The following is a 68311-nucleotide window of genomic DNA, read 5'->3' as shown; positions in this document are numbered from 1 at the left end:
CAAGCACCAGCCAGTGATGGGGAACCAGGATCCAGATCAGCTGCATGAGACAATCCTGACTCTCACACTGGAGATTATCTACCTGCTGACTGGAGAGGTGAGTGGGGCAGTGAGACAGCTGAGTGGAGAGGTGAGTGGGGCAGTGAGACAGCTGAGTGGAGAGGTGAGTGGGGCAGTGAGACAGCTGAGTGGAGAGGTGAGTGGGGCAGTCAGACAGCTGAGTGGAGAGGTGAGTGGGGCAGTGAGTCAGCTGAGTGGAGAGGTGAGTGGGGCAGTGAGACAGCTGAGTGGAGAGGTGAGTGGGGCAGTGAGTCAGCTGAGTGGAGAGGTGAGTGGGGCAGTGGAGACAGCTGAGTGAGAGTGGTGGGGCAGTGAGACAGCTGAGTGGAGAGGTGAGTGGGGCAGTGAGACAGCTGAGTGGAGAGGTGAGTGGGGCAGTGAGACAGCTGAGTGGAGAGGTGAGTGGGGGCAGTGAGACAGCTGAGTGGAGAGGTGAGTGGGGCAGTGAGACAGCTGAGTGGAGAGGTGAGTGGGGCAGTGAGACAGCTGAGTGGAGAGGTGAGTGGGGCAGTGAGACAGCTGAGTGGAGAGGTGAGTGGGGCAGTGAGACAGCTGAGTGGAGAGGTGAGTGGGGCAGTGAGACAGCTGAGTGGAGAGGTGAAGTGGGGCAGTGAGACAGCTGAGTGGAGAGGTGAGTGGGGCAGTGAGACAGCTGAGTGGAGAGGTGAGTGGGGCAGTGAGACAGCTGAGTGGAGAGGTGAGTGGGGCAGTGAGACAGCTGAGTGGAGAGGTGAGTGGGGCATTGAGACAGCTGAGTGGAGAGCTGAGTGGGACAGTTAGACAGCTGAGTGGAGAGGTGAGTGGGGCAGTGAGACAGCTGAGTGGAGAGGTGAGTGGGGCAGTGAGACAGCTGAGTGGAGAGGTGAGTGGGGCAGTGAGACAGCTGAGTGGAGAGGTGAGTGGGGCAGTGAGACAGCTGAGTGGAGAGGTGAGTGGGGCAGTGAGACAGCTGAGGTGAGTGGGGCAGTGAGACAGCTGAGTGGAGAGGTGAGTGGGGCAGTGAGACAGCTGAGTGGAGAGGTGAGTGGGGCAGTGAGACAGCTGAGTGGAGAGGTGAGTGGGGCATTGAGACAGCTGAGTGGAGAGCTGAGTGGGACAGTTAGACAGCTGAGTGGAGAGGTGAGTGGGGCAGTGAGACAGCTGAGTGGAGAGGTGAGTGTCAGTGTGAGTGGGGCAGTGAGACAGCTGAGTGGAGAGGTGAGTGGGACAGTCAGTGGAGAGGTGAGTGAGACAGCTGAGTGGGGAGGGTGAGCAGTAGAGGGGTCCCTAATCATCTCCCCAATATACAGGGCTACAGTGTTACAAAGAAGTCAGGTGATGACATGCCCCTCCCACAGAGCTGCACTGACTGTATGTTGGGAGGAGCCTGCAGGCACCATGTGACCAGCCCAACGGTGGCCCCTCCCCCTGGCTCCGTCATACAGAAGGAAAATGCCAAGAAGATCCTGGAACTGATGTCCAACATCATCCAGCTGCTGACTGGAGAGGTGGGTACAGCAGCCCCCCAATAATCCCTTGTTGCTTAGTAACAGTGTATGATAATGTAGGGTGACTAGTGTGTCTCTGCACTAGGGTGCCATAAAGTATGAGGATGTGTCGATCTATTTCTCCATGGAGCAGTGGGAGATACTAAAAGGCATGAAGACCGGGGGGGTGAGGAAGGAGAGTAAAGTGGGTGAGTACTGAGCAGAACTGTGGGTATAACTGTCAGTCAGTTGGGAGAGACTCCACTTTCTGTTCCAGTTCAGCTACACCTCAATAAATCCACTGGGTGGCAGATTAATATTTATAATATTCTAATAACTGACAGACAGGGACACTGGGGGGTAAACAATGGGAGTGCCGGGGCAGTTCTACTCAATCCAGGGGCTGAGTGGGGTCTGTGTGAGGGTCCAGAGGGGTCTCAGCTCTGTCACATGTCTGGTGTTGTGAGACTAATATAGAAGCGTCTCAGGCTGTAGATGGAGTGTGTTGCTGAGCCTTTCTGCATAATGGGTTTCCAGATAATCAATCCCATACCTGTATGTACTTATCTGGCCCACTACTCACTAACGGGTTTGTGTCGCATGTTATTGTATTTCTATCAGGTTGTGAATGGGATGTGGGGGCAGATGTGCGCAATGCAAATAAACCAGACAAGACTGAGGCAGAAGAAGCAGATTCCTGGGGAGAAGGAAACCCCCCAAACCCTGACATTTCCCCAACTGATCCCCAAACACTGACCAACTGTATCTCTCATGGGATTAAGGAGGAATCATGGGAAGAGGAAGAACATTGTGAGTGGAACACTGATCCCCCTACAGAACAGATCCAGGGCACAGACCCCCCTACTGACACTGTGGGCTCCCACCTGAATATCAGCCAATCAGATAATCCTAGTGATATTAAAGGAGCCCTTTATTCCTGGGGAGAAGGAAACCCCCCAAACCCTGACATTTCCCCAACTGATCCCCAAACACTGACCAACTGTATCTCTCATGGGATTAAGGAGGAATCATGGGAAGAGGAAGAACATTGTGAGTGGAACACTGATCCCCCTACAGAACAGATCCAGGGCACAGACCCCCCTACTGACACTGTGGGCTCCCACCTGAATATCAGCCAATCAGATAATCATAGTGATATTAAAGGAGCCCTTTATTCCTGGGGAGAAGGAAACCCCCCAAACCCTGACATTTCCCCAACTGATCCCCAAACCCCGACCAACTGTATCTCTCATGGGATTAAAGGGGAAGCAGCATCACTGGAAGTAGAATGGAAAGTTCAGCCCCTCACAGACCAGATACAGGCAGCCGAAAGCAAGGGACCCACGTGTGGGAAATGCCCCGATGCCAATGCGTCCGTACCACGTGATGTTACCCAGGTGATGTTCTACTGCAACGAGTGCCACGTGTGTTTCATATGTAACAAGGATCTGGAGATTCACCAGAGAAGCCACAAAGCAGAGAAGCCGTTCCGTTGCTCCGAATGCGGCAAGTGTTTTGCCAACCGCTCCACCCTCGGCGCCCACCACCGAATTCACACCGGAGAGAAACCCTACGTCTGCCCCGAATGCGGCAAATGCTTCCGCTCCCGCTCGCACCTCTTCTCCCATAAGAACAGCCACAAGAGCGAGAAGCCGTTTTCGTGCTCCGAGTGCGGGAAGCGTTTCAGCAGTCGCTCGCACCTCGTTTCGCACCAGATCAGTCACACGGAGGAGAAACCGTTCTCTTGTCCCGTCTGTGAGAAGTGCTTCAAGAGCAAGCCGCAGCTCACAGAACATTACCGCATCCACACCGGGGAGAAGCCCTTCTCTTGCTCCACCTGTGGCAAGTCTTTCACTCAGCGCTCCCATCTCATTGGCCACGTCCGGCTCCACACGGGGGACAAACCCTTCTCCTGCTCTGATTGCGGCAAATCTTTTGGGCTTCAGCGAGACCTGAACAAACACATGAAGTTTCACTCCGGGGAGAAACCATTTACCTGCAATGAATGCGGCAAGTCGTTTTTGCTGCAGGGGCATCTGAAAAGACATTTCCTCATCCACACGGGGGAGAAGCCCTTCTCTTGTTCTATATGCGACAAGCGATTCGGCCTTCAGAGCAACCTCAACAGACATTTCCGAATTCACTTACAGTAGATCTGTCCGGCTCTGATAGAGGAGACGACCCGCTGTCCTGACCGAACTTCTGGAGTCTGTTGTATTTCAAAGGCTTGGTGTTGGCAGTTTGTAGGGCTCCTTACAGGTACATCTGAACCTCACCCCCTTGTAAGTCAGGCCACGCTTCTTCCACCCACGGACACACCCCAGTCCTGTCCAGGTGAGGCCCCAATCCTACTCTCTGCTCTGCTTGTTTGGAAGATTTAGGGTGCCTTTCAGATCTTTTCAATGGAGGCAGGTAAGTAAAATTAGGGTGCATATTCTAAAAGAGGGTGAGAGGGGTGCAAATTGGGGTAACTTCCAAGGTTGAGTTGTTTCTGCATATATATAAGGTTAAAGGGATACTGTCATGGGAAAAAAAATGTTTTCAAAACACATCAGTTAATAGTGCTGCTCCAGCAGAATTCTGCACTGAAATCCATTTCTCAAAAGAGCAAACAGATTTTTTTTATATTCAATTTTGAAATCTGACATGGGGCTAGACATATTGTCAATTTCCCAGCTGCCCCCGGTCATGTGACTTGTGCTCTGATAAACTTCAGTCACTCTTTACTGCTGTACTGCACGTTAGAGTGATATCAACCCCCTCCCTTCCCCCCCAGCAGCCAAACAAAAGAACAATGGGAAGGTAACCAGATAACAGCTCCCTAACATGAGATAACAGCTGCCTGGTAGATCTAAGAACAACACTCAATAGTAAAATCCAGGTCCCACTGAGACACATTCAGTTACATTGAGAAGTAAAAATGGCAGACTGCCAGAAAGCATTTCTCTCCTAAAGTGCAGGCACAAGTCACATGACTGGGGGCAGCTGGGAAACTGACAATATGTCTAGCCCCATGTCAGATTTCAAAATTGAATGTTTGCTCTTTTGAGAAATGGATTTCAGTGCAGAATTCTGCTGGAGCAGCACTATTAACTGATTCATTTTGAAAAAAAAAATGTTTTTCCCATGACAGTATCCCTTTAAGTACAGACAAGACCCCCACAAAAAATTGGGGGGACTGGTGTACACCCAACAACCCCCCACGCTTACTTATTTGCTGGAGAGTTCAAGCTGCAGAAGTGACAGGGGGTCCTTCCCCTTGGGGTCTGCTGATAGTTACCCCACTAAGTGAGCGCATGCAGGATCAATGGATTGACAGACTCAACTCCCCAGTGCCCCCGGGGGCTTGTATAAATGATTGTGCCATATGGTTATCTCATAGAGGCATCACTAGTCCCGTTACTGCCCATCAGACACTCAACATCCCGGGATTGGATCATCGCTGGCAATTACAGTCATGTGACTTACTGTAGTGACTTGTAAATAAACATTTGTTATAAAGACTTTGTTTTGTCCTTTACTGGGGGTAAAGCAAGTAGCGTTAAGGCAGCCATACACAGGCCAAAGAGTTACTTTATCTACCTGTTGCACCCATGGGTGCTCACCCTGTATATAGGGTATATGTATATAACATGTATATGTGTCTTATTGCCACTTGCTGAGCTGAAAATCAGTGTAACAATGTTTGGCTCAGAGTTGAGGGTTTCAATTGGCTGAACATCCTTCCTGATCCTCCTCCTTATAACCAGCCTCACAAAGTAGAGACCCCAAAAAGGAATGTACCATGTTGGTGCTGGGGATGTCTGACATCATGAAAACAACACAACTAACAACAAACACACAAACTAAAGGTCTAACAGAAAAACCCATGGTCAACAAAGATGGCAAGTATCGCACTCAAATTTCCTGGAATCAAATGTAAATTGGTCTGTATAAATTTCTGGCAGCTCCTACTTATCACCGGGGGTGACATGGGCATTTAAAGAAGCAGTGATACCAATAGAAACTGGTCATTACTGGGCCACTGAATAACGACCAGGATTAGGGGACAGGGAAGAGATATGACCTAACTTAGCTCCCCCTCCTCTAATAAAGCACCCAAAGGCATACAATATATCAGAAGGGAGAGGCTGATGGGGAGTATCCAGATTGGGAGATGCCAGCAGGGAACGGCAGTGTCATGATGTTTCAGGATTCATTGAGGTCTGGCATGGTGCTGAGAGACTTCAGAATTGCTAATGTGGTGCCGCTATGCAAAAAGGGAAACCTTTGGGCCAGTTAGTCTGACGTCAGTGGTAGGAAAGCTTTTCAAATAACCGATCTTGCTATACTAATTTAATTGCCATCTGTGAGGAGTTGAGCAGGAACCTTGACTCTGGGATGGCAGTGGATGGGATCTACTAAAGCTGGCCATAGACGTGTAAATTTACCTTCATGTCGGACAAACGATAGTTTGGTGCAATCTCTCGACCTGCCACTAACCATTCGGATCAAATAAAGTAGTAAAAGAACAAATTAGACAATGTTCTGCCCCTGACATTAAGGGTAAGGACACACTGGACGATTTGTCGCCAACGTTTTAAAAAAGTAAATCACGGCGACAAGACGATCTTCTTTTTTGACCAGACGATTCACAGTGACTATTGGCACAGAGTGATTTGTATCCCATTACTCTGTGCGGTACGTGCTCCACCCAAACCGGAAACGGTTTGTGCTTCCCGCTGTAACCTGGCGTCTTTACGTTCTTGCGTCATTGCGTTCGCATTGTAATTTGAATACAATTGCTGCTACTTATCTGTATGTGTGTGCGTGTCTAGGAGATTTCAGTGCTTTTCTAAGTACATGCTATTTCTGATAAATCGCTCGGAAAAGGGTCTCAGTGCGTTTTGGAGCTACAGGCGATTCACAAACGCGCTGTGGGCACAGGAGCTGGCGTCTTTCATTTGGTTTTGTTCAGAGACAAAACGAGTGATATGTCGCCGCGATTTGCTTTTTAAAAACGTTGGCGACAAATCGTCCAGTGTGTCCTCACCCTAATCGTACGAAAGTTTATGTCCGACAAAAGCTGGTGACAGTCTCCCACTGATATCATCAGATCGGCAATACACACAGAGATATTAGCGGCAGCCAACAGAAATTTTCTATCCTGTCCAACCGTCTGACACTCCACACACAGCCCGAAAATGGTGCCAAGTCTTTGCCTCTTTGGGCAGCTTTAGACTTTGCATTTGATACAGTGCCACACACAAGGTTACTGGTTAAATGAAGGAATATTGGCCTGGAACATAGTATTTGTACCTGGATAGAGAACTGGCTGAACTAGTTATACACTAACATATATAAACTATATAGTCTTGCGGAGAAGCTTGTGAACCCTTTAATCTTTTCTTTATTTTATATGAATGTGACCTAAAACAAATGAAACAAAAATGAATATATTTGGTCATGTATTTATTGAAAAAAAAAGATCCACGTACATGTGTGCGTGTGGCAAAACGAAGTAAACCGTTCTGTGACCCCCATGTGCCGCAATTAGTGCAACTAAACGTTTGCGTCGGTAACTGTTGGAATTTTAGCCCATTCCTCACTACAGAAAAGCTTCAGCTCTTGGATGTTGGTGGGTTTCTTTCCACAACATTTCAATCGGATTAAGGTCAGAACTGGGCCATCCCAGAACATTCACTTTATTCTTCTGTAACAATTCTTTCGTAGAAGGACTTAAGCTGGCCATACATGCAAAGATCCGATCGTTCGAATCCTCGGACTTCCCCGTCTCCTGACCCGTCACTAACCATTCAGATGAAATAAAGTAGTAAAAGAACAGATGAGCCGATGTTCTGCCAATCGTACGATATCTATGTCCAACCAAAGTTGGTGACAGTCTCCCACTGAAAATCATATGATCAGCAATACACGCAGAGATATTATCAGCAGCCGACAGGAATCTTTTAACCTGTCCCATCCACCAAACGACCGATCTCCGCCGGACGAAAAATGTCGGGACTCTCCACACACGTTCCGAAAATCGTATGAATCCTCTTGTCGTACGATCGGATCTTTGTGTCTATGGTCAACTTTAGTGTTTAGGATGGTCGTCTTGCTGTATGACCCACTGTCTCTTGAGATTCAGTTCACAGACAGATGTCTTGGCATTTTCCTTTAGACTTCTCTGGTATAGATCAGAATTCATTGTTCCATCAATGATGACAAGCCCTCCAGGAAATAACCCAGCAGCCCACCCTGACCTCTTATTATAGGATGTTCTGGAGCACAGTATGAGGGAACGGCACCCTCCCAAGTGTAATGGAGACAATAAATCCCGGCACATGGAGATGTAAGTGGGGATAACTCCTGCCTGTTTGAGCTGTAAAGTTTTGGGGGCTCGTCCGGCCTCATTAAACATGAGGGGTTATCCCCGCTTGCATGGAATCTTGTGTGACCGTATTTTCTGTCTCCAGTAGAGAAGCCATCCCGGCCCACATGCAGCTAAACTGGGCCAGACCAGAACACTTCCATGTTTCACAGATTGGATGAGGTTTTAATATTGGAATGCAGTGTTTTTCTTTCTCCACATTTAAAGGGAACCTATCACAGCCAAAATCAAACACATATTAACAATCTGACCAGTACAAGCTAAACACAACAATCAAACTACGTATATAGTTTAAAACTGCAAGTTTTAAAAAATCCCTTACTTTGTCAAATGGGTTCTTTCACTGAGACTGTGACTATAACATGCACATTTCAGGAGCATGCTCAGATTGTAGCATTGCCTTGAGTATTCTACCCAGAATGCCTTGCTTCAGTAAACTCCTCCACTAGAAGTATCAGGAGATTTCCCTCTCTTGTCCCCTGCTGGTGATGTCATTATGCAAATGAAGGGCACACAGTCACTTCTAGAAGGTGGCAGCACTACTGAACACACAGGTTTGGCTGATTTAAAAATAGCTTAGAAGGGTTGATAAGTGTAGGGACCTATAGGATATCCTATCCCTATAGAGTTAATCCCCTACCTCTTGTATGTAGTTCTCTTTTCCCTTGTTATTGGACCAAGCCCTTGAAACTGGTAAAGTGTAACACCCACACCTATTGGACAAAGAGTGTAATGACTCTCCCCTGCCACACTGCTATATAGTGTTGTGTAGGGAGTGGCCTCTTCCTCTTTGGCTCCTGCTGGGTGAATCTCCATTGAGCCTGGGATCACCATAGGCCCCAGTAAGCATTTACCCCAGAGGGACACCTTTGCTGCTAAGTCTGGGACCAGGTAACCCCGTGAACGAGGATGAGCTAAGATAGTAAGATCTTGTTATAGACTCTCTAGGAGAGTAAGACAGAGAGGTGTAGCAGAAAGAGCAGTTGTCGCTCCAACGAGGATTGTAGTAGGGAGTAGCTTCCCACAAGGCCTGTTTGCCTTTAGAGCAGGGAACTCAGTTGATAGGCATCTGGGTGAGCAAAGGACTACCTGTACCCTACCTGATCGATCCCGATCCCCTCACTGTGCAACGTCGGTTAAACTGGGAATTGATGTACACCTATCTGCAATATCTTTTGGGAGTCGCACCTGTCTGACTGTGAACCTTGTAATGTCCAAAGTGATTCCATCTGCTGTGTCCTCAGTATATCTGTAAGTAAACCTGTGGTCATGTGCCTCTGGCATAATAAATCTGTGCTCCTGTTTTACCTTTTAAGAACCTCTTGGCGTCCATTATTCTATTTTTACACTTAAATGCCTGTGAGTTGTAGTTCAACTACAGTTTAAAGGGGAAGCTTCCATTTTGCGAAGGCTCTGCCCTGGGTGAGGATTCGCAATGTAACCCATGCTCACTACCTAGCTGGTCACCCTTAACTCCTAATTGGCAGAATAGGCCAAGAAAGCGTTACATAAGCAAGCAAGGAATTTCAACTGAGCATGTGCGAGATTTCAGAGCTACAGTTGGCTGGGAAGATATAGGTAGGAGGAGCCAGTGAAATCCAAGATGGCTGCCTCAGCTAGAACTGCAGGGGAGATAGGGGAGATCTTGCAGAAGGAATAGTGAGTTGATCATTTACATTATACAAACAATTCTGTTTTAAAAAACAGATTTCTTGAACTTTCACATAGTGAATTTACTTAGTAAATGATTTTAGTTATGATTGGTGCCCTTTAAGCTAAAAAGCTCTATTTTGGCTTCATCCATCCACAAAACATTCTTCCAGTATCTTTCTGGTCTGTCAGAATGATCTTTAGCAAAGTGTAGGTGCTTAACTTAATTTTGGGAGAGAGCAGTGGCTTCACTTGCTCCCCTGCCATACGCACCATTGCTGTTTAGTGTTCTCCTGATGATGGTCGACTCATGAACATTCACCAATATGATACAGGCCTTCAGTTGTTTAGAAGTTACCCTGGGTTCCCTTGTAACCTCTAGGACTATTAGACGCCTTACAGTTGGAGTGATCTTCTGATGGTCGACCACTTCTGAGTACGGTATCAACGGTCTTATATTTTCTCCATTTGAACAAAAACTGTCTGACTGTTGATTGTTGGAATCCGAACTCTTATAACATTGACCAGCTTTTTGGGCATCAACAACTCTTTTTCTGAGGTCCCATGAAGCACATCCACAAATGTGTTGTATGTGTGATCAGACTTTGCTAGATTTGCCCCATTCTTGAAATACAACAGGGTCTCACGCCTGATTGTCATCCCATTGACTAAAAACACCAGACTCAGATTTCGCCTTCAAATTAGGTGATAATCCTAAGGATTCACTTACTTTTGCCACACACATATGTTATTGGATCGTTTTTTTCAATAAATACATGACCAAATAATTGTTGTTTCATTTGTTTAACTAGGTTTTCTTCATCTGCTTTTAGGACATGTTTGAAAATCAGATGATGATTTAGGTCACATTCAATCTAGAAAACTTTAAAGGGTTCAGAAATGTTCAAGCACAACTGAAGTTATTCTTCAAACTTGTGCATCCATCGAAGAATAAAACACGGTCGTTTCAGCAATTTTGGAGTGCGGGTCCTTTTGAACTTTACATAAATGCTTTGACCCTGCACCCTCATTAGTAAAAGACTGGCTCAGAGTGCATATGTTTGATATATATATAATGAGTCTGAAGAGCAGAGAACTCACCCCTAGAAAAAGGAAAAAAAGCGCTTGTGCTGCCACAAGTAATATCAGCATAAAGAACACGGAGCACTGATGGGACTTAGTTTATGTGCAATGCTTTAATGGTTCAATCACATTTACCGCTGGGGAGTGCTGATCAAGCCATTAAGGAGTCTGGTGTGTTTAATATCAAATTTTCGGCTTTATTTTTGCGCTTTAAAAATTACAGAGGAGCGGATTTAATGGTGTAAGTCGACGTTTCAGTCCTGCGTAGAGGACCTTTATCAAAACATCATATACATATCTCCATGTGGGCAGCACTCTTTTGCTTTTGAAATTTGCCTTGGGTGCACGGTAAACGGTTTAGATATTGAAAAAAATTACCAGCAACAACTAGTTAACTTGTGCAATGCTCAAAAAGTGTATTAAAATGTTACATGAACAGCCGATGTGACAGTTGGGTCCACACAAGGACCTTTCTCAAGGCCATATATTTTTAGGGGCCCATTCACCAAAGCTCGAGTGAAGGATTCGAAGTAAAAAAACTTCGAATTTCGAAGTGTTTTTTGGGCTACTTCGACCTTTGAATCGAAGGATTCGAATTAAAAATCGTTCGACGGTCGAAGTAGCCAAAAAAACACTTCGAAATTCAAAGTTTTTTTTACTTTGAATCCTTCACTCGAGCTTTGGTGAATGGGCCACTAAAAATAAATGGCCTAGGTCAAGCTCCTATCCACTGCATATAAGCACTTAATTTCCAATAGATATGATCCCCGACCCAGGGTGAAGTATAAGTGGGAGAGTAGTGGGGTTTGTATCGACCCTGATGATTGGGAAGAAATTATAGACAACTTATATGTCCCATTGGTGAGTGTAAGAGACAGGCTCATACAGTTTAAGATCACGCATCAAACATACCTCACCCCTCAAACTATTTACGATGGGGAAGCTTCACCCAGCTGTCCAAGATGTGGTGCTTCTGTCGCTAATTTCATGCATTTAATGTGGGATTGCCCAGTGATACTTAGATATTGGAGGGCAATTGTGAACTTTATGGCTACCGAACTGGATCTTCCCCAGATACTTAACCCTGCTACTTATCTTCTGGGTCTCCTTGACTCCGTGATACCTAGAGTTAGTACTAGATGCCTGATGAGGTTGCTTTTCTTTTACGCAAAGAAAGTTGTTGCCCTGCACTGGATGGGCCCATCGCCACCGACTCTGACTAGATGAATTGGACTAATTAATTCGCAACTGGAACTGTACAAGCTCACGTACTTGGCACGCGGATGCCCGAAGAAATTTGAGAATATTTGGAACCCTTGTCTCGAGTCGCCAGCCACCTCAACCAACCTCACTTTTTTCAGCCGTACCTCTTTTCTCTACTTTCCCCCTCTCTCTTTCCTTCTAACTAGCTTTACTTCTTTCTAATTTTTTCTGTTGTTAAAATTCAATAAAAATTAACCTTTAAAAAAAAAAAAAAAAAAAATTGTTCGACTATTCGATAGTCGAAGTACTGTCTCTTTCAGAAAAAACTTCGACCCCCTAGTTCGCCACCTAAAAGCTACTGAACCCATTTGCCCCTTAGTATTATGGACATTTTTGGGGATACATCTTAAACATGAATAAAACTGAAATTCTAGATTGTTTTTGACTCTATCCCAAGAAATTTGCTTAAAATAAAACCTTCTCTAAATTGAAATATTTAGGTATCTTTTTCTCAGGTGACCTGTCTAAGTTATATTCCCTTGATTTCTCCCCTATTTTAAAAACCATCGAATCTATGTGTAATAAATGGGTGAATTGTCTCCTCAATTTGACTGAGAATCACCTTGCTGGTTTTCCTCTTACCCAATCCTTAATTTACTGCTCTATTATTTACCACATTATATTAAATATTCCCGACTTTAGAAGATTAACTTGGTGCCTATCACAGGATACTTCAGTCTAAGGGTTATCTGATGAGGAAAAGTTCACTAATTTAGATATTACGCTTAGATTTGATTCTCAAGAATATGTTGTTTCTTTTCTACATAAAAGTTGGTTGAATCAACCTATGGATATCAAAAAGAATCCTCTTTATAGACATACTGTTTTCACTTGGCAAATTTTATGTAAATTTAACATGAATTTTTCAAATTTCCCCATTTTCCCTTGCGTTCAATATGGACACACTGTATTCCCTAAGTAGTAAAGAAACAATGTTCTTCTCATTTGGAAAAATAAGGGTATTTCTCAAATAAAACAGATTGTGGATCTGACACTGGAGAACTGCTCCCCTGGAATCATATCAAAACATGTTATAATTTATCAGAAGTGGACAAATTGCATTTTGGCTAGGAATTTTCTAAGAGAAACATTCTGTAGGCCCCAATCAACATAAATCCATCTTACAATTGATGAACGATCCCTCTTTGATTAATATGAGATTTACCTCTCAAATCTTTAGTCGCAAAATGTTTTGTCATTTTAAAAAGCCATTGAAAGATGGTCCTCATTCCTATATGAGAATATCAAACCCAAAACTGTCATTTTCTGCCGTGATGCCATTTTCTTGGTTGTTTCCTGCAATCTCACAACCTCAGTTACAGCCGCGCTCTTGCTTGGTATGTCCCTCAGTGGTGCCTGTTCTACTTTTTCATAGACTTTTGAGCTAACTTTTATTCTCTCTTTTTTCTTCCTTGTACAGATATTTTTTATCTATTAGTGTAGTTTCTCCCTTTTCCCTCTCTCTCCTTTTCAGCTAGCTAGATACTTTGGTACTTCTTCTCAGATTTGTGCAGGCTGTTTTGATGCTCCTTTTCCCAGGGAAAAAGTTTTGCAAGTCTTGCTTTGGTCTATTGATGGAACATGGCTTCTGGTAGTGGACTGTGTCTGTTCCTGGGGCTTCAGTTTCCAGAGAAGATACTGTGTCCTCTAAGTCCTCAGAAGATGAAAATTCTCTGATGGACCCACTTCTGATGATGAAGAAGAGGATGCTGAACCTATGGTGTTTGACTTATCTTTGGTTCCTCCTTTGATTAAAGGGGTGGTTCGCCTTTAAGGTAACTCTTAGTATGTTATAAAATGGCCAATTCTAAGCAATTTTTCCAATTGGTTTTCATTGTTTATTTTTTGTTATTTGCCTTTTTCTTCTGACTATTTGCAGCTTTCAAATGGGTGTCGCTGACCCCTTCCAAAAAGCAAATGCTCTGCAAGGCTACAATTATATTGTTATTGCTAATTTTTATTACTCATCTTTCTATTCAGTCCCTCTCCTATTCATATTCCAGTCTCGTATTTAAATCATTGCATGGTTGCCAGTGTAATTTGGACCCTAGCATCCAGATTACTTAAAATGCAAATTGAAGAGCTGCTGAATAAAAAGCTAAATAACTCAAACTACAAATAATAAAACATGAAAACCAATTACAAATGGTCTCAGAATATCCCTCTCTACATCATACTAACAGTTATCTCAAAGGTAAACAAACCCTTTAAGGCAATGAAGTTAATCTTGGGTGTGGAAGAGACAAAATAATCTCAGAAGTCAAAGGTTCTTCCTTCCTCTTCAAATTCAAAGGAATTTTTCCCTCTTTTTCCAGTAGTTTTGGAGTTCATTTCTACAAAGTCACTAAGAAGATCTCTTTTGCTTTGTTAGCTATGAGATTTTTAAAATGATATCCATTTAAAGATCAGGATACTAAGAACTGGCATATGCCTCCTACAGTAGATTCTCCTTTTATCAATGTGTCTAAAAAGTCAACACACTCTACTGATGATTCATTCATGTTGAAAGATACCATGGCTGGAAGAGTAGTGACAGAACTATGTTGTAGGAGCCTTGTGTAAATTTGCAGTAGACCTGGTTCCAGTAGCGAAAGCAGTCTCCTTGTGGATTGACAGCTTAGCCAAGACCATTTCAGATGGAACAGATTTAGCCAACATTAGCTGAGGTCTGAGGCAGTGGCCTTTAGGTCTGAGGCAATGATTGACTTAACATGTTTGGCCTCTGGATCTATGGCGGTCTCAGTTTCTGCCAGAAGAGCCCTTTGACTTGGGGTGCCGTTACAGTCTTTGGCCTTAAATTGGATGAGGTTATAGCCAAAGCCACAAGTGGTAAGAGCAATTTTCTGCCACAGGAAAAGAAGAAGGCAAGAATCAAGCCCTTGAAAGGTTCTCTTTTTCTGGGTTTAGTTCGGCTAGAGGTCCCTCCAGAAGCTCAAGATATTTCGTTAGAGACAACCCAAATCTATTTGGAGAGGAGGTCAGTTCATGGTCATCAGGGGGAGTAAAATTAATACTTAATTTCAGATCATTGGGTGCTTGCAGAATTAAGAGGTTATGGCATAGAATTTTCTTCAATTCCAACTCAAGACTTCTTTTTTGTTTCTCCTATTCCTCACTGTCAAGAAAAAAGGGCGGCTCTCGAGGAATATGTTCAGATACTGGTAGACCAAGAAGTGGTAGTTCCAGTGCCATTTGGGGAGAGGGCAAAAGGGATTTATTCCCTACTCTCTCTCAAAAAGGCCTGGAGAACTTAGATACAAAAGTAAACTCCTTTGTGCGTCTTCAAAACTTCAAGACTGAGTCAATAAGCACCATTATTTCATCTGTCCATGAAGGAGACTGGCTCTTGACAATTGATTTGAAGGATGCATATCTCCACCTTCCAATTGCAAAACAGTATCAGTGTTTTCTACACTTTGCAGCTGGTCGCAGACATTTTCAGTTTCAAGCCCTCCCATATGATCTTTCTTTTCCTTCTCTGCAAACTTATACCAAGTCACTTTGATATCCAAGTTAAGAAAGCAAGGCTTAGCTATTTGGCATTACCTGGGTGACATTCTTCTCCAGAAGTTCTCTCTCGCTCTCAGAGTGATCGTCATTTATTCTCTTCAATCTCACGATTGGCTAGTCAACTGGGGAAAAAGCTAGTTGCAGCCATCTCTTTCTCTAGTCTACCTGGGAGCTCTGTTCAACACAGGTGGTGAAGTTGCCTCAACAGAAGGTGGATAAGCAATTCCTGTGTCAAAGTTCTGCGTCTCTCCTTGGCCTGATTGGGCAAATACCCGTAGTATTGACATGAAAATTGGCCAGGAAAAGAAATTGCATTAAGCATGATAGGAAATTTCCCTTTTTTCATCATTATAATGTTATGATGTTTTTCATTATTTGTGGTCATGTTCCAGGGTATGCTTAATGTGGTCCAATCCTGAATATTTCTCGTCCAAAACTAATATAATTCTTTCCACACAGTTTGCAATCTTAGATTTAAAAGTCTGTCTTTTTAAAAGAGAGTTCCTAAACGGACAGGAACAAAAAACAAGAGAATTATTCATTTATGCTTAAGACTTCGGCTTGTAAATCACTTTTTCAACGGTGGATTGAAGATTAATCTCCATTCTTATAAAATATTTTGTTTCATTTACATAACCTATGTATACAAGAGGCGCTTGATACAGGACTGGGACCCAAAAGATTAGGAATAATTTCATGAATAATCGGCCCAACACTTTGGACTTAAAGGGGCGTTGGTGGGGGGAAATTAAAAAAATACTGTTACCCCCAATCGGAGTGTGTGCTCTATTAGCCCACAGCTTTGGTTGGAGAAAATATTTTCGCTCAACAGATTTTGTTAGAATACTATACTCCATTCACATCTCTTTTCAAAGTGCTTTATTTGGAACATTGTTTATTAATAAACGGAGTGGAGAGAAATTGCTCATTTCTGTTTTTTATACGCTTTTGCTTACAATTTTAAACGCCATGATTTGTCATCCAAATATTTCTTCTTGAATTTTAAGATTTTATATCTGCTTAATATATGCTTTAGAAAGCTGTCTGTATAATAAATGTGTGCTTGAAACCAATAAAAATATTTGAAAAAGAAAGTTTTTTATTAAAAAGTACACTGTTTACATTGAAAATATTCCATTCTACCATTAAAGGGCTTAAACATTTTTGAACCAACACATTTTTTTTAAAGGTGTAATATTGGTGTGTGTACGAGCCTTCTCAGGTCATTGTGTCTGATCAGAAAGAGCCAGCACTACACAATGGAACTGCTTTCAGAAAATCTATTGTTTCTCCTGCTCAATGTAACTGGAGGCGTCATGGTGTATTACTATTGGGTGCTATTCTCATAAGTGTCAGCATCCTGCATGGGACTTTTAGTTCTGCACAATTTAGTATCATCAACAAAAATAGAAACAGTACTTTCAATGCCCACCTCCAGGTCATTAATTGTTCAGTATAAAAATAAAAACTGAGCAAATGGATAGCCCATGCAAAAAAAATAAACAATGTATCTAATATAGTTAGTTAGGCAAAAATGTAATGTATAAAGGCTGGAGTGAGTGGATGTGTAACATAATAGCCAGAACACTACTTCCTGCTTTTCAGCTCTCTTGCTTTCCACTGATTGGTTACCAGGCAGTAACCAATCAGAGACTTGAGGGGAGGGGCACATGGGACATAACTGTTGCTTTTGAATCTGAGCTGAATGCTGAGGATCAATTACAAACTCACTGAACAGTTATGTCCCATGTGGGTCCCCTTATAGTCACTGACTAACTCAGAGTTAGAGAGTGTGTGTGATAGAATATCACCGCCTCTACGATGTGCCTAATTATTACATTATCATTAGCTCCTTTCCCATGATCCCATATTGTTCCTGAGAAAAAAATATTTAAATTGATCCTTTGCAAGAAACATCACTACAATCTATTGCTTATAAAGAAATCTAAATATCGATTACTGTCCTTAACTGATGTTCCTAATACATTCCTACTGTGTCTGTCAGAATCCTCTGTAATAAGAGATACATATATATTCTGTGCAGATGTGTCGCCCATATTTCTACATATTTCAACAGTGAAATCTCCCAGGCAACACCCAAAAAATATATTCTTTGTACAGGTGTGGGATCTGTTATCCAGAAAAGCTCTGAATTACGGGAAGGCCATCTCCCATAGACTCCATTTTATTCAAATAATCCAAATTGTTAAAAATGATTTCCTTTTTCTGTGTAATAATAAAACAGTCGCTTGTACTTGATCCCAACTAAGATATAATTAATCCTTATTGGAGGCAAAACCAGCCTATTGGGTTTATTTCATGTTTATATGATTTTCTAGTAGACTTAAGGTATGAAGATCCAAATTATGGAAAGATCTGTTATCTGTAAAACCCCAGGTCCCGAGCATTCTGGATCCCATACCAGTACCTAGAGCCGTTCTGTTCTGCCAAAGAAAAACTTTCCCAAATACCAAAAACAGCTGCTTTGAATGTGTTAATAATTTGAGGTCTATTTATAAAGGCCTTAATAAAAGAGCCCCCCTTGCCTAAAATGTTGTTTTTTTTAAATAAATACCAACCCATTAGTACCGATCCCCCTTGAAATGCCACAAAATTCAAATTCATGATAAAATGTGCACTTTTTTACCCAACTAACCTAAGTTAAGGGAAAGCTGGTCCATCTGGTAACACAGGGCAGAACATGGAATCTATGTCCCTGGTCGATATCAGATTAGAATGAAGAGGACGTTACACAATGGAGCAGCACATGGACCCACGTACAAAAGAATTTTTCTGTAAAAAGTGAAGAAATCCAATAAGAGTAAAATATCGCAAGCAACTGGGCAGCTCAGCTAAGAGTCCCAGCAGCCGGGGGTAGTTGACATCAGCGCAGAGGAGGTTTATCCACGTGGACTTTAAAGTGTCGTTTAAGGCTGCTCTGTCGCCCAAAGCATTTGCCGCACTGGGAGCAGGAGAAGGGTTTCTCTCCGGTGTGAATGATCACGTGGGTTTTGAGGTGGCTCTGAAGGGAGAAGCATTTGCCGCATTCAGAACAGGAGAAGGGTTTTTCGCCGGTGTGGATGGTGAAATGGGTGATGAGGTGGCTCTGAAGAGCGAAACACTTGCCGCACTGTGAGCACGAGAACGGCTTCTCCCCCGTGTGGGTGATAAAGTGAGTTTTAAGGTTGTTCTGCCGAGAGAAGCTTTTCCCACACAGAGAGCAGGAAAACGGTTTCTCCCCCGTGTGCCGCTTGAAATGTCTGTTCAGCTGACTCAGAAAACCGAAGCACTTGCCGCATTCCGAACAGGAAAATGCTCTCCTTCCTGCGGGAAGGGTTAATTCTCCTCCCCATGAAGCAGCTTCCTCTTTAATTTCATTGGATATCAACCCTGTATTCAGGCTGCAGACCTGAGTCTGAGTGGCTGATCCCTGTGTCTCTTCTGTTTTGGGATCAAAACTGTCTCTCTTGTCCCCTGAAGCTGCTTCCTCGTTGCTACAATCCGATCCGTGATTGGCTGCCAGGCTCTTATGTAGTCTGGGTCCCTTGATATCAGTATAGGGATCGGATCCCTGCATGTGTTCTGTGAAGGAGTGAATGCTGCTGTCTGAGTCGTTGTCTTCTTCCCATGAAGCCGGTTCCCTGTATGTCCCATATGAGACAAATGTGGTCAGTGTTTGGGGATCATTTGGGGAAATGTCAGGGTTTGGGGGGTTTACTGCTCCCCATGAATCTGCTTCTTCTGCCTCAGTCTTGTCTGGTTTATTTTCAGCAAAAGAATCGGTTTCTGATTTAATAGAGAACTTCTCTTCTGGGTCTGATAAAGATACAAACAATATTTGCTATTACTGTACAGTATACAACTTTCTAAAAACAATCAATTAAAAATTCGGTATTGTTTCTTTTGCCTAGAAGATGTATTAGAGGTCACTCTATTAAACTCACCAGACATCATGTCTCTCTACATGCAGAATTTGTGCAAAAGGCAGTTATTTTGTTACATTTTGTTTGTGCGGGAATCAGTTATTTGAGTGAGTTCTAATACATCTGCTAGGAAAGGAGCCCCCCTATAAGATATATTGGATGTAACTGTCAGTGAATATCTGACACCCAACTGCTGCATGAAGAGAGAATGAAGAGAAACAGATGCTGAGAGAGGAATAGTGAAGATAAACTTGATTATTTCAGAAACAATGCAGAATATTTAATTGATTGTATTTAGAAAGTTTCTTATTTCAGTATGATGAAGCTTGTATTATATTTTTATTTTCGCCATAGTTTCCCTTTAATGGTTGAATTGTAAATTCAAATTTTTTTCTTGGTCAAAACTCAAATTGTAATTGGGAATAATCCAAACTCGATTCAAATTTTAATTTGAAAATCGAGATTTATCAAACCTTGACCCTTGGAACAATTTGAATTCGACTATTCAAGTTCATGTAGAAGTCAAAGGCAGAGGTCTAGCGACCCATTTGAAGATGTTAATAGCCTTCCTGATATTCGAGTTTTTTCAGGGGGAAAACTTGATTCGAGTTTAGTTGAATTCGGTTTGAATTCGAGTTTTCAGGTCGGTAAAATTCTTTCGAGTTTTAGATATTGTTTTTTTTTTTTATTAAATAACCTCCCAATCGAATTTCGAGTTTATTCGAATTTATTAGTGTTTATTAGAAAAACATGAATTCGAAATTTGACCTTTAATAAATGGGCGTCCCATTATTTTCAACCCCCCTTCCCTTTCTATGTGAGTAGGTGCAATCCTATTGGTCCCAACAGATACGTTACCTGTCCTATCTGTGTATAAGGGACTTGTTACATATGGGGCTGTATCCCTTATATCCCTTATATCAGACCCCCACCTGTCATATGGAACCTGCTGCCCGCACTCTACCTGCCCCCGTCTCATATGCTGTATTTACAGGGTAATTGGGTTTGTTACTGGGCCGTCCTGGTGCTGTTCCAGTTACACACAGTGCCAAAGTTTTGGGCGTACAAACATTACTTACCCAGTGGGCTGAGCTGCTCCCAATTCTCCTTTATCCCTTCCCTGTAAAGCTCCCCACTCTCCTTTAAAGAGAAAGCAAGAGAAAGAGTCACAATGAGTGAAATACAACGGACGGGAACCTTGGGCCCCTGGAGTGCAAGGCATGAAAAAAACCAACACAAAGTGTATGGAGGCAACGTGCTGCAATGTACTGTACTTTATTTAAAGGGGGGGATATACTGCTGATAAAAGGGCTGGTTATAGTGACACCTGGTGCCTTTGCAGCATTGTCATTTTCTGAGGATGTTTTTTTTTAATTGAATCCTTCGCCTAGTACAAGGATTTATATGTATGTAAGTTAGATGGTATTTGTATATATGGAATGGTTGGACTAAAATAATCAGTGACAACAAAGTGATAAGTGAAGGTTTTTTCAAGGCTACAGAGAGTTTTTGACCTGGGCGTCAGGACCTGGGCGACTGGAGCAAGCGTGAGGCTGAGAAATAGTCCAAAGGCGATTAGGGAGGTTCTATAATCGTGATTCAGTTATTGTATCATTATGAACCTGTCTAGGAGATAGTGTTTTTAGTCACAATCAGTAAGCCAATAAATAGCATCACATTAGTGATGAACAGGCAGCAAGTCAAAAACAGTCAATGAAAAAGGATCTGCCATTTTGGATTTGGTGACCCCGCTGGCTGGACACCATTGAGAGTGCCACCTTCTCTAGAGAATGGAGGAGCTCTAGGTTGTTGAGGAAATCTCTTGTGAAATTCTCATGTAAAACTAGGGAGATCCGAGAGTTTTACCCTTGGGTGCCTTTCAATAAATTAGATACTTCTGGGAAGTCTGAAATCAGTCATTATTTCCACCTCCTATTGTTACAAACCACACACAATGATACATAGAAAACATTAATGATGCTTTGGCAGAAAAGGGGCCAATAAATTTGACATACAATTTATGTGATGGAATCCTGAGGTGGATGCTCTTGAAAATCCACACGGTCACCAACAGAGTATTGGTGGCTGATGGTCCAGACAGACATGGATGATGGTGCCAAGGCTAGGCCAGACAGATGACGACGAAGGTACCAAGAATGGGCCAGACAGATGAGGACAATGGTACCAAGGATGGGCCAGACAGATGAGGACAATGGTACCAAGGATGGGCCAGACAGATGAGGGCGATGGTACCAAGGGTGATATAGTCAAGATGTTTGTTGACAGTGTCTTGAGATCTACTGATCACCAGCTAAAGGTCTACTGGTAGATCCCGATCTACGTTTTTGGGCACCACTGGTCCAGACAGATGAGGATGATGGTACCAAGGCTGGGCCAGAAAGATGTGGATGATTGTACCAAGGCTGGGCCAGACAGGTGAGGATGATGGTACCAAGGCTGGGCCAGAAAGATGTGGATGATTGTACCAAGGCTGGGCCAGACAGGTGAGGATGATGGTACCAGGGATAGGCCAGACAGATGTGGATGATGGTACCAAGTATGGGCCAGAAAGATGTGGATGATTGTACCAAGGCTGGGCCAGACAGATGAGGGTGATGGTACCAAGGCTGGGCCAGACAGATGAGGATGATGGTACCAAAGCTGGGCCAGAAAGTTGAGGACGATGGTACCAAGGATGGGCCAGACAGATGTGGACGGACGAGTCAAGTATCGGCCAGACAGACATGTGGGTAAGAATGGCGTTGGCAGCAAGGACATCAGAGAGGGGAAAACAAGCTGAAGAACACTGAATAGACACAGAGATTTTCCTGTGGAGGCATCAGCATTATTATGATTGTTATGTGCAAATTCTACCTGGGAGGGAAGATTGATAGGTTTTTCCCCCTCACTTGCAAAATGATGGCCAAATGTAGAGATTCGTATGTATTTAAGACCCTCAGTCAAATGTGATTTAAAAAAGTGTGCCTGAATGATAAGTCCCTGGTCCTCTTTTGCAGAGTCATCACCAGCAAAGCTTTGGGATTTTTTTATTTTTCAAGATGTTCTCCCCCCCCCCCCCCTTTAGTGGTCAAAGAGTTCTTCAAGAGAGAAGATGGTAACAATTTTTAAGTGTACTTTTATTTAGGCCTCTTTAGTCAATACTCAGATGAAGACTCCCATTGTTTTTTTTTTTAGCCCACCCTTGAAGTGGAGGAGAAAGGCCGGAAAAGCTCATACTAAAGATTACATTGAATGTAGTCCCAGGAAGGCGGTCAATGGGACAACCTGAGGGGAGCTAAGGAAGCAGAGTTTCAGGAGACTTTATGTTGAAAACATCTGAGGAGTCTTTGTAGGCAGCAGGTTTAGTTTGAAGATCAAAGATTGACAGTTCTGAAGACACTTCTAATGGGGTTATGAAAGCAAAGTCAAGAGATTGTAAATGATAAGAAATTACAGTTTCACTTTATGCAATGCCCCGAACACAAGAGGCAGTTGACCAGTGGTCTCACAAATCATTTTGGAGGATGGAGGTCTATCATCAATAACCATCACACTTAAAGGGATAAACATAGACTTAAGGAAAATGCAATGCTGTTTGGTAAATGAATATGCATAACATTGCCTGTGGGTGCAGAATCGAGAGGCTGCAATAATGCAAGATGTTAGAATTCAGTTGGAGCTCTTCAGGAATCAAGAATCCGTAATGGAGAGGATTCCGTTACACCAAGGTCTCCCCTGTCTCATCCAGGCGTCGGAGCTTCCCTGTATTTATGGGCAGTTCATAGCACAGTTGGCTTTTCCACCACAGTAGAGACACAAACCTGTAGGATGTTTTCCTGCTCTCTAAGGTGTGTCTGCTGACCTGCATTGTTTCCTCAGATGGAGTGAAGATGATGGTGTAGCAGGAGGCGGAATTAAAGGTCTTTGCACCACAGGTCTAATACAGGCTGCAACCGTATATTCCAGTTCTTGCTGGCTTCACGTGCACCAATGTGAATGTCAACCTTGATGAAATGAGCAGTCAAATCCTCCAGTTGATTGGTCGGGCAGATCTCAGAACAGTATCATTTTTAATGATCTCATGGACCTTTCCAGAATTCTACCATAGCGTGACTGTTTCAGCCAGTTTCAGGGGGTGGAGGAATGGAGAGTAGAAGACACATAATAGCACCTTACTCCCCTTTATTCACCCCTTGAATTCACTATCCATCTGCTGATCTTCCTTTATATCACTCTGCCCCAGTTTCCCACTCTCAAGTGTACCCTCTATAATCTCTAAATCCCTAAATGCCGGGGCCCCAGGACTATCACTGACCTTTAGGAACATCATGCCCTGAAGTGCCCACAACCAACAATGATGAACCCACCCCAGCTCTTTGCTGTTACAGGGGATAGAGCAGCACCCACCTCTCCAGTCAACACATCCTCATACTTCATGGCACCCTACTGCAGAGACACACTAGTCACCCTACATTATCATACACTGTTACTAAGCAACAAGGGATTATTGGGGGGCTGCTGTACCCACCTCTCCAGTCAGCAGCTGGATGATGTTGGAGATCAGTTCCAGGATCTTCTTGGCATTTTCCTTCTGTATGACGGAGCCAGGGGGAGGGGGCACCGTTGGGCTGGTCACATGGTGCCTGCAGGCTCCTCCCAACATACAGTCAGTGCAGCTCTGTGGGAGGGGCATGTCATCACCTGACTTCTTTGTAACACTGTAGCCCTGTATATTGGGGAGATGATTAGGGACCCCTCTACTGCTCACCCTCCCCACTCAGCTGTCTCACTGCCCCACTCACATCTCCACTCAGCTGTCTCACTGCCCCACTCACCTCTCCACTCAGCTGTCTCACTGCCCCACTCACCTCTCCACTCAGCTGTCTCACTGCCCCACTCACACTGCCACTCACCTCTCCAGTGAGTATGTAGATAATCTCCAGTGTGAGACTCAGGATTCTGTCACTCAGCTGAGGTTTATCCCTTTTCTCCATCACTGGGTCGGTCGGTTCCGCTGACATTAGGTCCTTTGCAGAAAGACCAGTGAAGCAGCATCTGGAATTCAGCAGAGAGAGCTTTATACATAATATTACATGTAGGAATGTGTAACAGAGAGGGGACACACTGGCTCATCCCTACAGGAGTTAATGTGTGGGGTTGTATTATGTTGTGTGATTAGATTTGCCCCCCAGCACCCCACGACTGCAGGGAAACCAATGACCTTGTAATGGAACCAGAGATAACTGCTAATCACTAGTTATTCCGACTCATGAATGTAATTTGTAATTCATATATATTTCCATGTGACAAAGCTTCTGCTGTGTATTTATTACTGTCAGTTCTCCCCAAATATTACCCCTGGTCTAAGGAAAGAAACCTCCTAATTCTCACTGACTTTATAGTTCTGTGTCACTGGTGATATCTCTGCACTGCTGCCTCTGACTCCTGATACAACTTCCCAATATCCATTCATTCCTCATTCTCACTGGGTTTATAGTTCTGTGTAACTGTCATTGTGTCTGTCCCTTTCTCTTCTCTGCACTGCTGCTTCTGACTCCTGATACAACTTCCCAATATCCATTCATTCCTCATTCTCACTGGGTTTATAGTTCTGTGTAACTGTCATTGTGTCTGTCCCTTTCTCTGCACTGCTGCCTCTGACTCCTGATACAACTTCCCAATATCCATTCATTCCTCATTCTCACTGGGTTTATAGTTCTGTGTAACTGTCATTGTGTCTGTCCCTTTCTCTGCACTGCTGCCTCTGACTCCTGATACAACTTCCCAATATCCATTCATTCCTCATTCTCTGCACTGCTGCTTCTGACTCCTGATACAACTTCCCAATATCCATTCATTCCTCATTCTCACTGGGTTTATAGTTCTGTGTAACTGTCATTGTGTCTGTCCCTTTCTCTGCACTGCTGCTTCTGACTCCTGATACAACTTCCCAATATCCATTCATTCCTCATTCTCACTGGGTTTATAGTTCTGTGTAACTGTCATTGTGTCTGTCCCTTTCTCTGCACTGCTGCTTCTGACTCCTGATACAACTTCCCAATATCCATTCATTCCTCATTCTCACTGGGTTTATAGTTCTGTGTAACTGTCATTGTGTCTGTCCCTTTCTCTTCTCTGCACTGCTGCTTCTGACTCCTGATACAACTTCCCAATATCCATTCATTCCTCATTCTCACTGGGTTTATAGTTCTGTGTAACTGTCATTGTGTCTGTCCCTTTCTCTGCACTGCTGCTTCTGACTCCTGATACAACTTCCCAATATCCATTCATTCCTCATTCTCACTGGGTTTATAGTTCTGTGTAACTGTCATTGTGTCTGTCCCTTTCTCTTCTCTGCACTGCTGCCTCTGACTCCTGATACAACTTCCCAATATCCATTCATTCCTCATTCTCACTGGGTTTATAGTTCTGTGTAACTGTCATTGTGTCTGTCCCTTTCTCTTCTCTGCACTGCTGCTTCTGACTCCTGATACAACTTCCCAATATCCATTCATTCCTCATTCTCACTGGGTTTATAGTTCTGTGTAACTGTCATTGTGTCTGTCCCTTTCTCTTCTCTGCACTGCTGCTTCTGACTCCTGATACAACTTCCCAATATCCATTCATTCCTCATTCTCACTGGGTTTATAGTTCTGTGTAACTGTCATTGTGTCTGTCCCTTTCTCTTCTCTGCACTGCTGCCTCTGACTCCTGATACAACTTCCCAATATCCATTCATTCCTCATTCTCACTGGGTTTATAGTTCTGTGTAACTGTCATTGTGTCTGTCCCTTTCTCTGCACTGCTGCCTCTGACTCCTGATACAACTTCCCAATATCCATTCATTCCTCATTCTCACTGGGTTTATAGTTCTGTGTAACTGTCATTGTGTCTGTCCCTTTCTCTTCTCTGCACTGCTGCCTCTGACTCCTGATACAACTTCCCAATATCCATTCATTCCTCATTCTCACTGGGTTTATAGTTCTGTGTAACTGTCATTGTGTCTGTCCCTTTCTCTGCACTGCTGCTTCTGACTCCTGATACAACTTCCCAATATCCATTCATTCCTCATTCTCACTGGGTTTATAGTTCTGTGTAACTGTCATTGTGTCTGTCCCTTTCTCTGCACTGCTGCTTCTGACTCCTGATACAACTTCCCAATATCCATTCATTCCTCATTCTCACTGGGTTTATAGTTCTGTGTAACTGTCATTGTGTCTGTCCTTTTCTCTTCTCTGCACTGCTGCTTCTGACTCCTGATACAACTTCCCAATATCCATTCATTCCTCATTCTCACTGGGTTTATAGTTCTGTGTAACTGGTGATATCTCTGCACTGCTGCTCCTGACTCCTGACACAATGTAGCAGAAGTGAGAGAGGGACAGACAGACAGTGTGAGTTGTACATGAGGACTGGACATTGGGAGCTGCTCAGAGATACATTTTGTCTCACAGAATGAGTTTTCATACAGTTCCCATGTAAAGACTTCCTACATTCTGAGGCCCCACAAGGTAAAGAGCTGCGGTTCTGTCGGACTCAGTCCGTCCCTAATTATTACAGTGTCTAGCGGTTACACAGCCCCTCCCGTGCCCTGAGATACCGACTGACCTGCAAGCGGAAACTCACTGCTGCGTTCCAAGCCTCTTTCTTGATCAACCAGTTTCTCTGAATGAACCGGAAGTCTCGAATGGGATGGAAAGTCTTTCCTAGAGAGAGGCCTGGAACGCACGTGTTTCCACTGAGCCGCTTGGGACGTTCCGTTAGTGCCGGTGCTGCGGTTGTTTCCCTGTTTTGTTTCAGACTGACGGTTCCTAACGGGACTATTTGTTTATATCAGTGGTGGGAGGGGCTTCCTCTTGTCCCACATGACTCACCTGTGTATCTTTGTACATTATATGGCACGTGACCTGGGTGTCCCTGTAATGAAACAACTGAGCCCTCAGAAGTGTGAGAGACTAATAACTGAGTCTGGGAGAGTCTGGGGCCAAAGCAGAGCTCGTCCAATTTATTGCTTTATTTACCTATACCTCCCAACTGTCCCTTTTTCGGAGGGACTGTCCCTCTTTTGACGGCTCAACCCACAGTCCCTCATTTGTACTGGAAAGTCCCTCTTTTCTCTGCACTGAACAGCCAGAAAAAGAAACAAAGTTTCTCACTTAATTGGCTTTTAGCAGAGAGCCCAGAACAGCTAACAGGTGCAAATAAGATACTTTGTAACAATTTTGAGACACAAAAACACAGTTTAGATAAGGAGAAATATTTTCAAACTTTCATAACCTGCCAAATTTTGTAAAACGAACATGGTAATTAGGGGGTGTGGCCACAGAAAGGGGTGTGGTCAAAAAAATTGCTGCGCTACGTGCGGAAAAAAATTTTTTGTCCCTCTTTTTACTTCCAAAATGTTGGGAGGTATGATTTACCTTTTAACTACAGACTGTAAGGAGAATATTGCTGATTTACTCGTTATATGACTTTCTCTCTGCTTCATTTTAGGGGCCACATCATGGGCCCTCACTTCCCCTTTAATCTAATGGGAATCTCCCAGGAACCCACTGAGCCAGTGATGGGGAACCAGGATCCAGATCAGCTGCATGAGACAATCCTGACTCTCACACTGGAGATTATCTACCTGCTGACTGGAGAGGTGAGTGGGGCAGTGAGACAGCTGAGTGGAGAGGTGAGTGGGGCAGTGAGACAGCTGAGTGGAGAGGTGAGTGGGGCAGTGAGACAGCTGACTGGAGAGGTGAGTGGGGCAGTGAGACAGCTGAGTGGGAGGTGAGTGGGGCAGTGAGACAGCTGAGTGGAGAGGTGAGTGGCACTGTGAGTGGGGCAGTGAGACAGCTGAGTGGAGAGGTGAGTGGGGCAGTGAGACAGCTGAGTGGAGAGGTGAGTGGGGCAGTGAGACAGCTGAGTGGAGAGGTGAGTGGGGCAGTGAGACAGCTGAGTGGGGAGGGTGAGCAGTAGAGGGGTCCCTAATCATCTCCCCAATATACAGGGCTACAGTGTTACAAAGAAGTCAGGTGCTGACATGCCCCTCCCACAGAGCTGCACTGACTGTATGTTGGGAGGAGCCTGCAGGCACCATGTGACCAGCCCAACGGTGGCCCCTCCCCCTGGCTCCGTCATACAGAAGGAAAATGCCAAGAAGATCCTGGAACTGATGTCCAACATCATCCAGCTGCTGACTGGAGAGGTGGGTACAGCAGCCCCCCAATAATCCCTTGTTGCTTAGTAACAGTGTATGATAATCCCTTTCTCTGGCTGGGGGTGACTGTGCCATTGTGTGTGCCAGGTTGCCATAAGGTGTGAGGACGTCTCCCTCTATTTCTCCTTGGAGGAGTGGCAGTATTTAAAGGGGAACAAGACCCGTTACAGGGAAGTGATAAAGGAGAACTGGGAGCAGCTCCGCCCACTGGGTGAGTAATGTTTGTAGGCCCAAAATATCAGCACCGTGTGTAACTGGACTTATTAACAGCACCAGGACTGACCAGTAATAAACCCAATTACCTGTAAATACAGAATATCAGCACCGTGTGTAACTGGACTATTTAAAGCACAAGGAAAACTAAATTGTTAATACCAATTAATTACACATTATGGGGTTTAGTAGTAGTACAGGGCTAATTGTATAGGATTTTGGAACTTTTCAGTGTAATTACTGTATAAAATAGATGAGAAGTAAAACTGGGAGATAAAAAGAATCTGGTGAAATGGTACAATCCAGTGAATAGACGTGTGTTTATTACTGATGCTGCAGGGATATAAATGAAGTGCTATTGTGCTAATGAAACTCTTTTGGAAGATGTCTCCATGTTGTAGGTGGGAAATCTGCATTTACTGCAAGATTTATATAGTTTTGGGGTTTTTTATGAGTATTTTTTAGGTAGAGTCAGGGGTACTGGGAACCAAATCATTCCCCATGAATGACCCCATATAACCCCTGGGTGGGAGATTAGACTGGGGCAACAGGGGGGTGTATACTGGGGGGCCTGTATTGTACAGTGAATAAATATATCATATCTACTGGGTCACAATTCAGCCCTGTTGCTGTTTGTTTCACTGGCAGGCTGTGGGCATGAAGATGTTAATGACATTAAACCTGATCCTGAAGCAAGATGGGACCCCAGTGATCCCCCAAATGCTTCCCCAACTGATCTGCAAACACTGACCAACTGCATCTCTCATGGGATTAAAGAGGAACTGACTTCATGGGCAGATTGGACCATTAACCCCACTACAGAACAGATACCGGGGGCAGACCCAGCTGTTGGTAGCGTGGCATCCAATCAAAGTAACAGCCTTGCACCTGATCATATCTCTCATGGGATTAAAGGGGAAGCAAATTCTTGGGGAGAAGGAAACCCCCCAAATCCTGAGATATCCCCAACTGATCCCCAAACACCGACCAACTGTATCTCTCATGGGATTAAAGGGGAAGCAGATTCCTGGGAAGAAGGAAACCCCCCAAATCCTGAGATTTCCCCAACTGATCCCCAAACACTGACCATCTGTATCTCTCATGGGATTAAAGGGGAAGCAGATTCCTGGGGAGAAGGAAACCCCCCAAATCCTGAGATATCCCCAACTGATCCCCAAACACCGACCACTGTATCTCTCGTGGGATTAACAGGGACGTGGTTTCATGGGCAGAAGGAGAGCTGTCGGGTCAGAACTGTGATAGAGAAGAGATTGGGGGGGCAGTGGTAGCTGGGGGTATCAGGGGGCACAGAGGGAAGAAGAGAGAAGCTGCAGGGCAGCGGGGCATGTGCCCGGGGGAGAGACCCTACTCATGCAGTGAGTGTGGGAAAAGCTTTAAGAGTAAGAACACTTTCCGGGCTCACCGGCGGCTGCACGTGACCGACAAGAAGTTCTGTTGTTGTGAATGTGGCAAAGGCTTTGGCCACGCCGTGCCCTATAAGAGGCACCTCAGGAGTCACGACACCTCCAGGTTAATTCCCTGCCCTGAGTGTGGCAAGTGCCTGAGCAGCCAGTATTATGTGAATGTGCACATGCGGGCACACAAGGGAGACAAACCCATCTCCTGTTCTGAGTGCGGCAAGTGCTTTGTGAATGAGGCCGCTCTCCGTGGCCACGCGCAGTCTCACACGTGGGACAAACCCTTCGCATGTTCTGAGTGTGGGAAGCGCTTCCAGGGGCAGCAGAAACTGGCCGATCATATCAACACTCACTGGGGAGAGAAGCCGTATCCATGGCCGGAATGTGGCAGAGGCTTCATACACAAATCCTCCATTAAAGCTCACAGGAAAAGCCACAGAAAGCGCCACCTAGAGGTGAGTGTGGGGAAGGTTCTGCTGAACGGCCAAAGTGCAAGGAAAAGACTGAACATATTTGTTATGTTTGTGGCAAATGCTTTGGGCTTCAGAGCCACATGAAGAGGCACATGAAGAGCCACGTGGGCAAGGAGCCATTCTCTTGCTCCGAGTGTGGCAAAGGCTTCTGGCTCCCAGGTGATCTCAGCACTCACCTCCAAACTCACACTTACTGATTGGCTCCTCCCTTTTTCTTGTCTCCCATGTGAGTTCTTTGAGCCGCCAGGTGACTGGATCAATCCTATTGGCCATACACTTTGGACAAAAGTGAGTATGTGATTGTGCAGCCTATCACAGTCAACCTTGTTGGAATGTCACTATACTATGGGGACATACCCTTGCAGCCAATCAGTGGCTTCAGCCAACCCACATTTCTCCTATACCAAGAGATTTATTCTGCCCCTTTAAATGGACAGGTAATAAATACCCCTCTTTAACTCCCAATATTCATTCCCAATCCCACTGGCCCTGTGTTGTTATCCAGGTTTTACCTTTGCAACTCAACTGGTTCCCCTAAGTATGCTGGCTTCAAAAAGGGAAACATGAAAAGAGTTAGAGATTTTAAAATTGTCAGTTAGCTTGAGGCAGGGAGAAGAAGGGTTAATAATCTCCATTATAGGATATGGATGGACCAATAAACCTGGGTCCCAGTTTAAGAGATGGAACCTTAAGTCTAATATTTTTTGTAGATAACCAAACCTTGTTTCCAACCTGATATTTGGGAGCTTCCCTACGAGTCCTGTCGGCTGCTCTCTTTTGCGCGGAAGTAGCTGCCAAAAGGGAATCAAGTACCCCACTCCAAATCTTCGAAAAATGTGTAAAAGAAGAGTTAACCGAGGGTACAGAAGATAAACGACCACATTATGAAAAGGCTTTAGCATGCAAACCATTAACAATAAAAAGTGGAGATTGTCCAGTAGATGTATTATTATAGGCAAACTCTGCCCAAGGTAACAGCTCAGCCCATAAAGATTGATTATCAGAAACACAACATCTTAAAAATTGTTCTAAGGACTGGTTCACTTCTTCTGTCTGACCATTGGTTTGAGGGTGATATGCAGAGGAAAAGGACAACTTGGAAACAAATTGTACTCCCCTGTCAGACAGTAAAACCATGTAATTTGAAGATATTAGAAATAAACAATTCAGCTAACATTTTAGCAGAAGGAATGTGGGGCAAAGGAATAAAGTGACTCATCTTACTGAACCCACCACAACCCAAATTACCGTATTACCTTGGGAAATAGGAAGATCAACAAAATCCATAGAAGGATGAGTCCAGGGTCTGTCTGGAATGGGAAGTGATTGGATCAGCCCCTGAGGTAGGGTTCTACAGGTTTTTGATCTCTGACAAACAGAACAAGAGTTAATAAAATTCTGAACATCCTGTCTTAACGAGGGCCACCATAAATTTCACACCAATAACGACATAGGGGTAAATTTATCAAAGAGTGAAGTTCCGCCACTAGAGTGAAATTCCGCAGCTCTCAATTCATTTCTATGGGATTTTGAAAGGCGTATTTATCAATGGGTGAAAGTGAAAGTTCACCCTTTGATAAACACACCTATAAAAATCCCATAGAAATGAATGGAGAGCGGCGGAATTTCACTCTAGTGGCGGAACTTCACTCTTTGATAAATATACCCCATAGTCTTATTAATACCAAGAAAACCTGCCATTTTAGAATTGTGAGTCTCGGAAAGAACTTTCCCCAAAGGTTTTCGGGCACAAACCGTCTCTCAGATGGAGTATTCACTGGAGCACCTGTGTGGGCCTTAGATAAAAGAGTAGTGAGATCCAAACCTAGTGCTGCTACAATCACTTTAGAAATAATAGATACACATTTACAAGTCTCAGACAGATTAGATTCAAAACCTCTGGACAGAGCGTCAGCCTTAACATTCTTTGAGCCAGACCTGTAGGTTAAAGAAAAATGAAAGAGTAAAGAACAAAGCTCACTTGGTCTGTCTATGATTGAGCCGTTTTGCTGACACAATGTACAATACGTTTTTGTGATCTGTATAGACCATAATTGTGTGCTTCGCTCCCTCCAGCAATGATCTCCATTCCTCAAAGGCCCATTTAATGACCATTAATTCTATATTGCCAATATCATAGTTGGCCTCTGAAGAAGAATTTTCTTTTGAAAAGAAAGCACAAAGATGTTATTGGATGCCGCGGAGACAGAACAGCTCCAGCCCCAACCTCTGAAGCATCCACTTCTACAATAAAAGGTAATAGTTGTATGAGGATGACAAAGAGTGGGTGCAGATACAAATTCCTTCTTTAAATATTCAAAGGCCGCAATAGCCTCAGAGGGCCACATACTGGAATCTGCCCCTTTTTGAGTTAAATCAGTAATGGGAGAGACAATGATTGAATTTTTTTTTATTAACTGTCTATAGTAGTTGGCAAAACCTAAGAATCTCTGGTTAGCATCCAGGGAAAGGGGTTGAGCCCATTCCAACACTGCTCTTACCTTCCCTGAGTCCATCTCCAATCCCTGATGAGATATATTGAATCCTAGAAATTGTACAGAAGATACTTTTCCAATTTAGCATAAAGCTTATTAAGTCTCAACCTATGTAGGACCACCCATACATGTTGCCCGTGTTCCCCTAGATTAGAGGAAAATACAGTATTATGATATCGTCCAGATAAATGACCATGAACAAACCTGAAAGACTGCAGGAGCATTGAATAACCCAAAGGGCATTAACAAATATTCATAGTGCCCATCCCTAGTATTGAAGGAGGTTTTCCACTCGTCCCCCTTCTCTAATACGGATGAGATTATAAGCCCCTCTAAGATCAAGTTTGGTAAAAATAGCATTCTTGACTTGATCAAAAAGTTCAGAGATTAGAAGAAGGCCACGATAATCAATACAGGGACGGAGCCCTCCATCTTTCTTACCCACAAAGAAAAACTCGGCCCCCGCTGGGGAATTGGATGGTCTAATAAAACCCTTTTCCATGTTCTACTTTATATATTATTTCATAGCCTGAGCTTCAGGTAACAAAAGTGAGTAAGTCCTCCTTTTAGAAGGGGGAGACCCAGGAATTAGATCGATGGGACAGTCCTACCTCCTATGTGGGGGCAAATATTCAGTGGCTCTTTTTGAAAACACAGTCAAAATCTGAATAGGAAGAAGGTAACCCCTCCAGGGAGGTAGTGGCCACTACCTGGGGGGGGGGGGGTGCACAAACAAAAACCCACACATTTATATCCACATTGAAGAACCTCCCCAGTTACCTAATCAATATGAGGATTATGCCTTTGTAACCAAGGTAGACCCAAAATTAGAGGAGAAGAAGAACTATCAATTATATGGAAAGTTAACTCTTCAGAATGATTATCATCTAAACACATATGTAAACTGATGTCAGGGTTACCAGTCCAGAACCTAGTGGGCTTTTATCAATAGCTAAAACTCTTTAACAGGAGGATTAAGAGAATCCATAAAATTCCCTGCCACCCCTGAATCCAGAGAGGCAATTACCTTAACAGTACCCCCCTGGCCAGAATACATTTTCTGTAATCAAAACCCTAGAGGCTAATTGGGAAGAAGAAGAAACCTCTCTAACCAAGTGGAGCTCCCCTTCTCCATTTAGGCTTTGTTGTTTCCCGGCCTCTTAGGACAGTGATTAATCTAATGCCCTTATTCCCCACAGTACAAAGACCTTGAGACCGCCTGCGGGCTCTCTCTTCAGGAGATAAATGAGTAATGCCCAACTGCATGGGTTCCTCCTAAGATTCAGGTACCGGAGGGGTGGGTGTAGTGTCAGACACCTGGGACATAGGTATTGATAATCCCCTTTCAGCATGCCTCTCCCTTAACCTCCTATCCATTAGAATAGCCAATCTCATTAAACCAGCTAAGAAGATGGAGAAAGATAATTAACCAGGCTATTTTTAATGGACTCTGAGAGACCGGTCCGAAACTGACTACAGAGCGTGGTATCATTCCAGCTTGTTTCAACCGCCCAACAGCAGCATTTGGTACAATAATCCTCAATAACCCTTCTCCCTTGATGAGGTTTACAAATGGCGGCATCGGCTCAGGAGGCACGATCCGGGTCATCATATAATATAGCCATGGAACTGAAAAACGTGTCAAGGGAGGAGCAGACAGGGTCAGAGGGAGATGGCCTTAATGCCCAGACCTTAGGATCACCCTGTAATAGGGTCATAACAAACCTCACCTTCTCTTCTCCCATGGGAAAAGAGTGAGGGAAAAAATTGAGATACAGTTTGCATGCCAACTGAAAAGTAAAAAACGTACTCATATACCCATAAAATTTGTCAGGGAAGGACATGTTAGGTTCAGAAGAATGAACCCTGTCACTAGGAGCAAGGGAAGAAGGAGGAGCCATAGTCACTGTGGCAGGAGATTGAACCCCTGAAAGGGGGGCTTGCTGAACTGCATTCAGCCTAGCGGAAAGTCTAGGCAGACCTTGGACCATTAAATCTTGTGTTTTCTCTTGTTCCTCTAGATGCTACAACAGACTGTTTAAGATCATCTCAGGAGCTGCGGCAGCATGACCATAAGCGTCCATATTGGGCCTGTTGTACTGTCACGAATGACCCCCTTAACCCAGAACTAAAGTCCAGGTCTAGGCTCACTCAGATGCCGCAAGGACTTAATGTGAGAGTAACAGGACAGAAGTTCTGTCCAAACAAAGGGGCCGATAGAAGCGGATTTGGAACTACGAGAAAACACTATAAATTCAATGGCAATTTAACAGGAGGGTGGTCCAGAACAGGTGGAGATTGGTCCAGGCAGAGTTCAGGCAAAGTCGGTTATACAAACAAGGATCGATTCAGGCAAAGTTGATTACACAGGCAAGGATTGGCAACAGGAAACAGAAAAGGCATATAGATACTATGTAAAATTGACCTAACAACGTGCAATGAGTTTTGGCCGGAGACCCCTTTAAATATTTAAACTTGCGTGCCAAAACGTGATGACATCATACACACGACGTGTAAAATGCAGAAGTGAGCCCCAGGTGCTCCATAGGAACAGGACTTCCGCTGTGGGCGACTCGCCAGGAGGGAGGCGGGTGTCCCCGCCGGCCCCTAATCACCACTGCACCACCAGGTTCAGTCTTTACAATTATAATTAGGATGCAGTTGTGCCAAATGGTTTGAAAGCCTCCCTGGTGTCATTTCCGGTGTCTGTTGTGTGACTGATGTCTGGACCCAATTCTTTAGATGCAACTGTGCTGCGCCATTTGACATAGGATGCTGGGGAACCCTGGAGCTACTGCCTGGTCAAGAGGTTGCAGTAGCTCCAGGGTTCTCATGCATCGGAATGGAAGGCAGAGACTGAGCAAGCTGTGCACCTATACGGAGGTGAGAGGAGCACATTTGGACTCTTAAGTGCCTTTAATGAAAGTTGTTTTTTGCCAACTGCACTTGTAGGTGCAAACTAGCCCTAGTGTCTTTATTTGTGTAAGTAATACAAGATCTTACCCATGATGTAATCTGGGAGGCCTCAGGAATTCTCTAGTCCTACTTAATCAAGGTGATTCCCACCCCTCAAGCAACAATTTCTACAAAGCAATTGGCTATGCATAAGGCAATCCCAGACTTTATTCCAAACAAGATTCTGAAATAGGGAGTGCACTGGGACTTTGTTTTTTAGTTCAAATGCAGGGCGGCAGGATCAGGCCCGGATTTGTGGAAAGGCCACCTAGGCCCGGGCCTAGGGTGGCAGGATTTTAGGGGGGCTGCATGCTGCCCAACCACACCCACATTGGTTCAAAAACACTGGGGATGCGCTGGAGATACAATTTCCATGAAAATTTGCACGAATAAAGGGGAGGGGACAGGGGCGACGAACGGCAGTGGGCCTAGGGGCGTCCGCAATGCAAATCCGGCCCTGGGCAGGATCCCAATGAACATTAATGTAAGGTATTCCAATACCTTCAGAAATAAAACTTCTTTCCATATTGAATTGATAGAATCAGTGAGCAGTCTTCTAGACCGAGGAGATCATATATGGCCACCTTGGATTTAAAGGAGGAATATCTACAATTATTCAGCCACATCAGAAATATCTTCTGTTGCCGTCACTTCAGCCAGTAGGGTAGGAGAACTTGGTGCATGATCTATAGAGAAGCCTTACTTGCACTTTTTGTATTGTAAAGTGGCATAATCAAGAAATTACTTTGCCCTCTATATTCCAAACCCAGCAACTGAGGAGGAAGAGTGGCTTAATTTTCTGGATGTGACCAGAAGTATTAAAGGAGAAGGAAAAGTCTTCTAACATGGGAGTGACAAAAGTTAGGCACCCCCAAGTGATTGCTTGTACTTACCTGAAACCTGTCCGGTGCTTCTATCAGAAAAAAACTGGATTGACCGGGGGTTGTTCCAGTGAGCACTACGGAGCGATCGTCTTCTGCGGCTAAGCATGCGCAGTAGCACAAAAAGCTGAACTTTTTGAAGAAAGGAGGAAGGCAATAGATCCGTGGTGCTCGCTGGAAGAATCCCGTTAGTGCAGTTTTCTTTTGATAGGATCACTGGCCCGGGGTTTCCGGTAAGTACATGTGATCACTTGAGGGTGGCTTACTTTTGGCACCCCAAGTTAAAAGACCTTTCCTTCTCCTTTAAGTATTATTTATTGAAAACAAACTCTTTCGGGAATGTTTCCTTGTATCTTTTGCTAAAGGGCTAAAAAGGCTTAAAGCTTCTAAATTTATGATTGGCAGGTGGAGTCTGGATACTATGCAATTATTCTGTGAAGTGGCAGGATATTCCCCTATGGTTTCTATCAAAGCTCATTCTACCAGGGTAATGGCTACGTCGTTAGACAAAAAACACAGATTTCAGAAGGTCGGATTTACAAGACAGCCTTGTGGAGCAATTTCCAGGACTTCTCAAAGCATTCCAGGCCTGATAACTGAGCTTCTCAAGAGGCTGAGTATGGCTGAACGATATAATGTCAAAAGATATCCCCCCTCTTAATGAGTGGTGGTGGTGCTGCATAGTATGGAAAGGCAAACTGAAATATACAAGAAAATATTTCAGCAGCACTCAGATTGTGATGAAAAAAGTGTTGATGTATTTGTGCCTCAAGCTAAGCGATGTTTTTCAGCTGCCCCTGGTCATGTGACTTGTGCCTGCACTTTAGTAGAGAAATGCTTTCTGGCAGGCTGCTGTTTTTCCTTCTCAATGTAACTGAATGTGTCTCAGTGGGACATGGATTTTACTGTTGAGTGCTGTTCTTAGATCTACCAGGCAGCTGTTATCTTGTGTTAGGGAGCTGCTATCTGGTTACCTTCCCATTGTTCTGTTGTTTGGCTGCTGGGGGGGGTGATATCACTCCAACTTGCAGTACAGCAGTAAAGAGTGATTGACGTTTATCAGAGCACAAGTCACATGACCAGGGGCAGCTGGGAAATTGACAATATGTCTAGCCCCATGTCAGATTTCAAAATTGAATATAAAAAAATCTGTTTGCTCTTTTGAGGAATGGATTTCAGTGCAGAATTCTGCTGGAGCAGCACTATTAACTGATTTTGGCCCGAGACCTGATTCAGTATACCTGTAAGGATTGTTTGTTACACGTTTTGTAAGCTTGATAAAGGGCTGGATAAGCTCGAAACGTTGCTTAGCTTGAGGCACAAATACATTTACACTTTTTTCACCACAATCTGAGTGCTGCTGAAATATTTTCTTGTACATTAATCAGACCTGGGCAGACAGAGTCACGGACGGCACCCGACCACAAAAAGTGGTGAGAGTGTTTGTGTAGCACTTCTTTGTTTTTATGGAAATGTGATCCTTTAAGCCCTTAAAAGTTTTTGGTTTTTTTTTGCATTTGATATAGTGTGACCTGGGCTGGCGGTTAAAAGGGGGTCTTTATTGGCTGTCTGAAAATTTGGAGCTGTGCTTAAAGGAAAACTATACCCCCAAACAATGTAGGTCTCTGCATAAAACAGCTCATGTGTAAAACCCAGCTTCATGTAAATAAACCATTTTCATAATAATATACTTTTCTAGTAGTATGTGCCATTGGGTAATCATAAATAGAAAACTGCCATTTTAAAAAATAAGGGCCACCCCCTGGGATTGTATGATTCACGGTGCACACAAACAAACTATACATGTTAGGTCACATGAGCCAATCAACAGACAGAGTTGTGTCTTTTGCTTCCACACTTCTTCCTGTTACAGTTAGAGCTGCAGTATTTCTGGTCAGGTGATCTCTTCCTGTTACAGTTAGAGCTGCAGTACTTCTGGTCAGGTGATCTCTTCCTGTTACAGTTAGAGCTGCAGTACTTCTGGTCAGGTGATCTCTTCCTGTTACAGTTAGAGCTGCAGTACTTCTGGTCAGGTGATCTCTTCCTGTTACAGTTAGAGCTGCAGTATTTCTGGTCAGGTGATCTCTTCCTGTTACAGTTAGAGCTGCAGTATTTCTGGTCAGGTGATCTTTTCCTGTTACAGTTAGAGCTGCAGTATTTGTAAAAACGGTGAATAAAACTACAATAGAGGGCGTAGAGACAGATCAGCAGTTCCCTGAGGTCACTTGTAAGCCCTTTAAACAACTGCTCCTGCTTTAAGAACAAAGCCGGGCCTCTATCTGGGGTGCAAATATTATTATTATTATTGCAGTTTTATTGCCCAAATCCAATAACCTCTCAATACTAGCTCCTTGTCTCTCCTCCCCTTCCTGTGTGTGCGCCACTAACTGCCGGGCAGCGGGCACTTGCCTTGGGTACTGAACAATGTTTCCTCTACACTGTGTTTGCACAGAAAGGTTGAGGTTCATACACAGCAATTCTTGGCACCCTAAAGAGTTTTGTACTGATGCTAATGCATTTAATGCCACTCAGCTTAGGGAAACACAGAGACAATATTATTATAGTTATTAGTGCCCAAAGGTGGGCGTATTCATCCCACAGACACATTATATACTGATACAGGAGGGAAAGAGGCCCTCCCCACCAGAGCTTACAATCAAAAAGGAGAAGTAGTATTTGCACAAAATCAGAAACTGAGAATTGGGGTGCATTTCTGGATCAGGCAATAACTCAAGAGTATTGGGGATCAGAGCTGGGTGTGTGGTCTGCACTGGCACTTGAGATTAAAGTGCTGCTATTGGTAACAAGGGTGTTTTAGTTCAATCCCCTTGTCTTGAATTCAGGCTGAATAGACTTCAAAAACTGCAAATAAAAAAATGAAGACCAATTGCAAATTGTCTCAGAATAGCATTCTTTACATCATACTAAAAGTGAATTAGTTAGTCCTTTGATTGCCTTGCAGCTGTCCCCACCCCAGCACCCTCTCTCCTGCCGGTACCCTGAGCAGGGCTGGCTCACATGTTTTAGGGTACAGGCGGGAGAGAGGGTGCTGGGGTAGGTGTGTGAAATGCCTATTTTTACTGGCCCTGCCATACAGAAGTATATAGAAGTATATGCCTGCAGTTTGTTCTATTTGTGTACTGTATACGCTCCTGGGCTGCACCTCTGCTTCTGCCCAGACCTTCTATCTTTACATACAAGCACCCCTTTTGCCTCACCTGACTTTACATGCTCCCCTGTAGCACTGCAGTACTGTAAGGAAATAATGGGGTGCATTTTAGCACCATGGGAGCTTAGTACTGTGCGTGGGTATAAGGTGCAATTAAAATGCTGGAAAAGTCACTTTTGTCCTTAAATACAGGGCGGCTATTTGTTCCTGTTACTAGTGCAGCGGTGCCTCCTTCCTTTCTTCCAAAAGCAACAGTTTGGTTTTGCTTTACTGCTGAGAGAAGAAGAAGCTTAACCTCGTGTGAGTTCTGAGATGAGCACTGAGTTCGCTTGAGAACCAGAAGCCTTTGCCGCACTCAGAGCAAGAGAACGGCTGGTTCCCCGTGTGAGACTTGAGGTGTTTATTCAGGCGGCTGTGGAAGCCAAAGCACTTGCCACACACAGAGCAGGTCAAGTCCTTGTTGCCCAGGTGGCTTTGCTGGTGCTCAGCCAGTAGTGAGGATTGTGGGAAACTTTTCCTGCAGTAAGAACAAGAGAAGGTGATTTCTCCCGAGTGAACTTTCTGGTGGCGAACAAGAAACGAGCGGCGGGTAAAGCATTTCCCACATTGGGAGCAGGGAAACGGTTTCTCCCCTGTGTGACTCCGGAAATGGATATTGAGGTCGCTCTGGAACCTAAAGCACTTGCCACACTCGGAACAAGAGAGCGACTTGACGCCCGTGTGGACTTTGATGTGTGTGTTGAGATCTCTCTGCAGCACAAAGCACTTCCCGCACTGCGAGCAAGTGAATGGTTTCTCCCCCGTGTGCATCTTGTGATGGATATTGAGGTACGAGCGTTGGGTAAAGCACTTGCCACATTCAGAGCAGGAGAAGGGTTTCTCTTCAGTGTGTGTTCTAGAATGATCCAGGAGCTGCACATGTCGCACAAAGCATTTGCCGCACACTGAGCAGGAGAATGGTTTCACCGAGTGCAATTTAACATGCGCCTTGAGCAGAGAGCCATGTCCAAAGCATTTGCCGCATTCAGAGCAGGAATAAGGTTTCTCCGCTGTGTGGATCCTGCGATGAACATTCAGATACCAGCGATGAGTAAAGCTTTTCCCACACTCAGAGCATGGAAATGGTTTCTCCCCTGTCTGAGTTCTCTGGTGCCGCACAAGTTCTTTGTTACTAATGAAACACTCATGGCACTCAGTGCAGCTATACTCCTCCTGCCTGACACTCTCACTGACACTCTCACTGACACTCTCACTGACACTCTCACTGACACTCTCACGGACATTCTCACTGACATTCTCACTGACACTCTCACTGCACTCACTGACACTCTCACAGACACCCGGCTCTGAAACACTGCCACATGGGCTGGGACAATCAATACCAGTAGCTGTTCCCTGTATCTGTTCTGTAAGGGGATCAGTGCTACAATCTGACTCCTCCCATGAGACTCTTTCCACTTTCATTCCATCCGACATAAAGTTTCCTGATAATCCCATAATATCAGCAGCTGGATCTGACCCCTGGAACTCTTCTGTCGCCAGACTTATATTCCAATCAGAACCTTCACCTTCTTCCCATGAAGTCAGTTGCACCTTAATATCACTAGGATTATCTGATTGGCTGATATTCAGGTGGGAGCCCACAGTGTCAGTAGGGGGGTCTGTGCCCTGGATCTGTTCTGTAGGGGGATCAGTGTTCCACTCACAATGTTCTTCCTCTTCCCATGATTCCTCCTTAATCCCATGAGAGATACAGTTGGTCAGTGTTTGGGGATCAGTTGGGGAAATGTCAGGGTTTGGGGGGTTTCCTTCTCCCCAGGAATCTGCTTCTTCTGCCTCAGTCTTGTCTGGTTTATTTGCATTGCGCACATCTGCCCCCACATCCCATTCACAACCTGATAGAAATACGAGAATGAGATCATTGATATTTTTATCATTAAATTCTACTCCACATTATTTTGTATTTGTATCATCATTAGAAGTATTAATATTGAGTCTGTGTATTTGCAGTAACCCTCTATATAAGGTTCATCAGAAGGTTAATTGTTTCCAATGATCAGTATTAATGTGACTGACAGCTCTGCTCTAGATAAGGGGCTCCCCCAGCTGCACCCACAGTCCCCTGTGTAGCAAATTAACCCTGTGCATTCTATGGCTCCGATTCACAACAATGTCATTACATATAATAATACATATAATATAATGCACTAGGAGAAGCTGAGGCTGCTGCATCCACATCATTGCCCAACGGCCACTACATCTGCTACTAGAATATATAATATCAGGGCTACCAACCCTTCTAATTGGATTATTACTAAGTACTGCAACAAACATTACTCACCCAGTGGGCGGAGCTGCTCCCAGTTCTCCTTTATCACTTCCCTGTAACGGCTCTTGTTCCCCTTTAAATACTGCCACTCCTCCAAGGAGAAATAGAGGGAGACGTCCTCACACCTTATGGCAACCTGGCACACACAATGGCACAGTCACCCCCAGCCAGAGAAAGGGATTATCATACACTGTTACTAAGCAACAAGGGATTATTGGGGGGCTGCTGTACCCACCTCTCCAGTCAGCAGCTGGATGATGTTGGACATCAGTTCCAGGATCTTCTTGGCATTTTCCTTCTGTATGACGGAGCCAGGGGGAGGGGCCACCGTTGGGCTGGTCACATGGTGCCTGCAGGCTCCTCCCAACATACAGTCAGTGCAGCTCTGTGGGAGGGGCATGTCATCACCTGACTTCTTTGTAACACTGTAGCCCTGTATATTGGGGAGATGATTAGGGACCCCTCTACTGCTCACCCTCCCCACTCAGCTGTCTCACTGCCCCACTCACACTGACACTCACCTCTCCACTCAGCTGTCTCACTCACCTCTCCACTCAGCTGTCTCACTGCCCCACTCACACTGACACTCACCTCTCCACTCAACTGTCTCACTGCCCACTCACCTCCCCACTCAGCTGTCTCACTGCCCCACTCACCTCTCCACTAAGCTGTCTCACTGCCCCACTCACCTCTCCACTCAACTGTCTCACTGCCCCACTCACCACTCCACTCAGCTGTCTCACTGCCCCACTCACCTCTCCACTCAGCTGTCTCACTGCCCCACTCACCTCTCCACTCAGCTGTCTCACTGCCCCACTCACCTCTCCACTCAACTGTCTCACTGCCCACTCACCTCTCCACTCAGCTTTCTCACTGCCCCACTCACCTCTCCACTCAACTGTCTCACTGCCCACTCACCTCTCCACTCAGCTGTTTCACTGCCCCACTCACCTCTCCACTCAGCTGTCTCACTGCCCCACTCACCTCTCCACTCAACTGTCACTGCCCACTCACCTCTCCACTCAGCTGTCTCACTGCCCCACTCACCTCTCCACTCAGCTGTCTCACTGCCCCACTCACCTCTCCACTCAGCTGTCTCACTGTCCCACTCACCTCTCCACTCAGCTCTCACTGCCCCACTCACCTCTCCACTCAACTGTCTCACTGCCCACTCACCTCTCCACTCAGCTGTTTCACTGCCCCACTCACCTCTCCACTCAGCTGTCTCACTGCCCCACTCACCTCTCCACTCAACTGTCACTGCCCACTCACCTCTCCACTCAGCTGTCTCACTGCCCCACTCACCTCTCCACTCAGCTGCCTCACTGCCCCACTCACCTCTCCACTCAGCTGTCTCACTGTCCCACTCACCTCTCCACTCAGCTCTCACTGCCCCACTCACCTCTCCACTCAACTGTCTCACTGCCCCACTCACCTCTCCACTCAGCTGTCTCACTGCCCCACTTACCTCTCCACTCAGCTGTCTCAATGCCCCACTCACCTCTCCACTCAGCTGTCTCACTGCCCCACTCACCTCTCCACTCAGCTCTCACTGCCCCACTCACCTCTCCACTCAGCTGTCTCACTGCCCCACTCACCTCTCCACTCAGCTGTCTCACTGCCCCACTCACTCTCCACTCAGCTGTTTCACTGCCCCACTCACCTCTCCACTCAGCTGTCTCACTGCCCCACTCACTCTCCACTCAGCTGTCTCACTGCCCCACTCACCTCTCCACTCAGCTGTCTCACTGCCCCACTCACCTCTCCAGTCAGCTGTCTCACTGCCCCACTCACCTCTCCACTCAGCTGTCTCACTGCCCCACTCACCTCTCCAGTCAGCTGTCTCACTGCCCCACTCACCTCTCCACTCAGCTGTCTCACTGCCCCACTCACCTCTCCACTCAGCTGTCTCATTGCCCCACTCACCTCTCCACTCAGCTGTCTCACTGCCCCACTCACCTCTCCACTCAGCTGTCTCACTCACCTCTCCACTCAGCTGTCTCGCTGCCCCACTCACCTCTCCACTCAGCTGTCTCACTGCCCCACTCACCTCTCCACTCAGCTGTCTCACTACCCCACTCACCTCTCCACTCAGCTGTCTCACTGCCCCACTCACCTCTCCACTCAGCTGTCTCACTGCCCCACTCACCTCTCCACTCAGCTGTCTCACTGCCCCACTCACCTCTCCACTCAGCTGTCTCACTGCCCCACTCACCTCTCCACTCAGCTGTCTCATTGCCCCACTCACCTCTCCACTCAGCTGTCTCACTGCCCCACTCACCTCTCCACTCAGCTGTCTCACTCACCTCTCCACTCAGCTGTCTCGCTGCCCCACTCACCTCTCCACTCAGCTGTCTCACTGCCCCACTCACCTCTCCACTCAGCTGTCTCACTACCCCACTCACCTCTCCACTCAGCTGTCTCACTGCCCCACTCACCTCTCCACTCAGCTGTCTCACTGCCCCACTCACCTCTCCACTCAGCTGTCTCACTGCCCCACTCACCTCTCCACTCAGCTGTCTCATTGCCCCACTCACCTCTCCACTCAGCTGTCTCACTGCCCCACTCACCTCTCCACTCAGCTGTCTCACTCACCTCTCCACTCAGCTGTCTCGCTGCCCCACTCACCTCTCCACTCAGCTGTCTCACTGCCCCACTCACCTCTCCACTCAGCTGTCTCACTACCCCACTCACCTCTCCACTCAGCTGTCTCACTGCCCCACTCACCTCTCCACTCAGCTGTCTCACTGCCCCACTCACCTCTCCACTCAGCTGTCTCACTGCCCCACTCACCTCTCCACTCAGCTGTCTCACTGCCCCACTCACCTCTCCACTCAGCTGTCTCATTGCCCCACTCACCTCTCCACTCAGCTGTCTCACTGCCCCACTCACCTCTCCACTCAGCTGTCTCACTGCCCCACTCACAGTGCCACTCACCTCTCCACTCAGCTGTCTCACTGCCCCACTCACCTCTCCACTCAGCTGTCTCACTGCCCCACTCACCTCTCCACTCAGCTGTCTCACTGCCCCACTCACAGTGCCACTCACCTCTCCACTCAGCTGTCTCACTGCCCCACTCACCTCCCACTCAGCTGTCTCACTGCCCCACTCACCTCTCCAGTCAGCTGTCTCACTGCCCCACTCACCTCTCCACTCAGCTGTCTCACTACCCCACTCACCTCTCCACTCAGCTGTCTCACTGCCCCACTCACCTCTCCACTCAGCTGTCTCACTGCCCCACTCACCTCTCCACTCAGCTGTCTCACTGCCCCACTCACCTCTCCACTCAGCTGTCTCATTGCCCCACTCACCTCTCCACTCAGCTGTCTCACTGCCCCACTCACCTCTCCACTCAGCTGTCTCACTGCCCCACTCACCTCTCCAGTCAGCTGTCTCACTGCCCCACTCACCTCTCCACTCAGCTGTCTCACTGCCCCACTCACCTCTCCAGTCAGCAGGTAGATAATCTCCAGTGTGAGAGTCAGGATTGTCTCATGCAGCTGATCTGGATCCTGGTTCCCCATCACTGGCTCAGTGGGTTCCTGGGAGATTCCCATTAGATGGGGGGAGGGTATAGAGAAGAGACAGTCAGTGAGTGAGAGAGTGAGTGAGGGAGAGGTGAGTTGTATATGAATGAAAGAGGAAGGAGTAAGTGATTAGTGGGAGCAGGGGGGGAGTATATAGAGGACACGTGGGTAGTGAGTGTGGGGCCCCTGTATGTGCAGTGAATGTGTATAAATATGGGGGCACTTGTGACTGGTGTGTCCCGTGTGTGGGGGAGTTCTAGTCACTGCACCTCAGTCTCACGTGACACAATAACACAGTGACGTAATCACACACGTGCCCAGTAACCATAGCAACGAGCCAGCAGGTATTACTGGTCATTCAGTGGGTGATGGTCTTTATTGGTTGCTAGGGGCAACTGGGCACATGTATTGTATTTACACATGGGGGAGTGGCCAGGAAATGCCGCCTAATGATTGGCTGCTTCATTGTCTCACTTATTATCAGAATTATTAACATGTAGTTCTATAGCGGCAACACTTAATCCCTTAGCGCCTATTATTTCCCCTCCCACAGTCTTAATTAAGGGGTAATTTAACCTCCACTTGTGATGACCCGCAGCCTCAGACAGGACGCCCCTCCCCCGTGCTACAAACCTACACCGTCACTGTATGAGATCATTCACTCACAGCACTCGGGTCCCTATATTGGTGCGACAGGAAGTGGATGAACGTCACACTCACGTGACCAGTGAAGCCGGAAGATAAAGCAGAGGGTTTGAGGGGAAGGTTCCGGTCACGTGACCCGCGAGGAGTTTGGAACTGAGACCAGGAGAAACGCCTGAATGGAGGGCAGAGGGAAGAAAAGTAATTGTTCTGCTTATTGTGTGATGGGACTCGTGTGTCTGTAAAGAGGCCGGGCACGCGCAGTGTGAGGAGAGAGTGTATGGGAATGCGCGGGCACGAGACCTGGCCCGGGAATTGTACGGGCTCAATAGCCTGTCCCACGTGATCAGCTTCTGCCACTTCCCTTATTGTTTGCTATGGGCACCAGGGAGAGGGCTGTGTGTAATGTACTGGGGCAGAGTGGATAGTATTGGGGAGGGGCAGAATGTATAGTATTGGGGGAGGGGAGGGAGTATTAGTATGGGGGAGGGGCAGAATGTATAGTATTGGGGGAGGGGAGGGAGTATTAGTATGGGGGAGGGGCAGAATGTATAGTATTGGGGAGGGAGGATTAGTATGGGGGAGGGGCAGAATGTATAGTATTGGGGGAGGGGAGGGAGTATTAGTATGGGGGAGGGGCAGAATGTATAGTATTGGGGGAGGGGAGGGAGTATTAGTATGGGGGAGGGGCAGAATGTATAGTATTGGGGGAGGGGAGGGAGTATTAGTATGGGGGAGGGGCAGAATGTATAGTATTGGGGAGGGAGGATTAGTATGGGGGAGGGGCAGAGTGTATAGTATTGGGGGAGGGGAGGGAGGATTAGTATGGGGGAGGGGCAGAGTGGATAGTATTGGGGGAGGGGAGGGAGTATTAGTATGGGGGAGGGGCAGAATGTATAGTATTGGGGGAGGGGAGGGAGGATTAGTATAGTGAGTGACTATGACATGTTACTGCAGCCCCTCTGTCATTTCCAGAACCCAGAGATTGTCAGTCTGGGCCTGGTATGGAGGGAGGGGGGCAGAATTTGTGCTGAATGTATTCGAGGATAAGGTGCAGCTGGATGGGACTTTGATTCTGTGTGAGTGGGGGAGGGTCAGTACAAGTGTGTGTGTGTGGGGGGGGGGGGGTTGTACGGTGGTTAAAGTGCTGCTGAATGGTTCCCTTACTTTTATCATTTCCAGGTCATCTCTGTGTGAAGAGGAGGAGTGTCGCTGACCCCAAGCAGGAAGCAAAATCCAGTTGCAGCTTTATAGTGAGTGGCACCAAGACTGAAGGAGGAGGTTTCAGTGATGAGGAACATCTAGATATGAAGCAGCCAGACAATGGCATCAGTGAGGAGTCTTGTGGAAGACATGAGCGTCCAGACTGTAAAAGTGATCCCCACGGGGAGCAGGAACCTGATCCATACAGTGATGCTCTAGGATCCGCTCTTGGTAACAGCCCTGTGGCTAATTATGTTCATGTGCAGATAAAAGAGGAGCCGGAATGGTGGGATGAAGCAGATGTTTCTGATTACAGAATTGTTACAGTGAATGATCACATGGATGATGAGTCCAGCATGGAGAGCGGCTCCTCACCAGATTATCCATCAGATGCCATTAAGGAAGAGTCCGACTACTGTCCAGATGGAGATCCTTCTGATTTCAAAATTGTGGTTGTTTCTGATCCAGCGCAGGAGTCGGAATTTCCAGCTGCTATGGATACGAACACGGGCAATATGTACATGTGCCAGCTCTGCAACTCTGGCTTCCCCACTAAGCGCAAGCTCCTCAGGCACGAGAGAACTCACGCTGAAGAGAAACCCTTTGCCTGTTTCGACTGTGGCAAATGTTTTACCCAGTGCACTGACCTCAATGTGCATCAGAGAACTCACACAGGGGAGAAACCATTCACCTGCACTGAATGCAACAAATGCTTCAGACACAAGACCCAGCTGTTACTCCACCAGAAGAACCACACGGGGGAGAAGCCACACACGGGGGAGAAGCCACACACGGGGGAGAAGCCACACTCAGGGGAGAAGCCGCACTCAGGGGAGAAGCCATACATTTGCTCCGAGTGTGGGAAAACATTCAAGTGGCGCTCGGTCCTGATCAAGCATCACAAGACTCACGAACGTAAAAAGACATTTTCTTGTCCTGACTGTGAGAAATGCTTCAAGACATTTTGTGAGCTGTCGTTGCACCGTAAGACTCACGTCAAGAATTCGTTCTCTTGCTCGCAATGCGACGAGAGCTTTGTGCAACGCTCAGAACTGGAGCTGCATCGGCAACTGCACTCGGGAGACAAGCAGTTCACTTGCTCAGAGTGTGGCAAATGCTTCAAACGCTTCTCACTTCTCAAGGAGCATCACCGCATTCACACGGGAGAGAACACCTTCACCTGCGATGAGTGTGGCAAGTGCTTTACACAGAAGTCGCATATGACTGCGCACCAGAAGAGTCACCTGGGGAAGAAGCCATTTTGTTGTTCAGAATGTGGGAAGCACTTTAAGCAAAACTCACAGCTGGTTGTGCACCAGAGAACTCACACGGGGGAGAAACCATTCACTTGCACTGAGTGCGGCCAATGGTTTAAGCTGCAGTCGTACCTCACTGAGCATCAGAAATCTCACACTGGAGAGAAGCCATTCTCCTGTTCTGACTGCGGCAAGTGTTTCAAACGTCACTCACTCTTCATTGAGCATCAGAGAATCCACACAGGAGAGGACACGTTTTCTTGTTCTGTTTGTGAAAAAACCTTTACACGCCGCTCCCATCTCACAGCCCACGAAAAGTGCCACGAGGAAAATAACCCTTTCCCTTTTCTAAATACCCTCACGTTTCCAGGCTTAGCACAGATCTTTGAGGACTAGTTAACAACCTGTTAATTGTGCTTAGTACAAGGAATACCTACACTGCCATAGTTTTATGGGATCTCTCTGTACAGACTATGAGCAAACTTAGGGGCTGTTCCTGCTGAATTGTGCTTAGTACAGGGGAATACCTATGCTGCCATAGTTTTATGGGATCTCTCTGTACAGACTATGAGCAAACTTAGGGGGCTGTTCCTGCTGAATTGTGCTTAGTACAGGGAATACCTATGTACCATAGTTTTATGGGATCTCTCTGTACAGACTATGAAAATAATGGAGTCTTATGCAAGGCTGAAAGGTATGATTTAGTCAGTAACACCTTCATGAAATCCAGGGAAATATAATTCCAGTAATATTTGTTAAAAAAAAAAAAAAAAGCTTGTGTTCCCTTGATTGGGTTATTCCCCCTTTAAATGATTAGGGATGGAATAGGCAGTGGGATTGCTTCCATAGCTTTTGTGAGTCCCACCTTCCTTAGGGGCCAATAAGAATAACCCAGTCTATGACATACAAAGAGCTGTGGTTCTTACACATATCTGTAGGCCTTTTGCCCAACATGTTTCCAGTGCTAAATCAGCTCTTCCTGAAGGGGCAGCACTTCTGGGTCAAGAGCTAAAGGCAATAATAGCAAAATGTCTGGCAATTTGCTTTTAGCTGTGAGGGAGCAGAAGTGGCCAATTGAATGCAGCCTTTAAACAAGAGATTGTTGTGACAAAGTACTTTGTTGCTCTGTTCAGTTCATGCCATATTGTGTCACAGTATTAATATAATGATTCCAGTGCAGAGTCATTTAACCCACTAGCCCCTGATCTGTTAAAGACATAGGAGGTAGAAGGGGTCAGGGACCACCAATGAATGTACAAGCCATGCAACTCGCACATCGTTGTCTTGTATTAAGCACAGTGAACTGGGGGTTCTGACTTATGTATGAGTGCAGTTGTGTGTAATATCATATCACTCATTAAACTGAGGAGCCAAAGAGAACCTGCTGTGTATTGGGAGTTTTATTTGTTTGTCTAAATCTGCTATTTATATTTAATTGTAATTATATCATGTTTTATTAACCAGCTGTGAAGCCCAGTGTAGGGATTGGGTCGGACATATCCCCAGGAGCATATAGGACTTATTATAGCATGTCTGTCTGCTTTATAGTATTATATAGGACTTACAGTATTATAGCATGTCTGTCTGCTTTATAGTATTATATAGGACTTATTATAGCATGTCTGTCTGCTTTATAGTATTATATAGGACTAATTATAGCATGTCTGTCTGCTTTATAGTATTATATAGGACTAATTATAGCATGTCTGTCTGCTTTATAGTATTATATAGGACTTATTATAGCATGTCTGTCTGCTTTATAGTATTATATAGGACTTTGGCACAACTATGCCCCGTACTTCTTGCTTGGCACCAATATCACCCTCCATAGTTGTAATATGTGTCACTCAGAGTTTACCCTTTCCCTGAAACTCAGAATGAATTATTACAAAGCCCCCTGGCATGGATTCCATAATAGGTCCCCTAAAGGGAGCCAAATGTTAGGCACCCCCATGTAATGATCACTTACCTGATACCCCGGCTGGTGCTCCCGTTGGCAGAAAACTGCAAATGCAAACTCTTGTACCTCAACAGGATTTGTGGTGATTTAATACATATTTTAGGCAAAATGAGCCCCTCCAAAGGCTGTATTAGGGCTCTTACACACGGGCGGTTTTACCTGCCCTGGAGTAGACGCACTCCATTATTGTGATGGGGCTGTACTCCCACAGATGCATGTATGCGCCAAACGCAGGGGAAATGCAACATGCTGCGTCCCACCTGTGTTTGGCTCTTACATGCGTCTATGGTTACAGCCCCTTCACAATTATTGAGTGCGTCTACTCCTGCACTCCCCTGCTGCTGAATAGAAGAAAGCTCAACGCAGGGGAGCGCAGGTAAAACCGCCCGTGTGTAAGAGCCCTTAGCGGAGTTGCATTTCCTGGTCAGGTGACCACCTGAAGACTGGTGCGTATGACTAAGGGTTTGCAGTTATTAATGTTCCAACTGGTACAAATGTTTTGCTCGTGCAATCACTAAGTGCCACTGTGTAGGGACAATAGTAAATAAAGAGTAAAATAATGTGAAGGGAGAGTCAAAGGGGGTCATTTATTAACTTTGCACAATGAATATATTTGCCCTGCGCATGGTTTTATTTATAAAGCAAATTGCGAATATTATGTGCACGCTCTGCGTTTGAAATACGCCACAACTTTGGTGGCAGAGAAAATATTTGCAAAATGGTTTTGTAATTTGCGAATTTAAGTTACTTTCAACGCTACTTTCATGCACAACAGTCTCGCACAGTGGGTGCACTCACGCAAACACTCGTCTCATTTGTGGGCCATTTGTTACATTTTATGCGAAATCACAAAAACTGGAAAGACGGGCACAGTAGTGCAAGATTTTAGCGTTCAGGAAAGGGCACGGGCAGAACAAACATATTGCGAATAAATATGCATTACGTGAACTTTATAAATGACCCCCAAAGACTTTTTAACTGCAACCGGGCCTGAAAAATGTTGTGAATCTACCCAATAAAGGGGTGCAGCTAAAAACTACTGCTCTTTTACTCATAGGACAAAGGGGTTCTATTGGGGTGGGTGCAAGTTAGAATATACGTAAGGGAACAATAGGAGGGGAGGGGCTTCAGAGTAGGGTGGGATATTTGTGGCAGCACTAATCTTAGGGGGCAGAGGTTGATCTGACCTCCCAGACACATCAGCACCCACACGGGGTGGATTTAGATGCAGAAATTATAGGCGGGTGCATGTCTAAAGGGGAAGCAGACCCTGCAGTTGCAGGAAGGGCCAGGAGTGTAGAGGGACCAGTGAGATCCCAACAAATGAGCAATTTAGAATAGGTCAAATTACCAATATTTTGGGGTCCTAAATCATACCTCCCAACATTTTGGAAATTTGGCAGGTTATGAAAGTTTGAACATATTTCTGTGTTTTTTTTTTTTATTACAGTTTTGCTAATGAAGGTGTGAGTCTAACTTCTCCCAAGAGACCTGTTATCTTATATTGTTACAACTACTTATTTGCTAATCTCAAAATTGTTACAAAAGTATCTTATCTGAGACTGTTCTGGGCTCTCTCCAAAAGTCAATTAAAGTAGAAACATTGTTTCTTTTTCTGCCTGTTCAGTGCAGAGAAAGTCAGGTTTTTTTCAGTACAAACGAGGGACTGCAGGTTGAGCTTTTCAAAAGAGGAACTGAAAACAGGACAGGTGGGAGGTGTGCCTAAATTGGCCCTGTATCTAGTTATACCACTCACAAGACTTTAATGGTGGCAGATTGGCCTTTTCTATAGCAGCAGTGAATACATGTACCATGGGCAAGTGTGGTTTAATGAATAGCGAGCCAGCTTTTCCAATTATTATTTTTCTGTCTTAAAAAAAAAAAAAGGTGGGGGGGGGGGTGAATTCCTTCCTGACTCCAAGATGCAATGGGACCAGTCCCTGGATCAACTTGTACTATGATCTATCTCCCATATCCCTGTATTCCCTCACTTGCTAAACACCATCCAACACCTTCTTATACCTATCTAATGTATCAGCCTGTACCCCTGATTCACTTCCCAGCTCTCCCTGTAACACCCCTTTCCCTCCTCTAATCTCATTGGCTCCCTCCTGTCTGCTGGGAGGAGCTACTGGTGAATAAAGCATCCGACCCTTCCTTGTACCTATCTAATGTATCAGCCTGTACCCCTGATTCACTTCCCAGCTCTCCCTGTAACACCCCTTTCCCTCCTCTAATCTCATTGGCTCCCTCCTGTCTGCTGGGAGGAGCTACTGGTGAATAAAGCATCCGACCCTTCCTTGTACCTATCTAATGTATCAGCCTGTACCACTGATTCACTTCCCAGCTCTCCCTGTAACACCCCTTTCCCTCCTCTAATCTCATTGGCTCCCTCCTGTCTGCTGGGAGGAGCTACTGGTGAATAAAGCATCCGACCCTTCCTTGTACCTATCTAATGTATCAGCCTGTACCACTGATTCACTTCCCAGCTCTCCCTGTAACACCCCTTTCCCTCCTCTAATCTCATTGGCTCCCTCCTGTCTGCTGGGAGGAGCTACTGGTGAATAAAGCATCCGACCCTTCCTTGTACCTATCTAATGTATCAGCCTGTACCCCTGATTCACTTCCCAGCTCTCCCTGTAACACCCCTTTCCCTCCTCTAATCTCATTGGCTCCCTCCTGTCTGCTGGGAGGAGCTACTGGTGAATAAAGCATCCGACCCTTCCTTGTACCTATCTAATGTATCAGCCTGTACCACTGATTCACTTCCCAGCTCTCCCTGTAACACCCCTTTCCCTCCTCTAATCTCATTGGCTCCCTCCTGTCTGCTGGGAGGAGCTACTGGTGAATAAAGCATCCGACCCTTCCTTGTACCTATCTAATGTATCAGCCTGTACCCCTGATTCACTTCCCAGCTCTCCCTGTAACACCCATTTCCCCCCTCTAATCTCATTGGCTCCCTCCTGTCTGCTGGGAGGAGCTACTGATAAATAAAGCATTAGAGAGATTATTATATGATCCCCTTATATATTTATACATAGTTATCATATCTCCCCTTAAGCGCCTCTTCTCCAGAGTGAACATCCCCAATTTGGCCAGTCTTTCCTCATAGCTAAGATTTCCCCTTTACCAGCTTAGTTGCCCTTCTCTGTCCCCTCTCTAATACAATAATGTCCTGTTTGAGTGATGGAGACCAAAACTGTAGGGCATATTCTAGATGGGGCCTTACCAGTGCTCTATACAGTGGGACCCCCTCCTCCCGTGACTCTCTGCCCCATTTAATACAACTCAAGACCTTATTTGCCCTTGATGTTGCTGACTGGCATTACTTGCTACAGACAAGTTTATTATCTACAAGGACTCCAAGCTCCGTCTCCATTATGGATTTGCCTAGTGCAGTCCCATTAAGGGTATAAGTGGATATTGTTACATCCCAGGTGCAGGACTTTACATTTATCAACATTGAATCTCATTTGCCACTTAGCTGCCCAGATTGCCAGTTAGTCAAGATCCTGTTGCAAGTGCCACATCCTGGATGGAATTAATTGGGCTGCATGTGTCTGTGTTTTAATACTCGCCCTCCCAACTGGGCTGTTTTTCATGGGAAAGTACCAATTTTGACAGCTCAGCCCGCAGTCCTGGATTGTTAGTGAAATGTTCCAACTCTCTCATTGATCTCCCGCACTGAACAGCCAGAAAAAGATACAATGTTTCTAACTTGGCTTTTGCCAGAGAGTCCAGAACAGCCACCAGGTGCACTTAGATACTTTTGTAACAATGTAAGATCAGCAAAGAAGCAATTGTAACAGTTTAAAGGAACAGTTCAGTGTGAAAATAAAAACTGGGTAAATAAATAGGCTGTGCAAAATAAATAATGTATCTAATATAGTTAGTTAGGCAAAAATGTAATGTATAAAGGCTGGAGTGAGTGGATGTGTAACATAATAGCCAGAACACTACTTCCTGCTTTTCAGCTCTCTAACTCTGAGTTAGTCAGTGACTATAAGGGGGGCCACATGGGACATAACTGTTCAGTGAGTTTGTAATTGATCCTCAGCATTCAGCTCAGATTCAAAAGCAACAGTTATGTCCCATGTGACCCCCCTCAAGTCTCTGATTGGTTACTGCCTGGTAACCAATCAGTGGAAAGCAAGAGAGCTGAAAAGCAGGAAGTAGTGTTCTGGCTATTATGTTACACATCCACTCACTCCAGCCTTTATACATTACATTTTTGCCTAACTAACTATATTAGATACATTATTTATTTTGCACAGCCTATTTATTTACCCATTTTTTATTTTTACACTGAACTGTTCCTTTAAGATAAGCAGGTCTCTTGGGGAAACTGTGAGTTGCAGCTTAAAGGGCAATTGACCTTCATTAGCAAAACTGTAATAACATGAAAACTACAGAAATGTGTTCAAACTTTCATTACCTGCCAAACAGTGTGAAATGGACATGGTAATTAGGGGTGGGGCCATGTCAGTAGTAAGAAGCTGTAGGGAGGTGTGTCTGTCTGACACCAGACAGGTGTAACATGGAGGCAGGGGAGGGTCACTGACTGAGGCTCAGGGTTACTTGGGCTGGAGCTGTGGGTTTGTGTTGTTCTGTGAGGAAAGGACAAACTGTATATACAGTCCCAGGAAGTGAAATAGAGGAGCCGCAGGGGATTGTGGGAGAGGGCGTGCCCAGGAGAGGGCGGTTGCCAAGCGACGGGCTCAGTGACAGGAAGTGGAACTAATGAGCAGCTTCAAGATAAGCCTAAAATAATTTTGCTGTGGGTCCCAATCACTGTTATATCTGAGCCTTCCCACAGGCCACACCCCGGCCCCAGCATCCCTTCTTTTTTTTTTTCTCCTCCGTTGCTATAGCAACTGCTCTTCTATTCCCTGGCGAATGCCGCGCCTCTAACCCTCCCCAGTGGGCGTGTCCCAGAAACCCCATTCACAGTTCCGCCCACTCCTTAGCAGTGTCCCTATCCGCTCCCTGCGACCAGTAGGCGTGTTGCTCCCCTCTCACTGTTCCCCCATCATAGTGGGCGTGGCTTCCAGTCCCGCCTTCCAGCGGGCGTGTCTTAGAGACTGGTGTCATGGATGCGCTGAGATCTGCCGGGAGAGCGATCCTGAGGAGCCCGAGTATCGCCCGACACAACCGGCGTCTCCCGCGGCACCAAAGTGAGAGCCAGGGGGTGGCTGGGTGCGTGGGGTGGTGGAAGTGTCATTAGTAATAGGCGCCCCTGTGAGGAGATGATGTAGGGCCCCTGTGTGGAGATAATTTAAGGCCCCTGTGAGGAGATGATGTAGGGCCCCCGTGAGGAGATGATGTAGGGCCCCTGTGAGGAGATGATGTAGGGCCCCGTGAGGAGATAATTTAAGGCCCCTGTGAGGAGATGATGTAGGGCCCCCGTGAGGAGATGATGTAGGGCCCCCGTGTGGAGATAATTTAAGGCCCCTGTGAGGAGACAATGTAGGGCCCCTGTGAGGAGATGATGTAGGGCCCCTGTGAGGAGATGATGTAGGGCCCCTGTGAGGAGATAATGTAGGGCCCCCGTGAGGAGATAATGTAGGGCCCCTGTGAGGAGATGTAGGGCCCCCGTGAGGAGATGATGTAGGGCCCCCGTGAGGAGATGATGTAGGGCCCCTGTGAGGAGATGTAGGGCCCCTGTGAGGAGATGATGTAGGGCCCCTGTGAGGAGATGATGTAGGGACCCGTGAGGAGATAATGTAGGGCCCCTGTGAGGAGATGATGTAGGGCCCCTGTGAGGAGATGATGTAGGGCCCCCGTGAGGAGATGATGTAGGGCCCCTGTGAGGAGATGTAGGGCCCCTGTGAGGAGATGATGTAGGGCCCCCGTGAGGAGATAATGTAGGGCCCCTGTGAGGAGATGATGTAGGGCCCCTGTGAGGAGATGATGTAGGGCCCCCGTGAGGAGATGATGTAGGGCCCCTGTGAGGAGATGATGTAGGGCCCCTGTGAGGAGATAATGTAGGGCCCCTGTGAGGAGATAATGTAGGGCCCCTGTGAGGAGATGATGTAGGGACCCGTGAGGAGATAATGTAGGGCCCCTGTGAGGAGATGATGTAGGGCCCCTGTGAGGAGATGATGTAGGGCCCCCGTGAGGAGATGATGTAGGGCCCCTGTGAGGAGATGTAGGGCCCCTGTGAGGAGATGATGTAGGGCCCCTGTGAGGAGATGATGTAGGGCCCCTGTGAGGAGATAATGTAGGGCCCCTGTGAGGAGATAATGTAGGGCCCCTGTGAGGAGATGATGTAGGGACCCGTGAGGAGATAATGTAGGGCCCCTGTGAGGAGATGATGTAGGGCCCCTGTGAGGAGATGATGTAGGGACCCGTGAGGAGATAATGTAGGGCCCCTGTGAGGAGATGATGGTAAAAGGGCCCCTGTGAGGAGATGATGTAGGGCCCCTGTGAGGAGATGATGTAGGGCCCCTGTGAGGAGATAATGTAGGGCCCCTGTGAGGAGATGATGTAGGGCCCCTGTGAGGAGATGATGTAGGGACCCGTGAGGAGATAATGTAGGGCCCCTGTGAGGAGATGATGTAGGGCCCCTGTGAGGAGATAATTTAAGGCCCCTGTGAGGAGATAATGTAGGGCCCCTGTGAGGAGATGATGTAGGGCCCCTGTGAGGAGATAATTTAAGGCCCCTGTGAGGAGATAATGTAGGGACCCGTGAGGAGATGATGTAGGGCCCCTGTGAGGAGACAATGTATGGCCCCTCCTGAACTGCTGTCACTGATCCTGAAGCCTCTTTGTACCTGCCCGGGGCCCCTATAGGGAATTTAGTTTCCCTTGAGGTAACTGTGTCTTACTCTACAGACACGGCCCTTATATCTGTCTGTCCTGCGTCTCACATCACTCACTCTCCCCTCGTGTGCCCTCCCACCAGTCCAGGGGCCCCATACAGAGAGCCACAATCAGCTGAAAATGTCTTCACTGCCCAATTGTGTGTCCTGAGGCTGCTTTCTGTGGAAATGGGGTTCAGGAGGGGTTTCTAGTCGTTCTTTATATTTCAGAGCTCCCAGAGAACTGGACGGACAGCAAGGAGACCCTCTTGGAGGGGGTGGTCTTCCATCTGAAGTACCTGGGCATGACTCTGGTGGAGAAACCCAAAGGAGAAGACATGGCAGCGGCAGCTATCCGCCGGATCATTGTCATGGTAACAAGACTCACTCTTAGAACTTGCACCTTCCCCTTTAATAACCTGAGCTACTTATCCCAGTGCCAGCCCCAGAGAGAGAGAGAGAGACCACTTACCTCCAGCTCTTGTTAGGGATGTGCCTGTGTAGGTGCCATTACTGTTTATTCCATTGTTTTATTATGGCAACTCCCTGTACCCCTGCTGTAGGGTGCCCAGGAATCCCCCAGTGTTTATGTAAATGACCATTATGCCACATGAGTTAATCAATATAATCATTGATCAATATAATTAGGGATGCACCGAATCCACTATTTTGGACTCGGCCGAACCCCCGAATCCTTTGTGAAAGATTCGGCCGAATACCAAACCAAATCCAAACCCTAATTTGCATATGCAAATTAGGGCTGGGAAGGGGAAAACATTTTTTACTTTCTTGTTTTCTTACAAAAAGTCATGTGATTTCCTTCCCGCCCCTAATTTGCGTATGCAAATTAGGATTCCGTTCGGCCGGGCAGAAGGATTCGGGCAAATCCGAATCCTGCTGAAAAAGGCCGAATCCCGAACCGAATCCTGGATTAGGTGCATCCCTAAATATAATGATTATTCAATATAATCATTGATCAATATAATGATTAATCAATAGCATTAATCAATATAATCATTAATCAATATAATCATTAATCAATATAATCATTGGCACAGAAGGGCAGTATTTAACTCCTTGCTCTCTCCCCAGGCCCGCAGCAGTGCCAAGAAACTCCAGAAGGTCATTGTGACTGTGACTCCCGGTGGGATCTCCCTACAAGATTCAGAGACCAGTCAGCTGATAGACAACGTGTCCATATACAGGTGTGGGACCCCCTGCGCCCCCCCCTTACCGCCTCCTTACCCCTGTAGCACATGGCAGTGCCCACTGGATCAGATTAGTGTGTGAGATACAGTGTGGGAATCTATATCCAATACTCAATACCTGTCTCACCACCTGTAGGTTCTCTCCTCCTTACCCTCTACCTGTCTCACCACCTGTAGGATCTCTCCTCCTTACCCTCTACCTGTCTCACCACCTGTAGGTTCTCTCTTCCTTACCCTCTACCTGTCTCACCACCTCTAGGATCTCTCCTCCTTACCCTCTACCTGTCTCACCACCTGTAGGTTCTCTCCTCCTTACCCTCTACCTGTCTCACCACCTGTAGGATCGCTCCTCCTTACCCTCTACCTGTCTCACCACCTGTAGGTTCTCTCCTCCTTACCCTCTACCTGTCTCACCACCTGTAGGATCTCTCCTCCTTACCCTCTACCTGTCTCACCACCTGTAGGTTCTCTCCTCCTTACCCTCTACCTGTCTCATCACCTGTAGGATCTCTCCTCCTTACCCTCTACCTGTCTCACCACCTGTAGGATCTCTCCTCCTTACCCTCTACCTGTCTCACCACCTGTAGGATCTCTCCTCCTTACCCTCTACCTGTCTCACCACCTGTAGGTTCTCTCCTCCTTACCCTCTACCTGTCTCATCACCTGTAGGATCTCTCCTCCTTACCCTCTACCTGTCTCACCACCTGTAGGATCTCTCCTCCTTACCCTCTACCTGTCTCACCACCTGTAGGTTCTCTCCTCCTTACCCTCTACCTGTCTCACCACCTGTAGGATCTCTCCTCCTTACCCTCTACCTGTCTCACCACCTGTAGGTTCTCTCCTCCTTACCCTCTACCTGTCTCACCACCTGTAGGTTCTCTCCTCCTTACCCTCTACCTGTCTCACCACCTGTAGGATCTCTCCTCCTTACCCTCTACCTGTCTCACCACCTGTAGGTTCTCTCCTCCTTACCCTCTACCTGTCTCACCACCTGTAGGTTCTCTCCTCCTTACCCTTTACCTGTCTCACCACCTGTAGGTTCTCTCCTCCTTACCCTCTACCTGTCTCACCACCTGTAGTTTCTCTCCTCCTTACCCTCTACCTGTCTTACCACCTGTAGGTTCTCTCCTCCTTACCCTCTACCTGTCTTACCACCTGTAGGTTCTCTCCTCCTTACCCTCTACCTGTCTCACCACCTGTAGGTTCTCTCCTCCTTACCCTCTACCTGTCTCACCACCTGTAGGATCTCTCCTCCTTACCCTCTACCTGTCTCACCACCTGTAGGTTCTCTCCTCCTTACCCTCTACCTGTCTCACCACCTGTAGGTTCTCTCCTCCTTACCCTCTACCTGTCTCACCACCTGTAGGATCTCTCCTCCTTACCCTCTACCTGTCTCACCACCTGTAGGTTCTCTCCTCCTTACCCTCTACCTGTCTCACCACCTGTAGGTTCTCTCCTCCTTACCCTTTACCTGTCTCACCACCTGTAGGTTCTCTCCTCCTTACCCTCTACCTGTCTCACCACCTGTAGTTTCTCTCCTCCTTACCCTCTACCTGTCTTACCACCTGTAGGTTCTCTCCTCCTTACCCTCTACCTGTCTTACCACCTGTAGGTTCTCTCCTCCTTACCCTCTACCTGTCTTACCACCTGTAGGTTCTCTCCTCCTTACCCTCTACCTGTCTCACCACCTGTAGGATCTCTCCTCCTTACCCTCTACCTGTCTCACCACCTGTAGGATCTCTCCTCCTTACCCTCTACCTGTCTCACCACCTGTAGGTTCTCTCCTCCTTACCCTCTACCTGTCTCACCACCTGTAGGATCTCTCCTCCTTACCCTCTACCTGTCTCACCACCTGTAGGTTCTCTCCTCCTTACCCTCTACCTGTCTCACCACCTGTAGGATCTCTCCTCCTTACCCTCTACCTGTCTCACCACCTGTAGGTTCTCTCCTCCTTACCCTCTACCTGTCTCACCACGTGTAGGTTCTCTCCTCCTTACCCTTTACCTGTCTCAACACCTGTAGGTTCTCTCCTTCTTACCTTCTACCTGTCTCAACACCTGTAGGATCTCTCTTCCTTACTCTCTACCTGTCTCACCACCTGTAGGATCTCTCCTCCTTACCCTCTACCTGTCTCACCACCTGTAGGATCTCTCCTCCTTACCCTCTACCTGTCTCACCACCTGTAGGTTCTCTCCTCCTTACCCTCTACCTGTCTCACCACCTGTAGGATCTCTCCTCCTTACCCTCTACCTGTCTCACCACCTGTAGGTTCTCTCCTCCTTACCCTCTACCTGTCTCATCACCTGTAGGATCTCTCCTCCTTACCCTCTACCTGTCTCACCACCTGTAGGATCTCTCCTCCTTACCCTCTACCTGTCTCACCACCTGTAGGTTCTCTCCTCCTTACCCTCTACCTGTCTCACCACCTGTAGGATCTCTCCTCCTTACCCTCTACCTGTCTCACCACCTGTAGGTTCTCTCCTCCTTACCCTCTACCTGTCTCATCACCTGTAGGATCTCTCCTCCTTACCCTCTACCTGTCTCACCACCTGTAGGATCTCTCCTCCTTACCCTCTACCTGTCTCACCACCTGTAGGTTCTCTCCTCCTTACCCTCTACCTGTCTCACCACCTGTAGGATCTCTCCTCCTTACCCTCTACCTGTCTCACCACCTGTAGGTTCTCTCCTCCTTACCCTCTACCTGTCTCATCACCTGTAGGATCTCTCCTCCTTACCCTCTACCTGTCTCACCACCTGTAGGATCTCTCCTCCTTACCCTCTACCTGTCTCACCACCTGTAGGATCTCTCCTCCTTACTCTCTACCTGTCTCACCACCTGTAGGATCTCTCTTCCTTACTCTCTACCTGTCTCACCACCTATAGAATCTCCTACTGTAGCACGGATAAGGTGCAAGACAAGGTGTTTGCCTACGTAGCCCAGAATCAGGCCAGTGAGTCACTGGAGTGCCACGCCTTCCTTTGCCCAAAGAAGAAGTTGGTAGGTGGCACAACATGGGGGGTTGTCTATGCACTAATGGAGGCACCAGAACCTGACCCATTACCCATAATCTCCTTATGTCTCTTCCAGGCACAGGCAGTGACTCTCACTGTGGCTCAGGCATTTAAAGTGGCTCTGGACTTGTGGGAATCTGCCCAGGAAAGTAAGTCCATAGCCCAATGGGGGGGGGGGGGTATCTTCTCTATGTCTAAAGGGGTGGTTCACCTTTAAGGTAACTTTAAGTATGTCATAGAACGGCCAATTCTAAGCAACTTTTCATTTGGTTTTCATTATTTGTTATAATTTTATAGTTATTTACCTTTACCTGACTCTTTCCAGCAAATGGGAGGGGTCACTGACCCCATCTAAAAAAACAAATTCTCTGTAAGGCTACAAAAATATTGTTATTGTTACTTTTTATTCCTCATCTTTCTATTCAGTCCTCTCCTATTCATATTCCAGTCTCTTAATCAAATCAATGTATGGTTGCTAGGGGAATTCGGACCCTAGCTACCAGCTAAATGCAAAATAAAGAGTTGCTGAATAAAAAGCTAAACAACTCAAAAAACGTAACCAATCTGATTGGCTCTCCTGGGGGATAGATTTGGGAGTGTCTGCCCTATTTGCCCCTTGCCTTAAAATGTTTTTTGCCCCTAGGAAAGGAGCATCCCTCCCCATGTCGTGTGTCAGAGACAACTGCGCTACCCAACACCCCCGGGGCACAGGCAGGTAGGTACACTCAGACTCTGGGCAGAATGTTATGGGAGGGGCAGTTTATATTTCTCACAGTTTGCTTGTCGCCTCTGCACCCCCATTATTTGGTATACTTTTGGGCCTGTTCTCTATAGGAATGAGCATAATCCTACCTATAGGCTGGTAAGGGATGCTGGGATTTGTAGTTTGAAAAGGCCATGTGCTCAGTACCTGCTCAGTACCATGGCAACAGGCTTTCCTACAGTCTCTAACTGAGTCACCATCACATTGCAGGTGGGGCAAATGGCAGTTTTTGCTCCTCAGTCTCCTCACACACGTGGGATGGGCACCTTCAGCCAATGGAATCCAAGGTACAGCTGAGCATGCTGGGATATTTGGGAATGTGTCATGTGGTGTGGTTGGGACTAGTGCTGATGGGGCATGTAATATGCTTCAGTATATACAGGGTTAAGTGGGCAGGGTTGTGTGTGCTTGATAAAGGGGCTTGCCCCGAAATGTTGCACGTTCGCACAAAATAAACCGCAAGGGGTAACCCTGCACTTTAATTGCCTTGTGTGCCAGTGTATTTCTCCATAACAGGGTTGTGTGTGGGCCCAGACTTGACTCAGAGGGAGGAGGCGGAGCTGACTTGTTCTTAGAGGAGGAGCCAAGTGTACAGTGTCTATGGGAGAAGGTGGGGTGTAGTTGCTTTGGGAGATGGGGTGGACCTGTGGAAAAAAGGGGGGTCAGTTAGTATAGGTGAGAGTGGCTGGAGAAGGGGGTTTTGGCCAGAGTCTTGGTGTATGAGGCAGTTTGGGGCATTGGGTACTATGGGAGGGTCACAGCACTCACATAGACTGGTCTGTTCCCTGCCAGGAGGAGGAAGATGAGGATGATCTTATTGCTTTGGATGAAGCCTTCTCCAGGTAAGTTCCTTGTGTTCCACACTTATTGCTGCACAATAGATCTCCATGGAGGGGGGTAACTTTGCTCCAGGTGCTTCTTACTCACCATTCATGGAGGAGCATTGCTGGGAGTGTTCGGGGGGCTCTGGCAAAGACAGGCAGCTTTTTATGCTTTCCTTCATCCACATTTTGAGGTTTCACTAATTATCTGCCCAAAATTATCTGGTCTTTATCCCACATCTCTGAAGAGCATTATACATTATACATGGAGAGGGTAATGTTACACGGGAGGGAGCATAATGCTATATGGAGACAGAGTAATGCATTACGGGGAGAGCCTTATGCTATATGGGGACAGCGTAATGTTACACAGGAAGAGTGTAATGTTATACAGGAAGATCATAAGGTTACACGGGGAGAGCCTAATGCTATATGGGGAGAGCGTAATGTTACACGGTGAAAGCATAATGTTATACGGGAGAGCGTATTGTTACACAGGGAGAGTAATGTTATATGAGGAGAGCGTAATGCTATTCAGGGGAGCGTAATGTTATACGGGAAAAGTGTAATGTTACACAGGGAGAGTGTAATGTTACACGGGGAGAGCGTAATGTTACACAGGGAGAGTGTAATGTTACACGGGGAGAGCGTAATGTTACACGGGGAGAGCGTAATGTTACACGGGGAGAGCGTAATGTTACACGGGGAGAGCGTAATGTTACACGGGGAGAGCGTAATGTTACACGGGGAGAGCTTACTGTTACACAGGGAGAGCTTAATGCTATTCGATTCGGGAGAGCGTAATGCTACACTGGAAAAGTAATGTTACATAGGGAGAGAGTAATGTTATATGGGGAGAACGTAATGTTACACGGGGAGAGAGTAATATTATATTGGAGAGCATAATGTTACACGGGGAGAGCGGAATGTTATACAGGGAGAGCGTAATGTTACACAATGATAGTGTAATGTTATACGAGGAGAGCGTAATGCTATTTGGGAGAGCGTAATGCTACACAGGAAAAGTGTAATGTTACACGAGGAGAATGTAATGTTACATGGGGAGCATAGCATCATGTTATACGGGGAGAGCACTTACAAACCATTTAGTCTTTTGGCCCAACTTATAGTGACCAGAAGTACTGACTGTTCTTGTTTTGTTTGCACGTCTTGGTAAGAGCATGTAAGTACCACTGTCCCTGTGGCTCCCATTGGTCAGCTGTCCCTGCTCCTCCCCACTAATCACATGGTCATCCGGAATACTCATGCCTATTGGTCAGCTGTCCATACATTTTCCTTTTTCCCCATTGGACAACCTCTGTACCCCTGACCTGGTTACTATCCTTGGTATGGTGCCCTCCTTGCCTCCCCATTACTTTTATGCCCCAAACCAATTGCCCCTTATGCTGATAACAATGTGTCTCTGCCTCTCTTTTCTTATTGTGCTTTGTGTCTGTTCCACGCAGCCTGGAGGAGGATGGTGCCAACACAAAGGGTAACATTGGGCATCAGATATTCACCTTCATTGTCCCAATCATGTCACCCCCACTTATGTCTGGAGTCTCTCTCTCTGTGCATCATTAGCAGTGGGAGTAGTGCAACTGAGAGAGTTCTTCCGAAATCTGTCATCTGAGACCCCACTGCCTTCCTCTCTCTCTCTCTCTCTCTCTCTGTTCTTTCCCACTCTGTTTCTCTGACACTTTCATTCAAAACTCTCCTGTCTTACATTTATGGTTTTTTTGCCCCCCAAGTCTCCCCTTGAATCTCTTTTTTCTGTCATCTGCCTTTGTTCTGTCCATTTCCACTGCCCTTCCCTTTCCTGATTTCTCTACTTCTCTAACTGGTTATTGTATCAGCCCAAACTTATTGTTTTGTTTCCTCCTCAACTCCTCCCTTCTTCCCACCTTCTTCCCACCTTCTGTTCTCACCTTCTTCCATGACTTCTTTTTAACTTCTCCCTGCCTGTTGCCTTCTCTGCTGTTCATCTCTCTGTGCCTCCCCTCTGCCTCCTTTTCTCACCTCTAAATGTTTCTTTATTGGGAATAATTTGCCCTCATGTTCGTTCTTTTCCTGCTTCTTCTCTTATCTCTCTTGCTCATCTTTCTTGAGCTTCTGTTATATCTGACAACAATCTGTTTCACATTCCTCCATTCTTACAGAATCAGCCTCCAGGCCTCTACCCTTAACCTTGTGTATTTTTACACCTGCCTCCCACAGCTCTGATCTCCTTGTCCAAACCCCCCCCCCCCATTACATTTGCACCCATGTCGACACCTCTGCCTAAAGTACATTTTTGGTTTTTACATTTCAGACTGGCTCCACGCGCAGTGACATTGGGCCTCTGTTGGGGACGTACCTGGTGGGGGGAGATGGTTCCCAGCCCAGGGCAGGTTCAGCAAGGAATTTACTTGAATTAAATCTGGTAGCTATTAATGTGGTACCTTGTCCAATCTGATGTCTCCTCCCAGTGAATCGTTGTGTGTCAGTTCAGCTTTTGGTTGGCTCCTGGTGTCCTTTTTTACGTTGCAATTGAGAGAGCAGAGCTTTCACCTCCCGACCCTCCAAGGCTACATGGGGAATATCAGTAATATTTTATGTCCCTCTTCCATATCTCACAGTGTGACTCTTTGCTCTCTCTCTTCCTCCTGAGAGTTCATATGTGTTTGTGCCAGAGAACAGCAAGCTCCCAACCCAAGTTGTGTCTATTGTGTCATTCACTAATTCAGTCTGTCCTTTGCCTTCATCAACCACATTTTAATTCAGTGGAGACGAGCTCTCATCTACTGACATTAGACTTCTCAGCTCTGTGTTGGAGACCTCACTAGAGCACATGCCTCCTGACCTGGAACACAGCTCTCATCTACTGATGTTAAGACTTCTCAGCCCCGTGTTGGAGACCTCACTAGGGCACATGACTTCTGGCTTTATCACCTACTCATCTACTAATGTTCAGCTCCTCAGCTGTGTGCTGGAGACCTCATTCACAACTCCCTGGTCTGGAAGGAGCTGTCATCTGGTATTTTGAGGCTGGAGTAAAGCCTTTGCCCATCTCACACTCCTCTAACCTGGAGCAGAGCTCTCACTTCTGTCTCAGACTTAACTGAGCAGCAGGAACATTAATGCCTAATCTCAGGCCCCTCTGCAGACTATTGGTTTACTCAAGTGTCTCTGAACTTGGACAAATTTCTCACTTTAGCCTCTAATCACACCTCTAATATTGGGCTTCTCTGGGCTAGAGTAAAGCTCTTACTTGATTATAATATGCGTCCATGGACTGCAATAGGACTGGCAGCTGTCACCATCTAAACACAGATTACTGACCTTGCTCAGAACTTTCACCACTGCAGGCTTGTCTAAGTTGGGTGGAGCTCTCACCTTCTGCCTGTTGGCTCCAGTGGAACAGAGTGCTCACCTGGTAAATTCAGTCTCCTTGGCACTGGTGTGAAGACCTCACTTCCAAAATTCAGGCTCGTCTGGGCTTGATTAGATATTCAACCTGTTCTATCCAGTCTCCTCTTAGGTAGAGCAGAGCTTTCACCTTGCCTCAGGCCATGGTGTCTTCAAGCTCCTCTGAATGGAAATAGTTGATTCTTGTGGTTTGGAGGATCTAGCCATCATACAGGCAGGACTTACAAATAAGTTTACATTTCTGGAAAGAGTTCCTCTTAAAAATGAACTGAATTGTGGGTGTTTTGTACCTTAGTTTGCCCCATTCTCAGTTTACTCAGGGGGCACCTTTCAGACAAAAAGCTGTTTGTTGTATCTGTGGTGGATATAGAATAGGGGAAAGGACATATCTGTTCCATATTAACTTTGTGTTTGGGCAGGTTGGCCCATTCTCTTCCTAGACTCATCCACACTGTTTTCTGTATATGCAGATTATCTCTTTAGGTCTGGGCATTCCATAAACCATTTAATGCACTTGATACAAACACACCCATCCCCCCAGGTATCCAAGGGTCCCCCTTTTCTGCAGTGGTGCTATTGGTTTCTATGTAGGAGACCTGACTTGTTTTATACTGATTGTAACCATATGCTGCTAATTTTGCCATAAAAGATTTGTTCTCTACTTACATTCCTCTATGCGTCTTTTGTTTGCACGTGCCCCTCAGGGCAGGACATGTTGGGGGAGAGGACAGATGATATGATGGTTTTGCATTTATTTAGGGAAGAGATTATAAGACTTTTTGGTTCAATATCTGTAATAGTTGGTCAAGGTCCCTTTTGCTCATAACAAGTTTGCAGACCTTCATTGACCATGCACTCAGTGCTAAGAACCTCCCAAACAGCAAATATATGTTCAGAACCAGGTCCCACCTTAATGAACTTTCAAGTTGGGCACCCAGGTGCATATCTCACCCTTACCATCCTTGAACGCCCCTACATCCAGGGCTGAATTTACATAGTTGGAGCCCCTAGGCCCACTGCCATTCATCGTCCCTGTCCCCTCCCCTTTTTTTCGTGCAAATTTTCATCATTTGGACCGGAGCAATGGGGATTGGCGCACGGTAGATGTAAAAAATGATTGTATCTCCTGAGCATCCCCAGTGTTTTTGAACCAATGTGGGAGTGATGGGCAGCATGCCGCCCCCTAAAATCCTGCCGTCCTAGGTCCGGGCCTATGTGGCCTTTCCACAAATCCGTGCCTGCCTA

General features: G+C 46.1%; 7 protein-coding genes across 12 annotated transcripts in view; 5 read left to right on the top strand and 2 right to left on the bottom strand.

Annotated features, from left to right (window-relative positions):
• Positions 1–4002, top strand: part of LOC108716293 (oocyte zinc finger protein XlCOF7.1) — a 7252-nt gene extending 3250 nt beyond the window's left edge. The window contains exons 2-6 of one of the 2 annotated variants that reach the window (XM_041563678.1): positions 1–97; positions 1350–1547; positions 1633–1735; positions 2148–2234; positions 2475–4002. The exon at positions 1–97 is cut by the window's left edge and continues 2 nt beyond it. In XM_041563678.1, the coding sequence (XP_041419612.1) occupies positions 17–97; positions 1350–1547; positions 1633–1735; positions 2148–2234; positions 2475–3679 (1674 nt within the window). In that variant the 5' untranslated portion in view covers positions 1–16 and the 3' untranslated portion in view covers positions 3680–4002. Of the gene's footprint in view, positions 131–1306; positions 1548–1632; positions 1736–2147; positions 2235–2474 lie in introns of both variants that reach the window. The other variant, XM_041563679.1, reaches the window with a different exon arrangement.
• Positions 4003–17762: 13760 nt separating this feature from the next.
• Positions 17763–27396, bottom strand: LOC108716069 (oocyte zinc finger protein XlCOF7.1-like). Its single transcript, XM_018262189.2, has 5 exons — positions 26937–27396; positions 24242–24383; positions 23857–24054; positions 20408–20468; positions 17763–19221 (listed from the first exon to the last, which is right to left on the bottom strand). The coding sequence occupies exons 2-5, from the start codon at positions 24347–24349 to the stop codon at positions 18290–18292; spliced, it is 1299 nt and encodes a 432-aa protein (XP_018117678.1). The 5' UTR covers positions 24350–24383; positions 26937–27396; the 3' UTR covers positions 17763–18289.
• A 98-nt stretch (positions 27397–27494) lies between these two features.
• On the top strand, positions 27495–31921 carry LOC108716075 (oocyte zinc finger protein XlCOF29-like). Its single transcript, XM_041563677.1, has 5 exons — positions 27495–27523; positions 27822–27972; positions 28324–28521; positions 28621–28744; positions 29395–31921. The coding sequence occupies exons 2-5, from the start codon at positions 27832–27834 to the stop codon at positions 30033–30035; spliced, it is 1104 nt and encodes a 367-aa protein (XP_041419611.1). The 5' UTR covers positions 27495–27523; positions 27822–27831; the 3' UTR covers positions 30036–31921.
• On the top strand, positions 30092–35202 carry LOC121393121 (oocyte zinc finger protein XlCOF19-like). Its single transcript, XM_041563837.1, has 5 exons — positions 30092–30619; positions 30712–30796; positions 33898–34031; positions 34332–34381; positions 35154–35202. Exons 1-5 carry the CDS (start codon positions 30092–30094, stop codon positions 35200–35202), a joined length of 846 nt encoding a protein of 281 aa, XP_041419771.1.
• Positions 35203–39865: 4663 nt separating this feature from the next.
• Positions 39866–46712, bottom strand: LOC108716070 (gastrula zinc finger protein XlCGF26.1-like). Of its 3 annotated transcripts, none has more exons than XM_041563674.1 (6): positions 46660–46712; positions 45910–46008; positions 42702–42899; positions 42479–42602; positions 41478–42032; positions 39866–41372 (listed from the first exon to the last, which is right to left on the bottom strand). In XM_041563674.1, the coding sequence occupies exons 2-6, from the start codon at positions 45988–45990 to the stop codon at positions 40405–40407; spliced, it is 1926 nt and encodes a 641-aa protein (XP_041419608.1). In that variant the 5' UTR covers positions 45991–46008; positions 46660–46712; the 3' UTR covers positions 39866–40404. The 3 variants fall into 3 exon arrangements, with proteins under 3 accessions (XP_041419608.1, XP_041419607.1, XP_041419609.1); XM_041563673.1 differs by having other exon boundaries at positions 46631–46666; XM_041563675.1 differs by lacking the exon at positions 42702–42899 and having other exon boundaries at positions 46631–46694.
• On the top strand, positions 46702–50474 carry LOC108716064 (gastrula zinc finger protein XlCGF26.1-like). The gene is made up of 2 exons (XM_018262185.2): positions 46702–46836; positions 47818–50474. Exons 1-2 carry the CDS (start codon positions 46815–46817, stop codon positions 49488–49490), a joined length of 1695 nt encoding a protein of 564 aa, XP_018117674.1. The 5' UTR covers positions 46702–46814; the 3' UTR covers positions 49491–50474.
• Positions 50475–55548: 5074 nt separating this feature from the next.
• Positions 55549–67727, top strand: MGC130936 (uncharacterized protein). Of its 3 annotated transcripts, XM_018262104.2 has the most exons (10): positions 55553–56228; positions 58086–58228; positions 58947–59059; positions 61946–62060; positions 62151–62223; positions 62718–62789; positions 63048–63124; positions 63630–63679; positions 65125–65153; positions 65970–67727. In XM_018262104.2, the coding sequence occupies exons 1-10, from the start codon at positions 56144–56146 to the stop codon at positions 65987–65989; spliced, it is 777 nt and encodes a 258-aa protein (XP_018117593.1). In that variant the 5' UTR covers positions 55553–56143; the 3' UTR covers positions 65990–67727. The 3 variants fall into 3 exon arrangements, with proteins under 3 accessions (XP_041418253.1, XP_018117593.1, NP_001089706.1); XM_041562319.1 differs by lacking the exon at positions 65970–67727 and having other exon boundaries at positions 55549–56228; positions 65125–65963; NM_001096237.1 differs by lacking the exon at positions 65125–65153 and having other exon boundaries at positions 55953–56228; positions 65970–66108.
• The last annotated feature ends 584 nt before the right edge of the window (positions 67728–68311 follow it).

This window comes from Xenopus laevis, chromosome 5L (genome assembly GCF_017654675.1).
Source record: "Xenopus laevis strain J_2021 chromosome 5L, Xenopus_laevis_v10.1, whole genome shotgun sequence".
Lineage (NCBI taxonomy): Eukaryota > Metazoa > Chordata > Amphibia > Anura > Pipidae > Xenopus > Xenopus laevis.
This window is presented reverse-complemented; position numbering and strand designations above follow the sequence as displayed.

What these genes read in the sequence shown, in the direction of transcription:
- LOC108716069 (XM_018262189.2), bottom strand. Translation starts at nt 24,349, where the DNA reads ATGTCAGCGGAACCGACCGACCCAGTGATGGAGAAAAGGGATAAACCT. An exon ending in TCTACATACTCACTGGAGAG is followed by an intron (nt 24,055 to 24,241) that starts GTGAGTGGCAGT and finishes CCCAATATACAG; the next exon opens with GGCTACAGTGTTACAAAGAA. An exon ending in TCCAGCTGCTGACTGGAGAG is followed by an intron (nt 20,469 to 23,856) that starts GTGGGTACAGCA and finishes TTCTCTTTAAAG; the next exon opens with GAGAGTGGGGAGCTTTACAG.
- LOC108716070 (XM_041563673.1), bottom strand. Translation starts at nt 46,651, where the DNA reads ATGATCTCATACAGTGACGGT. An exon ending in TCTACCTGCTGACTGGAGAG is followed by an intron (nt 42,900 to 45,909) that starts GTGAGTGGGGCA and finishes CCCAATATACAG; the next exon opens with GGCTACAGTGTTACAAAGAA. An exon ending in TGGCAGTGTTTCAGAGCCGG is followed by an intron (nt 41,373 to 41,477) that starts GTGTCTGTGAGA and finishes GTGTCAGTGAGA; the next exon opens with GTGTCAGTGAGAGTGTCAGG.
- MGC130936 (XM_041562319.1), top strand. Translation starts at nt 56,144, where the DNA reads ATGGATGCGCTGAGATCTGCCGGGAGAGCGATCCTGAGGAGCCCGAGT. An exon ending in GACAACGTGTCCATATACAG is followed by an intron (nt 59,060 to 61,945) that starts GTGTGGGACCCC and finishes CACCACCTATAG; the next exon opens with AATCTCCTACTGTAGCACGG. An exon ending in CACCCCCGGGGCACAGGCAG is followed by an intron (nt 62,790 to 63,047) that starts GTAGGTACACTC and finishes ATCACATTGCAG; the next exon opens with GTGGGGCAAATGGCAGTTTT.
- LOC108716075 (XM_041563677.1), top strand. Translation starts at nt 27,832, where the DNA reads ATGGGCCCTCACTTCCCCTTTAATCTAATGGGAATCTCCCAGGAACCC. An exon ending in TCTACCTGCTGACTGGAGAG is followed by an intron (nt 27,973 to 28,323) that starts GTGAGTGGGGCA and finishes CCCAATATACAG; the next exon opens with GGCTACAGTGTTACAAAGAA. An exon ending in TCCAGCTGCTGACTGGAGAG is followed by an intron (nt 28,522 to 28,620) that starts GTGGGTACAGCA and finishes TGTGTGTGCCAG; the next exon opens with GTTGCCATAAGGTGTGAGGA.
- LOC108716064 (XM_018262185.2), top strand. Translation starts at nt 46,815, where the DNA reads ATGGAGGGCAGAGGGAAGAAAA. An exon ending in GGAGGGCAGAGGGAAGAAAA is followed by an intron (nt 46,837 to 47,817) that starts GTAATTGTTCTG and finishes TATCATTTCCAG; the next exon opens with GTCATCTCTGTGTGAAGAGG.
- LOC121393121 (XM_041563837.1), top strand. Translation starts at nt 30,092, where the DNA reads ATGTGCCCGGGGGAGAGACCCTACTCATGCAGTGAGTGTGGGAAAAGC. An exon ending in CAAAGGCTTCTGGCTCCCAG is followed by an intron (nt 30,797 to 33,897) that starts GTGATCTCAGCA and finishes TCCACATTGAAG; the next exon opens with AACCTCCCCAGTTACCTAAT. An exon ending in ATTATCATCTAAACACATAT is followed by an intron (nt 34,032 to 34,331) that starts GTAAACTGATGT and finishes TATTCCCCACAG; the next exon opens with TACAAAGACCTTGAGACCGC.